Source organism: Hyperoodon ampullatus (assembly GCF_949752795.1).
Source record: "Hyperoodon ampullatus genome assembly, chromosome: 3".
Lineage (NCBI taxonomy): Eukaryota > Metazoa > Chordata > Mammalia > Artiodactyla > Ziphiidae > Hyperoodon > Hyperoodon ampullatus.
The window spans coordinates 99,285,625-99,357,713 of NC_136916.1; positions in this window are offsets into that span (position 1 = coordinate 99,285,625).

Genomic DNA, 72,089 nt, shown 5'->3' on the forward strand with positions numbered 1-72,089 from the left:
CTAGTAAGTGAGAAAGCTCGGATTTGAATCCAGTCAGCTATGTTCTTTGCCACAAATCATTCTGTCTTTGTTAGTCACGTCACTTAGTCCCTCTGCAGGCTCTACTATAAATTCCTCACCTACTTTACTGAAGTGTAAATTGTATTTGGATATATGGGTGGGAAAGCCCAAGAGGAGGAAGGGAGGACTGGACTCAATGATTTATAAGTTGTCTTTCTGATCTACGATTCAAATTTGAATTTTTGGTAAAGTATGTTGATCAAGATTGTGTCTCTTTTGCACTGAGAAATTTTTTGGGTTGTTATTGGTATTCAAAACATTCTGGGCATAAATTTACTAAATAGAATTTTCTTGTAAAACCATTCTTAGACCAGATATGCCTCACATTAAATCTTAATAACATTTAGTCTTGTATACTTTCAATGTCAAATCCAACTCACTGCTCTCAGATTATTAGCCAGGATATCTTATTTTCAACAACTGTTGGTTATCTTCTAGGCTCTAGGTACCCAAGTAATCCATTTTCTTTCATTTCTCTCAGTCTTCTGGAATATACACTTGTGATATCATTAAGCTCAAGCCCCTTTAAAAAGTAGTTGTTTATATTTAGATTAAAAATATCACAAGGGGGGCTTCCCTGGTGGTGCAGTGGTTGAGAGTCCGCCTGCCGATGCAGGGGACACAGGTTCGTGCCCCGGTCCGGGAAGATCCTACATGCCGCGGAGCGGCTCGGCCCGTGAGCCACGGCCGCTGAGCCTGCGCGTCCGGAGCCTGTGCTTCGCAATGGCAGAGGCTACAACAGTGAGAGGCCCGCGTACCGCAAAAAATATATATATATATCACAAGGTCATTCCTCATTCATTGCAAAGGATGGCCATTCACCTATGCCCCAGCATCTGGATTCTTTTGGTAATAGAAATAGCCAGAACAGAGTATTATTATGAAAATTTAGATACTGTGTGAGGAAGAATTTCTATAATGTTTATTGCTTAAGAATAGTACTAAAATATAGTTTTTAATAAAATGATTCAGTCCTACGTAATATCAATTACATAAAATGGCATTTGTCATTTGGCTACCAGGATTTTACTTTAAACCATAATCAATATATTCCAAAATGCATCTTTTCTGGCCTACCAAAATAGAATATCAAATATAGTATTTGTCAACATCACCATATCAGTAGGAAAAACACTTGGGAATAAAATTATATATATATATAATTTATATATAATATATATTACATTAATATAAATAATTAAAGTATTATTTTATATATATGAATAGGCTAGTATAAATTGCCATATAAACAATAACCATATAATTCTAGGGGAATGAAGTATGATCTACCATCATGGTGGAACAAAAGGTTTCCTTCTAATTTGGCATGTAACATGCTCCTGAGACATGACACTGCAGCAGCATTTCCAAATGGCTTATATTTGTCATAGATTAGTGAGGAAATCCAGATAACATTTTATATTGATGGCTCTGCATCTATCCCAGAGAATTTATACTCAAGAACACAATCATATAGGATTCAACTGCAAAAGCACAGGTGAAAAGGAGAACATCTGTCTCTTTACAGGGCCTCAGAGGAAGTGACTTGATATGATGGAAGTCATTATAATCACAATGAACTTTAGAAACAATGACATACTAACCTATGAACTACCATAGCTAATTAAAATAGTCTCCAAGGAAAACCATTAAAGTATGCTAGATAAACATTCCTTATTAACATCTGATGTTTTGTATCTCCTCAGGATACTCCAGTGAAATCTGTTACCCCTTAATCAAATCTCTCTTTAGGAAAATATGAATGTTTTAATATGTTGCGAACACTGGTCTCTGGACACCATAATTAAATTTTGGTAGAATGAAAGTATTCACCTGTTAGTTATCTGCAGGTTTTAAACAGCATCTTACATGTTACATCCCAGCATGTTATAGCTGGTAAACACCTAAGAATTCATTTAGTATATCTTGAAGAAACTACAGCCCAAAGACCTACTAATGCATTTCATAGCACTCTCCATATTATTTTGATTATGACCAGGAAGTATCTGTTTAATTCCAAGTTTGTCATTCTGTGTTCTAACCATCAGACCCTTCTGTGGTCCTGTATCAACCTCTAGATTCCCTCCAAAGGGAATGTGGACCATTTGGAGGCTTCAGAGGATAGTGTCAATCATAATTCACATTGAGGGTAACTGATAAATTATTGAAGGTTTATGAAGCCTTCAGCAGAAAAACTAAGGTGAACATTGACCTTTTTTTTCTATGTAGTAATTCATAATCTGTATTTTGGTATTGCAGAGTTTTCCTTTCCTGCTCTTTGATTGTGCTAAATGGAAGCCAAGGACCAACCATGCACTAAAGATAGAAAAACACGTGTAGAACTTAGAGCAACAAACGCTGAACTTAGAACAACTTTAGATGATTCTCATGTTACACGTAAGAACCAAATTTCTAAGTCCTTATTGTGAAGCTAATCTGAAATCCTTATTTAGAGGATTTCATAAAACAAAATTTCTTCTTAACAGTCCCAGACATCATATAGGCCCTCACAGTGTGGGCTACCACAGTCATTTTTTGAATTCTCACTCCCTACCACTTTCCTGTGCATATTCTACAATGTAGCTGTTATGGTTAATTTTATGTGTCAACTTGACTGGGGTAATGGCTGTCCAGATAGCCGGTAAAATATTATTTCTGGGTGTGTCTGTGAGGTTGTTTCTGGAAGAGATTAGCATTTGAATCAGTAGACTGAAGATCACCCCCACCAATGCAAGTGGGCATCATCCAATCCACTGGGGGCTTGAATAGAACAAAAAGGTGGAGAATGAGCAAATCTTGTCTCTCTGCTTGAAGCTGGGACATCTCTTTTCTCTTACCTTCAGACATCCAAATTCCTAGTTCTTGTGCTTTAGGACACAGATTTACACTATTGGCTCCCCTGGTTTTCAGTCCTTCAGGTTTCCTGGGTCTCCAGCTTGCAGATGGCAGATTGTAGGGCTTCTCAGCCTCCATAATTGTGTAAGCCAGTCCTTCCTAATAAATCTCTTTCTGTATATCTAAATCTATAGATAGATAGACCAATAGAATGATAAATCGATAGATAGATAGATCCTATTGGTTCTGTTTCTGTGGAGAACCCTAAGTAATACAGTAGCTATGTAAATTTCCCAGCCATGCATAATTTTTTGTGCCTCTGAGTGTTTGCACAAACTTTTGCCTAGTTGCTCATTTTTCCCATGAAAACTTCTGCTAATCTTTTAAGATATAGATCAGATATGACCAGCTTTCTGAGACCCTCTCTGATTCCAGATGCCTTCTTTTTCTTTTGTGCATAATTCCCTTACCTAAATTATAACTCTATTAGAATGTATGGAACATATATTATGACATTATTATATAATATATTTAAACTGTTAAAATATAATAACTATTATGATAAACATAAAGCATATCTTTGTTATGTGCTTACTTCTTTACCTTAATGTGATATATTTGAGAATAAAGGCCATTATTTATTCTTCATTTCAAAACCCTGACTTTTAGCAGAGTATTTAGCAGATGGTAGGTGCTGAATAGCTATAAACTGTTTCATATGTTATTATTATTCTATGCTCAATAACAATTTGGTAATGGAATAATAAATGATTGCTAAAAATAATGTTTCATATTTGCATAAAACTTTACATAAAGTTAATAATAAAATATTTTATTTTGTACAATATTTCAAATACTTCATCTTTCTCAATATTCAAATAACACTGTGTTACCACAAGGCAAAAAGTATGTTCATTTTATAGATTGAAGCTTAAGAGAGGGAAATGTAGGTGTTAACTAGATAACACTAAGATGTTTCTAGCTTGGAAAATCTATAAAGCAATAGCAGTGTTGATAAATATGGCAACTTATATACTTATTTATCTCTTCTCTCTCTTGAAATCTCATTGCTATAAAATGTTTTTTTTAAGTGAGTTTAAAATTAAGAAAAAGATAAATTATGACAGTGGAGAGGGTAAAATACTGAAGACTAGATAGTAGCCTTGCTGGCTTGGAAACCTAAATCTACATTTAGGATAGGGAAAAGGAAGGGAACCAAAAAAAAAGTCACTTCCCACACTAAACCTTTGGAAGTGCTGGGGGATTTGAGGTTCCAAGTACCTCGGAAAGTGATGCATGGTGAGGCTGAAAACATGAAAATCTGAACAGAAGATTGTATAGAGAATATCAAGGTCCTCCAGGTTCCCTTCCTGATCCTCTATGGACTCCAGCAGAACTGGAGATTATAGAATGAGAATTGAACTGGACTTGGTGATAGGCAGGCTTGTCCAAGGATTGAGTGGGGTACTATTCTTAAAACAGGGAATTATGGGAAACTCCACACCCTGAAATTCATCCCCTGAAAGGGGAGACTCTGGAAGTAATTGAACAAATAAACTAGAAGGAGAGAAAATGTGATCAGAGGAAACAGCATACTTGAACTAATAATTTTAGAGTAAAAGGAGATATGGGTAATGCTAAGATCCAGGTGTGCCAATGGAAGTACATTGCTAAGGTAGAGTAGAGATGAAGGTCCGTGGAGATGTAGAGATCATCAGTCTGACAGATAGCATATTAGTTGAACCTTCCATTTGGACAAGAAATCACTCAGGATAATCATGGGATTTTAACACTTAGGGCTCTTCAGTTGCAAGCAACAAGCTGGTAAACTGACTCAAATGACACTGGTAACTTAAGCAGAAAGGAGGAATTTAATATAAGGATATGTAGAATAGCTTATAGTATTCTGTAAAAAACTGAAAGATTAAAAAAACTGAAGATACTTTCTTCTGAAAGAATAGAAACCAGAATGCATCCAGAGTTCTAGGTAGCTGGAATTGATCATCTTTTCTGGACACCATTTTGGAAGGAACTCAGCCCCACTTTTCATCCTTTCTCAAAATGCAAAATTCCCAGAAAAGAGAAGAATCAAATTAGCCTAGTTTCAATGATGCACCTCTTGGCTAGTAAAGGGCAGAGAGCCTTGATTGACATTAAGAGTGACATTAAGGGACTTCCCTGGTGGCACAGTGGTTAAGAATTCACCTGCCAATGCAGAGGACATGGGTTTGATCCCTGGTCCAGGAAGATTCCACATGCTGTGGAGCAACTAAGCCCATGCACCACAACTACTGAGCCTGCACTCTAGAGCCCGTGAACCACAACTACTGAGCCCACGCAGCACAACTACTGAAGCCCGTGCCGCAACTACTGAGCCCACGTGCTGCAACTGCTGAAGCCCTTGTGCTCTAGGGGCCTGCGTGCTGCAACTACTGAGCCCATGTGCCACAACTACTGAAGTCCACGTACCTAGAGCCCGTGCTCTGCAACAAGAGAAGCCACCGCAATGAGAAGCCCGTGCACCACGGGCTACAACGAAGAGTAGCACGTGCTCGGTGCAACTAGAGAAAGCCCGCGTGCAGCTATGAAGACCCAAAGCGCCAAAAAAAAAAAAAGAGTGACATTAAGAAGTAGTTGCCCAAAGTAAATGAGGATGCAACTACCAGAAAAGATGGAATCATTGCTGGACAGATAGAAGTAACATATGTCAGAATGTAACATACTACAGAATCCTACTGGTAGAGTGTATGATTTTTACTCTAACTTTATACAGTAAATACTTAACTGTGTACATAGTTACCATGTAATAATGAATAAACACCTTAACTTTCTTTTAGTCTTTAATTTCAGTTGATGAAAATAATCTTAAACCCAGAATTATCATATAACAGTATGAAAATGCAAGCCTATTCTAAAAAAACTTTTTTGAATATAAAAATAAGAATGCATAATTTATGAATTGAATAGATTAAAAAGTTTAAAAGTTCTCTTAAGACACCCTGATACTTCACTTGATTTGTACTACATAAGAAAAGGAGATATATATTTACCAAAAGTTAAAAGTAAAAAAAAACAAACCCTCAATAACAAAACAGGTTTCAGAGTCCATATTCCTTCATGAACTTTCAATTTATATGCATTTTATGCTGTCAAAAACAATAGACTCCGCTATGCTTAAGTTTATGGCTCTGGGGAAACCTGATAAGATTGAACATGTACCAAAACTTGTGACAGAATCAGGATGACGCCCACCCATTTGTCTCGCTGGCCCACAGTGACTAATTTAAATGTTTGTTCATATAAACTAAACTGGTAGCAGGAACGAATCATTCTGATTGGTTTATTTGCTTACACAAAAAAACTAAACCACCAGGAGGATGAAACAGCTAAGAGTGAACAGATCGAAATGTCAGCAATCTCTCTTCCATTTTTGAATTTTCACTCAAGAGTGAAGGTAATTTCTTGAATAGATCTGTGGTTCCTTACTTTCCTACCTATATCACCTAACATTTACTGAATAAATGTCCTTGAAGCATTATAATATTCTAGGTGCTAGTTTAATAAATACTTAGATAACAAAGAAAGAAAAGCAATAATGGGTATTTTCAAGCATGCTTATGATAACAGGGATCCAACCTTTTATTCCCAGCCTACTCTCCCTAAGCTAATTTAGTTTCTTTATTCAAATCTGACTGGGTGTCTTGAATATGTCCTTGTCTTAACTTTTTTTGTCATTTTTTTCTTTCTTAGTATATTTGTCAGCGTTATCGATATATAATTTATAAGCAATAAAGTATATCAATTTTAAGTGATCAGTTTTAATTCAATGCGTTTTGATGAATGTAAATATTCATATGGCCACTACCAGTCATGATCTGAACATTACCACCACTCCAAAAGTTTTTTCTGTATTCGTTAGCAAACTCTCCCCCAAGCTCCTGGCAAACACTGATCTGCTTTTTGTGGCATACAGTTCTGTTTTTTAAATTTTAATTTAACATAATACTTTTGAAAGTCATCTGTGTTATTATGTATATCAGTAGTTTATTCCTTTTTATAGTGGATGGCATTCCATTTTATGAACGTACCACAAATTGTGCATGCACCATGTGATGGACATTTGGGTTGTTTCCAGTTTGAGACTATTATAAATAAAGTTGCCATGAACATTCAACTACAGGTATTTATGTACATCTAAATGTCATTTCTCTAAGGGTAACACCTAGGAATGGAATTGCTGGTTCACATGGTAAGTATATATTTAACTTTATGAGGAACTGCAAAACTGTTTTTCACAGTGTCTGTGCCATTTTGCATTCCCACCAGCAATGAGAATTCCAATTGTTCCACATTTTTACACTTACAGTTTTACAGTTTTAACTCTTCCAGTTTAAAACTATGATTTACTTCAGGTTAAATTTAAATATAGCTTGAGGTAATGGTTGGGATTTTTTCTTTTTTTTCTTTTGTACATGGATATCCAGTTGTTCCAACACCACTTGTTGATTAGATCATAATTTCTCAATGAAATTGTCTTGGTACCCACCCTGAAAAATCTGTTTATGGACTTCTGTTCCACTGATCAATATTTCTATCTTTACTGTGGCTTGATATTAGATCTTGAAATCTATAGGTAGTGTAGGTCTTGTGATTTGTTCTACTATTTCAAAATTATTTTGGCCAATCTAGGTCCTTTCCATATACATGAAAATTTTAGAATAAGCTTTCAGCAGCTACCAAAAATCTGCTGGGATTTGATTGGAATCAAGCCAAATTTGTCAATCAAGTTAGGAAGAACTGACATTTTAATAACGTTACACTTTAGTTAAAAATAAATAAATAATATTACACTTTCTAATAATCCATAATCATAGTGCCTCTCTTCATTTGTTTGGGTCTTCTTTAATATGTTTTGTAATTTTCAGTGTACATGCCTTGAATATATTTTGTTAAATTTACCCCTAAGTATTTCTTTTTTTTTTTTTTTTGGCGCTGCATGGGCCTCTCACTGTTGTGGCCTCTCCCGTTGCACAGCACAGGCTCCGGATGCGCAGGCTCAGCGGCCATGGCTCACGGGCCCAGCCACTCCACGGCATGTGGGATCCTCCCGCACCGGGGCACGAACCCGTGTCCCCTGCATCGGCAGGCGGACTCTCAACCACTGCACCACCAGGGAAGCCCTATTTCTTATTTTTGAATGGCATTGTTGTTTTACTTTTGATTTTCAATTGTTTGTTGCTAACATATAGACATAAAATTGATTTTTGTGCATTAACCTTGTATCATGCTACCTTGTCAAATTTGGGTTTTCATAGATTCTTTGGAATTTCTATAAAGTTGATCATACCAACTGTAAATAAAGACTTTTATTGTATTTTTTCCTTTCCAGTCTGTAAGCATTTATTTTCATTTCCTTATAGCACTAGCTAGGAATTTCAGTAAATTGAATAAAAGTGTCAAGAGTAGACATACTTGCTTTGTTCCCTATTAGTGGAAAATAATTTAGTACTTCACCATTAAGTATAAAGATAGCTATATATTTTTCCACAGTTACCTTTATCTAAATTGAGAATGTTCCCTCCTCTTCTAAATAGGCTTGAGACTCTTTATTATAAATGTATTTTGAATCTTGTTAAGTGCTTCTTCTGCATCTATGGAGATGCACATATAGATTCCTTTTTCATCTATTAATATGGAGAATTACATTGATTCATTTTTAGACATTAAGCCAACTTTGCATTCCTGGGATAAACCCCACTGAAGTCATTATTAATCACTATTTTAAATATATTTCTGGGCTTGATTTGCTAACATTTTATTAAAGCTTCTTTCATCTATGTTTATGCAGAATTCTGATCTCTGGTTTTCTTTTCTTATGATGTCTTTGTTTGCTAACATGGTAATGCTTGCCTCAGAAAATGAGTTGAAAAGTTTTTTTTTTCTTTTGTTTTTTGGAGGAATTTTTGTACCATTTCTTTTAAAAACGCTAGTTAGAATCTGTCAGTAAAGCCACTTGGGCCTAGAGTTTTCTTTGGGGGAAGATTTTAACTTCAAGTCCAATTTCTTTAAGAGATCTAGGATTCTTCAGGTAATTAGTTTCTTGAGTGAGTTTTTTTTGTTGTTTTTTTTTTTGCGGTACGCGGGCCTCTCACTGTTGTGGCCTCTCCCGTTGCGGAGCACAGGCTCCTGATGCGCAGGCTCAGCAGCCATGGCTCACGGGCCTAGCTGCTCCGCAGCATGTGGGATCTTCCCAGACCAGGGCATGAACCCATGTCCCCTGCATCGGCAGGCAGACTTTCAACCACTGCGCCACCAGGGAAGCCCCAACCTTTTTTTTTTTTAATAAATTTATTTATGTATTTATTTTTTGGCTGCGTTGGGTCTTCGTTGCTGTGCACGGGCTTTCTCTAGTTGCAGCTAGCGGGGGCTACTCTTTGTCGCGGTGTGTGGGCTTCTCATTGCAGAGGCTTCTCTTTGTTGCGGAGCACACGCTCTAGGCGCACAGGCTTCAGTAATTGTGGCGCACGGGCTCAGTGGTTGTGGCTCGTGGGCTCTAGAGCACAGACTCAGTAGTTCAGTAGTTGTGGCACACGGGCTTAGCTGCTTCACAGCATGTGGGATCTTCCTGGACCAGGGCTCGAACCCGTGTCCCCTGCACTGGCAGGTAGATTCTTAACCACTGTGCCACCAGGGAAGTCCCTTGAGTGAGCTTTAAAAGCTCTTATCTTTTAAGAATTTTCCCATTGTACATAAGTTGTTCAGTTTATTGACATGAAGTTGTTCATGATATACTTGTATTATACTTAGACCTGAAGGATCCTTAATGATGTCCCTTTTCTCATTCCTCACATTGGCAATTTGTGTCTTTTCTCTTTTTTTCTGATCAATCGACTAGAGGTTTATCAATTTTATTAATGTTTTCAAAGAAACAGGTTTTGTTTTCATTGTTTTTTTAAATTCTGTATTATTTTTGTTTTCTATTTCATTGATTTTAGCATCTATATTTATTTATTTATTTATTTTTAGTTTCTTTTTTTTTTTTTTTTTTTCGCTGTACGCGGGCCTCCCACTGTTGTGGCCTCTCCAGTTGCGGAGCACAGGCTCCGGACGCGCAGGCTCAAGCGGCCATGGCTCACAGGCCCAGCCGCTCCGTGCCATGTGGGATCTTCCCAGACCGGGGCACGAACCCACGTCCCCTGCATCGGCAGGCGGACTCCCAACCACTGCGCCACCAGGGAAGCCCTTTTTTTAGTTTCTTAAAGTGAATGTTTAGGTCATTAATTTAAGACCTTCCTTCTTTCTTAATATGAGTATTTAATGCTGTAAATTTCTGTAAACATTTATTTAGCTCCATCTCACAAATTTTATTATGCTGTGATTTATTTTCATTAAGTTCAAAATATATTCTAATTTTCATAGTGATTCTGACTGGAAGTGGTGAGAAATTATAAGATTTGGGTATATATATGTACATATATATTATAAATTGAGATGAATTGATGAGGAATAAGAAAATGAAAGTCAAGCGTGACCTTCTTCACAATTTGTTAGAGGACTAGCAAAATGGGATTGTATTTCACATGATCTTGGCAGCATATATTGAGATTACTTTCAGTTTGTCGTTGCACATTTTAGAGAATATGCATGGTCTGAGACCCTCAGAAAACATGTAAAAATTTCACCTTGATATACTGAATAATGTATGTAAACCACCATTGCCAAGAATGAGAATATTTTGATAGCTTGATGGCTGTGACAAATGGTAATATATAGACTCACTCTTTGTGAACTAGCTTAAATCCCTTCTCAGCAATATTTCATCTGGTCAAATCTGAGTGCTGAACAAGGGTTTCACTGTATATATAACTTGTCCCCAACTTACCTTTGCAACATCTTCCCCATCATGTCCTCAGTCCAGAAGTCCCGCTGTGTTCCTTACCATTCCCTGGTTACCTGGGTACTTTCCACATTTTTTCAATACCTCCCCTGCCTCCAAAACTCTTTCCCTTTTACTCCACTGAGAAAATACTTTTTATTCTTTAAGAATTTGCTTACAAGTCACTTGATCTGAGAAGCATTTCTAAATCCACCTCCTTCTGCTCACCTTCTCATCCCAGGAAGATTTTGTCACTCCCACCCCCACCTCTCCATACAGGGAGGGGCATTTACTTGGTACTACAGATCACTTCTCCAGCACCACTGCCTCCCTAAGTGTGAGGCCTAGTATCCATAACACTACTTAGCATATGGTATAAAATTCAGTACTCAAAATAGCAGTCAGCATTGAGTCTTTTACAGTGTTTCAGGCACTATGCAATTCATTACCTAATCAATCCCCACAACAAGCCCATAGGTAGATCATGATTTTTCTTACATGAGAGAGCCTTAGAGAGAATGAGCAATTTTGCCAGTTACAGCTGGTATAGGCGGGGCTGAGATTCAGATCCAGGCTACCTGACTTTCCAACCAGCTCTCTGAATCAGTAAGCACAGTGCCTCTCCCAATCGTTGCCAGATTGAACTGTCTACTGCTCTAGGGTGTGTCAAGGGAATACTAACGGTGTCTCCCAGTGTCTTCTGACATTAAGAAAAATGGAAAACCCTTTCACAATAATAGTTGAAGCTTTCTACTTCATAACCTCACAAAAATACCCAAGTATATAACAAATTTTTTTTCTAGAGATTTACACGAAACATGTCAACATTGACTATGGGTCTGTGCATTTAAATTTTTATGCAATGACAGCATATAGCACAGTTCTTTCTAGAGGAATTCTCACCAATTTAGACTATGAGGAGATGCATATAAATACTTGAAATGTCTTGAAAAATGTGTACATAACACCATGAGGAAGGTTACAAAGTTTTTCTGGTTAGTAACTTGAGTGAGATAATCCCAGCAGAGATAAAGGTACATTTAGGCATAAAAATAGGTTGGGTTGGTCCTCCTCCCTGCCCCTGGAAAATGGGTCTTCCAATGGAAGAGCACAGGTGGCACCCATGTCAGGATGCACTGCCATGGTGTCTGTTATTGACAGAGAGCTGCAGTCAAACCCAACTTGAAACTCAAATGAAGTTTGAGTTTGTGTCCTAAACTGAGCCTGAATATTTTCAAGAATAATAAATTCAGTAAATAAGGAAGGTCTGTAAATTGTCAAAATACAAATGTGTGATCAAGCTTGAACTGTACTTCCAAGCTCAAGATGAATAAAGAACCTGGAGGAACAATGGACACTACAGAAACATCTTGGAGTCGGTGGGTGGCAGCAGGTCTTTGTTTCATTGAAGCCATAAAAAATATTTGCCAAAAAAAAATAAAATGGAAGAAAGAGCCAAGTCAAAAGCTTTGTCATATAGCCATAGTAGAAGAAAAAATGACTAGTTGAAGAAAATATCCTCAAATAGAATTTGTTTGTTCCACTTCAACCTAGAAGCACTCCCTTAGGGCAGTCTTCTCTCATCTCCTGACTACATTAAATCTATTGCTGTACATTCTATTTGTACTTTCCCTGGGCAGCACTTATCATAATTTTATTTATATTGATGTGTTATTTGTATAATTGTTAATTACTGCTCCCCCACTAGACTGTAGATTTCTTAGGAGCAGACATCATGTCTCTCTTACCATTGTATCTCCTTTTTCACACATGCATGAGGTGACAGGTGTTTTAAAATTACTTGATGAATGAATGAATGACTATTCCCATGCAAACTCTATGTGGTGCAGGGAAAAAAAAATAGTATGATTAACTTTTAACACTAACATAGAAACAGGCACTAGAATTAAGAGAGAAAATAAAATTTCTAAATCTAGAACCTGGGTTCACCTAGAACTATCAACACTGAGCCTACTTCCAGTTTCTAATAAGACTTTTGATTTGAATCTGTGACAGCAACTGGGGAGAAAAAGCTCTAGTAAGAGCCTTCCAGTCTTGCTCAGAAATGTTACCATGTTGAAGCCCTAAAAAAAAAACCCTCAGAATATTTACAATATAATTTGAATTATTTAAACTCAGAGTTCTCTCAATTTTAAAAAAAAATCCTGAATCCAGAATTGTTGTATTTTTATAAAAAATGAATTAGAAAACTAAAGATATACCTAGGTAGGTATGCAAAATGAGTTACATTGTATATGTTGTTTTATAGGCTAAACATGTTAAACATGAATGTTGCAGCTAATAACACTCTGGGCATGCTATGAATTTATGGTGTCATATACATTGCAATTATTGATTTACATAAGTATTGTAATTTCTCTACCAGTGCAACAGATTTTAGCTTGAAAGGACCATAAACGGAGAAACCCACTACAGTTTAAAGTTGGCAGCTGGTGAGGAGATGAATTCCAAGTCAGAAGAGGGAGTAGGCAGAAGGTTCCTGCTGTTTCCTAAGCAGAATGCCCCTGGGTGATACATCTGCTATTGAAACATCAAAACACATTTCATTGTGGAACCCTCCACACATACTTAATCCAGAAAGTATTTAACTTTATTTGGAAAATGAAAAGATATACACATTCCTATTTTTAAGAAAAAACTGCCACTCTTTTAATAAATATTGACTTTAGTGATAGGCAGACTATGCACTTTCTAATTCCTAAAACGTGTGAATATGTTACCTTACATGGCCAAAGGGACTTTTCATATGTGAATGAGTTTAGGGTCTTGAAATGCGGCAATTATCCTGAATTACCTAGGCGAATCTAATGTAATCAAAAGGATCCTGATAAAAGGGAGACAGGATGGTCAAAGTCAGAGAAGTCCATGTGACAGTGGAAGCAGAGGTTAGGGAATTGCCATTGCTGGAAAGGACCCACCAGCCAGGGAATGCAGGCAGCCTCTAGAAGCTGGAAAAGGCAAAGAAAGGATTTTCCCATAGAGACTCCAGAAGGAAAAACAGTCCTGCTAACACCTTGATTTTAGACCTATAAGACCCATTTTCAGACTTCTGACCTGTATTCTGTAAGATAATTTGTCTTGTTTTAAACCACTGAGTATGTGATAATTTGTTTCAGCAATTATAGGAAACTCATAGGATTTACATTTATGCTATTGACCTCTATTATCACTAGCAATAATTCCTTTCTGTAGTTTTCTTTTCTTTTTTCTTTTTAACATCTTTATTGGAGTATAATTGCTTTACAATGATGTGTTAAGTTTCTGCTTTATAACAAAGTGAATCAGCTATACATATACATATATCCCCATATTTCCTCCCTCTTGCGTCTCCCTCCTACCCTCCCTATCCCGCCCCTCCAGGTGGTCACAAAGCACCACACTGATCTCCCTGTGCTATGCGGCTGCTTCCCACTAGCTATCTATTTTACATTTGGTAGTGTATATATGTCCATGCCACTCTCTCACTTCGTCCCAGCTTACCCTTCCCCCTCCCCGTGTCCTCAAGTCCATATTCTACGTCTGCATATTTATTCCTCTCCTGCCCCTAGGTTTTTCAGAACCATTTTTTTTCTTTTAGATTCCATATGTATGTATTAGCATTCGGATTTGTTTTTCTGTTTCTGTCTTACTTCACTCTGTATGACAGACTCTAGGTCCATCTACCTCACTACAAATAACTCAATTTCGTTTCTTTTTATGGCTGAGTAATATTCCATTGTATATATGTGCCACGGGTGGAAGGTGATCTCCATGTGTTACTCCTCCGTCATCTTGAAGTTCTCCTCAGTTTATTTGCTTTACTGTGCATTTTATTCTTTTTTTTTTTTTTTTTTTTTATTAGTTTCTGCTTTATAACAAAGTGAATCAGTCATACATATACATCTGTTCCCACATCCCCTCCCTCATGCATCTCCCTCCCTCCCACCCTCCCCATCCCACCCCTCCAGGCGGTCACAAAGCACCGAGCTGATCTCCCTGTGCTCTGCGGCTGCTTCCCACTATCTATCTACCTTACGTTTGGTAGTGTATATATGTCCATGCCTCTCTTTCCCTTTGTCACAGCTTACCCTTCCCCTTCCCCATATCCTCAAGTCCATTCTCAAGTAGGTCTGTGTCTTTATTCCCGTTTTACCCCTAGGTTCTTCATGACATTTTTTTTTTTTAAATTCCATATATATGTGTTAGCATACGGTATTTGTCTTTCTCTTTCTGACTTACTTCACTCTGTATGACAGACTCTAGGTCTATCCACCTCATTACAAATAGCTCAGTTTCGTTTCTTTTTATGGCTGAGTAATATTCCATTGTATATATGTGCCACATCTTCTTTATCCATTCATCCGATGATGGACACTTAGGTTGTTTCCAGCTCCGGGCTATTGTGAATAGAGCTGCAATGAACATTTTGGTACATGTCTCTTTTTGAATTATGGTTTTCTCAGGGTATATGCCTAGTAGTGGGATTGCTGGGTCATATGGTAGTTCTATTTTTAGTTTTTTAAGGAACCTCCATACTGTTCTCCATAGTGGCTGTACCAATTCACATTCCCACCAGCAGTGCAAGAGTGTTCCCTTTTCTCCACACCCTCTCCAGCATTTATTGTTTCTAGATTTCTTGATGATGGCCATTCTGACTGGTGTGAGATGATATCTCATTGTAGTTTTGATTTGCATTTCTCTAATGATTAATGATGTTGAGCATTCTTTCATGTGTTTGTTGGCAGTCTGTATATCTTCTTTGGAGAAATGCCTATTTAAGTCTTCTGCCCATTTTTGGATTGGGTTGTTTGTTTTTTTGCTATTGAGCTGCATGAGCTGTTTATAAATTTTGGAGATTAATCCTTTGTCAGTTGCTACATTTGCAAATATTTTCTCCCATTCTGAGGGTTGTCTTTTGGTCTTGTTTATGGTTTCCTTTGCTGTGCAAAAGCTTTGAAGTTTCATTAGGTCCCATTTGTTTATCTTTGTTTTTATTTCCATTTCTCAAGGAGGTGGGTCCAAAAGGATCTTGCTGTGATTTATGTCATAGAGTGTTCTACCTATGTTTTCCTCTAAGAGTTTGATAGTTTCTGGCCTTACATTTAGGTCTTTAATCCATTTTGAGCTTATTTTTGTGTATGGTGTTAGGGAATGATCTAATCTCATACTTTTACATGTCCCTGTCCAGTTTTCCCAGCACCACTTATTGAAGAGGCTGTCCTTTCTCCACTGTACATTCCTGCCTCCTTTATCAAAGATAAGTTGGCCATATATGCGTGGGTTTATCTCTGGGCTTTCTATCCTGATCCACTGATCTATCTTTCTGTTTTTATGCCAGTACCACACTGTCTTAATTACTGTAGCTTTGTAGTATAGTCTGAAATCAGGCAGCCTGATTCCTCCAGCTCCGTTTTTCGTTCTCAAGATTGCTTTGGCTATTCGGGGTCTTTTGTTTTTCCAAACAAATTTTGAAATTTTTTGTTCTACTTCTGTGAAAAATGCCAGTGGTAGTTTGATAGGGATTGCATTGAATCTGTAGATTGCTTTGGGTAGTAGAGTCATTTTCACTATATTGATTCTTCCAATCCAGGAGCATGGTATATCTCTCCATCTATTTATATCATCTTTAATTTCTTTCATCAGTGTCTTATAATTTTCTGCATACAGGTCTTTTGTCTCCTTAGGTAGGTTTATTCCTAGATATTTTATTCTTTTTGTTGCAATGGTAAATGGGAGTGTTTTCTTGATTTCATTTTCAGATTTTTCATCATTAGTGTACAGGAATGCCAGAGATTTCTGTGCATTAATTTTGTATCCTGCTACTTTACCAAATTCATTGATTAGCTCTAGTAGTTTTTCGGTAGCATCTTTAGGATTCTCTATGTATAGCATCATGTCATCTGCAAACAGTGACAGCTTTACTTCTTCTTTTCCAATTTGGATTCCTTTTATTTCCTTTTCTTCTCTGATTGCTGTGGCTAAAACTTCCAAAACTATGTTGAATAAGAGTGGTGAGAGTGGGCAGCCTTGTCTTGTTCCTGATCTTAGTGGAAATGGTTTCAGTTTTTCACCATTGAGGACAATGTTGGCTGTGGGTTTGTCATATATGGCCTTTATTATGTTGAGGAAAGTTCCCTCTATGCCTACTTTCTGCAGGGTTTTTATCATAAATGGGTGTTGAATTTTGTCGAAAGCTTTCTCTGCATCTATTGAGATGATCATATGGTTTTTCTCCTTCAACTTGTTAATATGGTGTATCACATTGATTGATTTGCGTATATTGAAGAATCCTTGCATTCCTGGAATAAACCCCACTTGATCATGGTGTATGATCCTTTTAATGTGCTGTTGGATTCTGTTTGCTAGTATTTTGTTGAGGATTTTTGCATCTATGTTCATCAGTGATATTGGCCTGTAGTTTTCTTTCTTTGTGACATCCTTGCCTGGTTTTGGTATCAAGGTGATGGTGGCCTCGTAGAATGAGTTTGGGAGTGTTCCTTCCTCTGATATTGTTTGGAAGAGTTTGAGAAGGATGGGTGTTAGCTCTTCTCTAAATGTTTGATAGAATTCGCCTGTGAAGCCATCTGGTCCTGGGCTTTTGTTTGATGGAAGATTTTTAATCACAGTTTCAATTTCAGTGCTTGTGATTGGTCTATTCATATTTTCTATTTCTTCCTGAGTCAGTCTTGGTAGGTTGTGCATTTCTAAGAATTTGTCCATTTCTTCCAGGTTGTCCATTTTATTGGCATAGAGTTGCTTATAGTAATCTCTCATGATCTTTTGTATTCCTGCAGTGTCAGTTGTTACTTCTCCTTTTTCATTTCTAATTCTACTGATTTGAGTCTTCTCCCTTCTTTTCTTGATGAGTCTGGCTAATGGTTTGTCAATTTTGTTTATCTTCTCAAAGAACCAGCTTTTAGTTTGGTTGATCTTTGCTATCGTTTCCTTCATTTCTTTTTCATTTATTTCTGATCTGATCTTTATGATTTCTTTCCTTCTGCTAACTTTGGGGGTTTTTTGTTCTTCTTTCTCTAATTGCTTTAGGTGCAGGGTCAGGTTGTTTACTCGAAATGTTTCCTGTTTCTTAAGGTGGGATTGTATTGCTATAAACTTCCCCCTTAGAACTGCTTTTGCTGCGTCCCATAGGTTTTGGGTCGTCGTGTCTCCATTGTCATTTGTTTCTAAGTATTTCTTAATTTCCTCTTTGATTTCTTCAGTGATCACTTCGTTATTGAGTAGTGTATTGTTTAGCCTCCATGTGTTTGTATTTTTTACAGATCTTTTCCTGTAATTGATGTCTAGTCTCATAGCATTGTGGTCGGAAAAGATACTTGATACAATTTCAATTTTCTTAAATTTACCAAGGCTTGATTTGTGACCCAAGATATGATCTATCCTGGAGAATGTTCCATGAGCACTTGAGAAAAATGTGTATTCTGTTGTTTTTGGGTGGAATGTCCTATAAATATCAATTAAGTCCATCTTGTTTAATGTATCATTTAAAGCTTGTGTTTCCTTATTTATTTTCATTTTGGATGATCTGTCCATTGGTGAAAGTGGGGTGTTAAAGTCCCCTACTATGATTGTGTTACTGTCGATTTCCCCTTTTATGGCTGTTAGTATTTGCCTTATGTATTGAGGTGCTCCTATGTTGGGTGCATAAATATTTACAATTGTTATATCTTCTTCTTGGATCGATCCCTTTATCGTTATGTAGTGTCCTTCTTTGTCTCTTCTAATAGTCTTTATTTTAAAGTCTATTTTGTCTGATATAAGAATTGCTACTCCAGCTTTCTTTTGATTTCCATTTGCATGGAATATCTTTTTCCATCCCCTTACTTTCAATCTGTATGTGTCTCTAGGTCTGAAGTGGGTCTCTTGTAGACAGCATATATATGGGTCTTGTTTTTGTATCCATTCAGCCACTCTGTGTCTTTTGGTGGGAGCATTTAGTCCATTTACATTTAAGGTAATTATTGATATGTATGTTCCTATTCCCATTTCCTTAATGGCTTTGGGTTCGTTATTGTAGGTATAGTCCTTCTGTTGTGTTTCTTGCCTAGAGAAGTTCCTTTAGCATTTGTTGTAAAGCTGGTTTGGTGGTGCTGAACTCTCTCAGCTTTTGCTTGTCTGTAAAGGTTTTAATTTCTCCATCAAATCTGAATGAGATCCTTGCTGGGTAGAGTAATCTTGGTTGCAGGTTTCTCTCCTTCATCACTTTAATTATGTCCTGCCACTCCCTTCTGGCTTGTAGAGTTTCTGCTGAGAGATCAGCTGTTAACCTGATGGGGATTCCCTTGTGTGTTATTTGTTGTTTTTCCCTTGCTGCTTTTAATATGATTTCTTTGTGTTTAATTTTTGACAGTTTGATTAATATGTGTCTTGGCGTATTTCTTCTTGGATTTATTCTGTATGGGACTCTCTGTGCCTCCTGGACTTGATTAACTATTTCCTTTCCCATATTAGGGAAGTTTTCAACTATAATCTCTTCAAATATTTTCTCAGTCCCTTTCTTTTTCTCTTCTTCTTCTGGAACCCCTATAATTCGAATGTTGGTGCGTTTAATGTTGTCCCAGAGGTCTCTGAGACTGTCCTCTGTTCTTTTCATTCTTTTTTCTTTATTTTTCTCTGCATCAGTTATTTCCACTATTTTATCTTCCACCTCACTTATCCGTTCTTCTGCCTCAGTTATTCTGCTATTGATCCCATCTAGAGTATTTTTCATTTCATTTATTGTGTTTTTAATCGATGCTTGATTCATCTTTAGTTCTTCTAGGTCCTTGTTAACTGTTTCTTGCATATTGTCTATTCTATTTCCAAGATTTTGGATCTGGGAAATAGAATCTTGGATCAGCTTTACTATCATTATTCTGAATTCTTTTTCAGGTAGACTGCCTATTACCTCTTCATTTGTTAGGTCTGGTAGGTTTTTATCTTGCTCCTTCACCTGCTGTGTGTTTTTCTGCTTTCTCATTTTGCTTATGTTACTGTGTTTGGGGTCTCCTTTTTGCAGGCTGCAGATTCGTAGTTCCCGTTGTTTTTGGTGTCTGTCCCCCGTGGCTAAGGTTGTTTCAGTAGGTTGTGTAGGCTTCCTGGTGGGGGGGACTAATGCCTGTGTTCTGGTGGTTGAAGCTCGATCTTGTCTTTCTGGTGGACAGGTCCACGTCTGGTGGTGTGTTTTGGGGTGCCTGTGGCCTTATTATGTTTTTAGGTAGCCTCTCTGCTAATGGGTGGGGTTGTGTTCCTGCCTTGCTAGTTGCTTGGCATAGGGTGACCAGCACTGTAGCTTGCTGGTCGTTGACTGAAGCTGGGTGCTGGTGTTGAGATGGAGATCCCTGGGAGATTTTCGCTGCTTGATATTATGTGGAGCTGGGAGGTCTCTTGTGGACCCGTGTCCTGAAGTTGGCTCTCCCACTTCAGAGGCACAGCACTAACTCCTGGCTGCAGCACCAAGAGCCTTTCATCCACCCGGCTCAGAATAACAGTGAGAAAAAGTAGAAAGAAATAATTAGTAGAAGAAAGAAAGAGAGATTGAAAGAAAGGAAGAAGGGAAGTAAGGAAGGAAGGAAGGAAGAAAGAAAGAAAGGAGGGAAGGAGGAAGGATGGAAAGAAAGGAAAGAAAGGAGGGAGGGAGGGAGGAATGAAAGCAAAAGGAAGAGTGAATGGAAGAAGAGAGGGAGGGAGGGAGGAAGGAAAGAAAGACAGGAGGGTGGGAGGGAGGGAGGAAGGAAAGAAAAAGAAAGTGGAAAGAAGAAGGGTGGGAGGGAGGGAGGGATGGAGGAAAGAAAAAGAAAGAAGGAAAGGAGGAGCGGAGGGAGGGAGGGAGGAAGGGAAGGGAGGAAAAAAAGAAAGAGCAGGTAAAGTAAAATAGAATAAAGTATGAAATATAGTAGCGTTATTAAAATTAAAAAGTAATTATTGAAAAAAAACACGGACCGAAAGAACCCTGGGACATATGGTGGAAGCAAAGCTATACAGAGAGAATCTTACACAGAAGATTACACATACACATTCACAAAAAGAGAGCAGGGGGAAAAATCAAAAATCTTGCTCTCCAAGTCCACCTCCTCGATTTGGGATAATTCGTTGTAAAAAGAGGAAAAGGGCGAAAAGTCTGAAATCTTGCTAAGTCCACCTCCTTAATTTGAGATAATTCGTTGTAAAAAGAGAAAAAAAAAGGGGGGGGGGGAGTCTTAAATCTTGTCCTCAAGGTCCACTTCCTCAATTTGGGATGATTCGCTGTCCATTCATGCACTCCACAGACGCAGGGCACATCAAATGGACCGTGGAGCTTTAATCCGCTGCCTCGGAGGCTGCACAGAGAGATTTCCCTGTCTCTGCTCTCACAGCTCCCGGGTCTCAGCCTTGGACCTGGCCCCGCCTCTGCGCGTAGGTCGCCGGAGGGCGTCCGTTCTTCGCTCAGACAGGACGGGTTTAAAGGAGCCGCTGATTCGGGGGCTCTGGCTCACTCAGGCAGAGGGGAGGGAGGGGAATGCCCTCTCCTCGCGCACCAGGCAACAAAAGGGAAAAAAGTCTCTTGCCTCTCCGGTAGCTCCAGACCCTTTCCCCGGACTCCCTCCGGGCTAGCACTAACCCCTTCAGGGTCTCTTCCTGCCGCCAGCCCCAGACCTCTCCCTGCGCTCCGACTGAAAGCCGATACCCGAGCCTCAGCTCCCAGCCCCGCCCGCCCTGACGGCCGAGCAGACAAGTCTCTCGGGCTGGTGTGTGCCTGAGGGCACCGATCCTCTGTGCCAAAATCTCTCTGCTTTGCCCTCCACACCCCTGTTGCTGTGCTCTCCTCCGCTCCTCCGAAGCTTTCCCCCTCCGCCACCTGCAGTCTCCGCCCTCGAAGGGGCTTGTAGTGTGTAGAAACCTTCCCTCCTTCAGGGCTCCCTCCCACTGGTGCAGGTCCCGTCCATATCCTATTGTCTCTGTTTATTCTTTTTTTCTTTTGACCTACCCAGGTATGTGGGGAGTTTCTTGCCTTTTGGGGGGTCTGAGGTCTTCTGTCAGCGTTCAGTAGGTGTTCTGTTGGAGTTGTTCCACGTGTAGATGAATTTCTGATGTATCTGTGGGGAGGAAGGTGATCTCCGCGTCTTACTCTTCCGCCATCTTCCTCCGGCTCCGAGAAGTTTTTAATATGTACTTTTTTCATTTATATAATTATATTATTTAGCGCTAATACTGGGCAAGTAAGTAACCATAAGAAAGGTAGTTCATCAGCCCAATTTTTAAAAAAATGAGTAGATTGAGATCCAGAGAAATGAAATGACTTATCCAAAGCAATCATAATTTACTGTCAAAGCTAAGATTGCTATGATCATTGATTGGCATAATCAGACCTGCAAATTTAAACAGATGTGTGGTCTTTAGCAAGTCATTCTGTTGAGAACCAAGCAGAGTCAAAGAAAACTCTGAGTCCTTATTTCTCCTCTTCCGTAAATTGGCATTAATAGACCATTCTCTATCCACCTCAAGATATATTTGGGAAGTTGAGAACTTCCAGAGCCTCTAGATATGTGGCCAAACGTGAAGCCCGTCCCTCAGGCAGAAGTTCCAGGACAAGCAATCAGGCCTCCTTTACAGAAAGACCGGGGGTGTGATTCGGTCCATTGTCCATGCAGTGCCTGTGCCCTGAGGTTGTGCATTTTATTCTTAACATTACTTCAGGTGATTCATTTCATCCATGTGCCCAATTGATCTGGGAAGGCAAGATGTAGTGGTCAACAGCCAAACTGCAAGTAGAGTATTTATTGAGCATTTGCTATATTTATGTATTATACTACATAGTCATTGCTATGCTATACTGTATTCATTATATTATTCCTGATAGGTGCTATCAAGGGAGAAAAAAATATGTCAAATTCTCTACTTCTCCAAAGCTTACGGTCTTAGGAGAACTGATAAACTCACATATGAAGCAATTGAGTTAAGGAATAAACTTAGGCTCCCGTGCTTTTGTGAAATATGACTAACATGGTACCAAATATAAGGAGCTATAGAATACTCACCTTAAAAAGGTAAGTGAGTATTCTCCTGGTTCATAAAACCATAGGAATTCTTTAAGCATTTTCATCTCATTTTTTTAAAATAGCAAGCACAAAACAAAGCCATTGTGTCAGAAGACAATTATTTTGATTCTAAGTACCCAAACCAAAAATGAAGTAAGATATTTGGAATATGTATTAGTCAGGGTTCACCAGAGAAACAAAACAATTAGGATGTGTACATATATAGAAAGAAATTATAAGGAATTGATTCATGTGATGATGGAGGCTGGCATGTCCAAAATCTGCTGTGCAGGCTGGCAGTCTAGAGACCCAGGAAAGCTGATGGTGCAGATCCAGTGTAAAGAGGCCAACAGCCCAGAAACTCTGACCCTCTTGCCTCCTTATTAGGACCTTTGTGATTACATTAGACTCGCTAAACAATTCGGGATAGTCTTCCCATTTCAAGTTCCTTACCTTAATCACATATGAAAAGTCTCTTTTGCCATGTAAAGTAACCCATTCACCTCCCAATGGTGCAGATGAAGTTTGAAGGCACTCTGCTGGAGAATTTCCTCCTGCTCAGAGAGGCCTCTTTTCGTTCCATTCAGACCTTCAGCTGATTGGATGAGGCCTACCCACTTTATGGAGGGCAATTTGCTTTACCAGCAGTTCACCAATTTAAATGTTAACCTCATTAACATTTAAACACCCTCCAGGTTAACACACAAAACTAACCATCACAAACCCACCCTTTAGCAACCATACAGATCTCCTTAAATCATCCTTAATTTCCTAATAAAGAGAATAATAAGGTCATATTTCTGCCTAATATATGACTATTCTGTGTACAACTGAAAACATACTAACCTTTCCCCAAAAGAAAATACAAAGTATTTATTGTTTACTGTTCTCAATATACTGTAATTTAAATACTATGATGTAAAGTTAACAGTACTTAAATACAATGATATAACACCTTGATATGATATACATCTTATGTAATGATATTATACACACATGAAAACAAACATATTCATGACAAAATAAGGACGCATTACGACAATTGCAGTCTTCATTTCTGTCACTGGTCCCATGGTCATAACTATCTTTTTCTACTACCCATTCCATATTACCTTTCTTTGAGCAAGAACCTCAACTGGTTGTGATCCTTTGCCTGCTGGGAAGAGGTAAATCTTTATTCCTGAAGGGTCTCATTAGTACTCCTGCCTGAATTGGGTTGTTACAGTTTTCCATTGACTGTCCATCACAGGGCATAGCAACACTAAGAGATGCCCTAAGGGATATCCTATATTGTAGACATCTTCTTCCTTACCTCCATTGTGGAGTTTCAGTCCAATTTCCCATTAGTATTCAAGATCAATCACCCCAGCCAATACCATGTCTCCCTTCTTTGCCTATTGATTCAGAAGCATGAGTCAGCCAGAATAGCCAGATGGCAGTCTTAACTTCCAGTTCAGTGGAATCACTGTTGTGTTTTCTAGTGGAAGCATTTCTTCCTTTGGAACTAAGACCTCTAGACCAGCAGATTATAAGGTTGCAGGTACAGGTAGAAAAAATTCTGCTAGTGGGTCAGTAGGGATGATAGTGAATTGTACCACACTCATTTCCATCCCCTTGAGTCCTGGACCTGTGAATCCTGGCTGTGAAAGAAACAGAACCATATGTTTGACACGGATTCAGAGCATATACAACCTTCTGAAGAACTTTGCCTCTGTCCTGCAAGGTATTGCCACCCAGTTGGCACTGTAACTAAGTCTTCAAATGGCTATTCCACCACTCTGTCAAACCAGATACTTCAGAACGGTGGGAAAACATGGTAAAATCAGTGAATTTCATGAGCATGGGCTCATTGCCCCACTTCTTTTGATGTGAAGTGAATTCCCTGATCAGAAGTAATGTTGTGTGGAATACCATGATTGTGGAAAAAGAATTGTACCACAGATGGTAGTTTTGGCTAAAGTATTGCATGCTGGGAAGCCAAATCTGTATCCAGAGTGTTTATTCCAGAAAGAATAAAATGCTGCCTCTTCCATGATGGAAGCAATCCACCCCAGAGAATGGTGCCATATTGGGGACTCAGTGTTGGTCTCTGCTACTGGCAGATTGGTCACTCAGCAGTGGCTATAGCCAGGTTGGCCTTGGTGAGTGAAAGTCTATGTTACTGAGTCTGTGTACACCCTCATCTGTGCCACTATGGCCACTTTGTTTATGTGCCTACTAAATGATGATGGGGGTGACTGGGAAAAGGCTGACTGGTATCCACAGAATGGGTCATTCTATCTACTTGATTATTCAACTGCTCAGCCTTTGGTGAACATTCACCTGGGACAGAAATATCTTCAGATTTTTTGCCCAGTTAAAGAAGTCTATTCACATACCTCTTCCCCAGGCTTCCTTGTCACCAATTTTCCAATCATGTTCCTTCCAAGTCTCTGATTAGCCAGCTAAGCCATTGGCCACAGCCCATGTATTAGTATATAACTGCAAATCTGGCCACTTCTTCTTCCAAGCAAAAAGACCAACCAGGGGTGTTGCTTGGAGTTCTGCCCACTGGGAGGATTTCCCTTCACCATTGTTTTAAAGGGTGTCCCAGAAAGTGGCTATAGTCCTGCAGCTGTCTACTTTCAGATGCTGCCTGCATATCGTGCAGAAACGTCTATAGACCAAGCCCAAGTCTTCTCTTCCTCTGTCAGCTGATTGTAGGGAATTCCCCATAAGGCCATAGCTGCAAACTGGGAGGAAGAAGGTAGAATGGCAGGAGTGGGGACCATAGGCCTTTGGGCCACATCATGTAGCTTATGTGTACCTTAAGAACCTGCTCGGGCCCAATGTTGTATCTACCACCTCCATTTGTCACTGGAGTACTGCTGTGCATGCCCAACCTTATGGCTTGGTGAGTCAGATAATACCCAGTTAATGATAGACAGCTCAAGGTGCATGGTAACTTGGTGGCCCGTGGTTAAACATTTTGTTTCTCAGGAGGAAAGTAGTGATTTGCAGAGGATGGGAGGGCTTTGCTTCAAAATCCTAAGGGCTTGCACTATGATTCACCTATAGGGGCCTGCCAAAGGCTCCAAACAGCATCCTTATCTGCCACTAACACATCAGGCACCATTGGATCTGCTGGATCATAAGGTTCAAGTAACACAACAGCTTGCACAGTAGCCTGGACCCATTGCAAAGCTTTCTCCTGTCCCACTCAAAACTAGCAGCTTTTCATATCACTCAGTAAATGGGTCAAAGTAACACACCCAAATGAGGAATATGTTGCCACCAAAATCAAAGAGGCCCATTAGGCATTGTGTTTCTTCTTCAGCTGGAGGAGAAGCCAGATGCAATAATTCGTCCTTCACCTTAGAAGAGATAGCCCAGCATACTCCACACCACTGAACCCTAGAAATTTCACTCCAGAAATTCAGGTAGAACATCCCTGAATTTTTTTCAGCTTTTTTGAGGTATAATTGACAAATAATATTTTAAGATATTTAAATGTACATCGTGGTAGTATCACTTACATGTGGAATCTAGCAGCCCCCTGAATCCTTGTCAGATTTATTTCTCTCTCTGACACACAAATGTCTTTCTTACCAACAAGACTAGAGTAGTTGCTACTTCTCGCCCCCTAGGTCTAACCAGCATAATTTCCTCAATGTAATGGACTAGTGTGATATCTTGTGGAAGGGAAAGGTGATCAAAAAGCCTATGAACTAAATTATTACATGGGGCTGAGCATTTATATATGCTTGAAGTAGGACAGTGAAGGTGTATTGCTGGCCTTGCCAGCTGAAAGTAAGCTGCTTCTAGTGATCTTTCTACCAAGTATCAAGGAAAAAAAACCACATCTGCCCGATCCATAGGTGCATACCAGGCATCGTGGGATACGGTAATTTGCTCAAGCAATGAAATTGCATTTCATGCAACAGCTGCAATTACTCTCATTGCATTTAGGTTTTCCAGTTTAGTGGCCGCAGTCCCCACCGTGGGACATTCCAGAGAAGAATGATCACAGAGCTCTTTAAGGATACTGGTCCTCCCCTCACAAATTTATTTCTCACAGTTGTGGTAAAAGGTATATCTTCTGGATTCTCCCAGAGTGGGTAGTTAGTCTTAAATGACAAATCTGCTCTAACATTCCAAACTCCCTTAGTCTTTGAATCCTTTCCTCTATGAGGAGCCAAGGCAGGTCAGCATTTTCAGCTTACTCACTATGAACCACCTCATGATCTGTGTTTCAGCCAATCAACCAACCAAGCAGAGCTCTTTTGAACTCCCAGAGCTGCGACACTAAATGGAGAATCTCTGCTGAGGGGCCCATATCAACATATTCAAGGGGGAGCAACATGTGTTACATTTAGGAATGAATAATGTTTTGGTGTAACATAGCAATACCTGTTGTAAGAAGGAGGCAGAAGATGGGGGTTACAAGGTAGACTGGATTCAGATGTAAAGATTATGAATTCTTGGTTCAAAACTTGTGAAGCTAATAGGGTAGCTATGCTAAAAATATTATCCACCAAGTTTCAAAAAGTCCTCAAGGTGACTTTGACCAAGTTTTCAGCCTTTAATCAGGACTTGTGAAATTGAATTAATACACCCATTTCATTTAAATGGTTTTCTATTAAGTCTTCCCTCACACTGGCTTGGTTCTTCCCCTTCCAATCTTTGTATTATCTCTCCTTATTTCTTTTTCTTACCTTCGTTTTGTTTTGTTTTTGAAATAGCTATTTCTTAAAGAATTAAACATTTCTTTCTGATGCCTCACAGTTTCAGATAATGCTTATGAAATGCATTTTCATGAGGTGCTTTTTTGGGGGTGGTGGTTAAAAATCATTTGACTCAAAGCTCTTTCCCATTGTGTGCACTTCAATCCTCACAATATAAATCCATTTTGTAATTACTCCAATATTCTCATCTTAGAAACTTTGCCTGACACACCATTCCATATGTTTATGATTCTCTGAATGAAAAAGTGTTCCCTGACAACCATTCAGATTTTTCCCTTTAATTTCCATTTATGCCTTATTGTCTTATAATGTTCCACTGAAAATATATGTTGCAATATTGTGTGACATTATCAGTATTACTTAAGATTTTATATACCCATATATCAGCCAAACATCAGATAAATCTCACTATTCTTTCCATACATCTTCCTTCCTGGAAGAGTACAGGTAATAGATTCAATTTCTCCTTCATGACAAGTTGACTTTAAGCATTTCTTACAAACTGAAGACAAGAATCAATTTGCATTTTGGTTTGAATTATTTTTAAAATGTGAACTGGAAAGGGGATTTGGCTTAACGTTTGTGCAATTAAAGTGATGGTGCTAACTGCAATGCTTTTTAGAAGAAACTTATATCAGGGCTGATTTTAAGAATAGTGTAAAGCCAAGACACAAGACTAATTTGAAGGTCTTGCTAATAAATAACGTTGTTAGAGAAAAGGGGGTATTCTGATGATTTGTAATCCTGCAATAATGGCTTCTAAATAGTTAAGATTAGTTTGAGAGATGAGCGCCTTTCCACCCTCTATACCGTATGCCAGCAGGAGACAAAAATCAATCTTGAGAGAGCTCTGATTACTTCTGCTCCAAGTTTCTTGTCAGCAGATTCAAAATGTGCAGGGCAATGAATCTTCCACAAGGTAGAGGTGCTGCCCATCATCTGGAAATCTTTTTTCCCAACTTCTGGTAGAATATCTGCTTGTGATAAATTAGGAGGAGAGAGAAAAAAGGAAGACTATTCGGTGCAACAATTTTAATCCTGTGTTATCAGTACAGAGAGAAAGTGACACCAGTTCCTGTGGCTTTGAAATGAAAAATGTACCCTTGGAAGGAAGAAGCTTGAAAGTTAAGGAACAAACAAAATAATGGTCTTTGTCATCCTAAAATACTATGCTGTTTAGCATATGATCAAGGGACAGCCACACTAAGGGTTGGTACCTGAATTAATAAATACTAGCTCTGAAGCAAAAAGTCTAGACTTGGATCCACATTAGAAAATCTAAGGAGAAAGAAAGTGAAGTGTGATTATAATAAAAATACAAGGGTATGAACAACAAGAGGAAAAAGGACAATGTGATTGGCAAAACAGTGGTTTCCAAAAATGTCCACATTCTAATCCCCCCAAACTGGGAATGAGTTACCTTACCTAGCAAAAGGTACTTTGCAGATGTGATTAAGTTACACACTTTAAGCAGGAGAGAGTATCCTGGATTATCCAGGTGGGCCCAATGTAATCAAAAGGGTCCTTAAAGTGGAAAAGGGAAACAGAAGAGGTCAGAGTGATGCAGTGTCAGAAAAATTGGATTCGCCTTTGAAAGCTTTGAGGATGGAGGCAAGGGACCATGAACCAAGAAATGTGGGTGGCCGCTAGAGGCTGGAAAAGGCTAGGAAATGGATCCTACCAAAAGTCTACAGAAAAGAACAGCTCTGCTGACACCTTGATTATAGATCAGTGAGACTCACATGAAACTTCTGACCTACAAAACTGTAAGATATAAATGTTTGCTGTTTAAAGCCCTTAAATTGGTGATAATTTGTTAGAGTGGTAATTTGTTAGTGTAGAAAACTAATAGAGACAAGATGTGAAAATATAAAACAAGAAAAAGTTTTAAAATTGTGTATTACAGGGACTTCCCTGATGGTCCAGTGGTTAAGGCTCTGTGCTTCCACCACAGAGAGAATGGTTTGATCCCTAGTCAGAGAACCAAGATCCTGCATGTCATACAGTGCAGCCAAAGTAAAGAAAAATTAGTTAAATGAGAACTTGTTCAAATTGGAAAAACATTCTTAATACGTTGAGTTGAAGCCAGGTACAAAAATATGATGTATGGTGTGATAATACTGGTGTATAATATTGGATATGCTGGTGTATGGTATTGGTGTGATATATCTATAATGCCTATTTTCATACATATCAGCAAATATATTCATGAGTAGTGAGTGTGGATGTATGGAGTGTATTTTTACCCTACTCTTAGATTAAGAAAAACATAAAAATGTATTTTTAGATGTAAGTATTTTTCTGCTATAAAAATGTGTGTGTGTTTGAAACTTTGTATCACTTCTAACCAACTGGTAGTAGAAATAGAAAATGTACAATTGTCTATATATTTAAGCCCTCGTCTACACAACATTGTAAAATCCAACTCATTCTGGAAATGGAAAGAGTTCTGTCTCTACTAAAACCAAAACAACCCAAAGGTATAGTGAATTGTGTGCTTTTTCTTCTGTGCCCTGGTCAGTTGAACCCAATATCAGTCATCAAGCAGTACCCTAAAAGGCCTGCAGATGGATGAAGCTGTAAAATGGTACAATCATTCCAGATAACAATTTGGTAAAATATATCAAAAAGCCTTAAAAATTATGCCCTTTGAACCAGTAATGTCGTTTCTAGGAATCTAAAGAAATAATAGGCAAAGATTATTACAAATAAGAATATTCATTGAAGGTTTATTTATATAGAAGAAAACTAAGAAACCAACCTTAATGCCCAATAAGAGAGGAACTGGGCAGTAATTTAAAATAATGTTTTCAAAGAACATTTAATTACATGGGAAAATGTGTTCAGTATGTTCCTAAATGAATAAAAGCAGGCAGCAAAAATTGAATACACAATATGATTCCAATTTTGAAAATAAAAAAATATATATGCCAAATGTTAAGAGCAGTTATCTCTGGGTAGTAGAACTGGGTTTTAGATTTTTTTAACCATGTGCATATATTTGTGTATATGTTGGGAGTTCAGTTTGCTCTACCATGGGCATATATTACTATTCAAATTAATAAGAGAGTGCTTGCCATTTGGAGTATCAGTACTGTGTGAAAGCAGCTCAGAGTCAGTTCGACCATCTACTAGAATTAAATTAGAATCGGGGTGTTCCCTCTCCTGCCTTGCCAGCTCCTGAAATTTGGTTCTCTTTAATGACTATGACTTGAGAATCTCTTGCAGAGTCTGTGGAAATAGTCTTTCTAGGAACACTGGTCAACAACTACAGCCTTGTCCTAGGAAGTGCATCCTTTCCTTCCAGACTGAATCTGCCACTTGACCGTGGCACAGGCATCCAGCGTTGCACTAATAGCATAAGTATTAGAGCTCGCAGTGAGCACACACTTCACAGAGAGTGCGGTTCCCCCTAGGCCTTGTACTTACTCCCAGGAGACTTAAAGATACTTATTCTTTGCTGGCAGTTATAAAAAGTAAATATTTGAACTGAGGTCTTGCTGATACTAAAACCAATCCATTCTTAGAGTTTATCCATCCCTCCCGTTATTGTTCACATTAGGAGTGAACTCCACCAAGCAAGAGAACATTTCTACAAGCATTCCACCAAGTGAATAGATATCTTTTTATTATTCGTGGTCATAATCAGCTGCTGACTGAAGAAGGCGCAACTTAAAATGTATTTGCCCTAGGTTCTGGCTCTCTCCTGTGGCCCATGCGTGCTACCATCCATGTTACCAGCAGTGGGTATTAGGATGCAAATTGGTGTGTTAAGTGTCAGCTGTTTTGAAAGGAAGGTGAAATTAAGAGCCTTGAGAAAGTATTTTCTCCTTACTGGCACACCTAAAGGGCAGGACCTACCTTGCTCCCATATGCTTCTCCCGGCATCTAGCACACACCCTTGCACGTAGTCAGTCCTCAGTAAGTATTTTTAATTAAATCAGTGGTAAATGGTACTTTTTCAAGAACTCTCTTCAGAGTTCATAATGGCCACTTTGGGTGTGCATATAAGTATGTGTAGAGCTATCATATCCCTTTTATTGTAATGGTCATGCAAGATGGGAAAAAAGTAATAATGTCTTCCTTTTTTGAGGGTTTACTGGGCCTCAGATAAAAGGGAAGAAATAATTCCATTTCATTCTAAGGAAACTACAGAGTCTTTCAGTTCAAGAGATCAAAGCTGCATTAACTCTTCCGGTTACTGCCACTTGCCATTTACTGTCATTTAGTGCTCTGGAAAAGGTAATCTACTAAATAGTACCCAAGTGGCCTGGCAATTTATTAAATGAGCAATTTATTCTTTTCTCACTACTAAGATCAAACCATTCACCATTCAAATTCTTCACATTCCTCAGAAATAACAAGAGGGGAAAATATCCTTATCTTAAAACATAGGGAAACTAAGGTCTAGTCTTGAATCTGCTGAGAAGGGGAAATAAAAATAAAGGATTTTCCACTGCGCTTACCCTAATTTTCTAGTACATATTGTCCCTTTCCTAAATTTAGAATTAAGTTATTTAAGCTTTTCAGAGTTCCAGGAAGAGACTGTAGCCTTCTTTCTTACCAAATCTATATAAAAGGAGAGCTGCTTTTTGGACTCCAATAAGAGCAATAGTCTGTGGCACTCTGAGAAATAGAACATGGGTAGAGATGTGTAAGAAAATGGACTAATTCAGTCATTAAAGTGATAAACAAGAAACAGTATGTTATTAAGTCTCATGAGGCAAGGGGGAGTTGAAGAGATTTAAAGATACTTATTCTTTGCTGGCAGTTATCAAAAGTAAATATTTGAGAGCTTCCCTGGTGGCACAGTGGTTAAGAATCCGCCTGCCAATGCAGGGGACACGGGTTCGAGCCCTGGTCCGGGAAGATCTCACATGCCGCGGAGCAACTAAGCCCACGAGCCACAACTACTGAGCCTGTGCTCTAGAGCCTGCGAGCCACACTACCTAAGCCCGCGCACCTAGAGCCTGTGCTCTGCAACAAGAGAAGCCACTGCAATGAGAAGCCCGCACACCACAACGAAGAGTAGCTCCTAGAGAAACTAGAGAAAGCCCGCGTGCAGCAACGAAGACCCAATGCAGCCAAAAATAAATAAATAAGTAAATTTATTTTTTAAAAAAAGTAGGGCTTCCCTGGTGGCGCAGTGGTTGAGAGTCCCCCTGCTGATGCAGGGGACACGGGTTCGTGCCCCGGTCTGGGAAGATCCCACATGCCGCGGAGCGGCTGGGCCCGTGAGCCATGGCCGCTGAGCCTGTGCGTCCAGAGCCTGTGATCTGCAGCGGGAGAGGCCACAACAGTGAGAGGCCCGCGTACCAAAAAAAAAAAAAAAAGTAAATATTTGAACTGAGATCTTGCTGATATTAAAACCAATACATTCTTAGAGTTGATCCATCCCTCCTGTTGTTGTTCACACTAGGAGTGATTCCCACCCCATCCCACCGCCTCCTTTGGTCAGAATGAGGTCACATGGACTCATAAAGCAGCACGCCTCTCACTGGCAACGTGAAGAAGTAGTGTCCTCAAAACTATGACAGTAACAAGCTCCTGGACACTTTTACCATCCTATCAAGGTCTCCCAGAGGCTCTCCTGCTTCATGAAAACACCAGTGACAAGAACCACAATGTAAGTGCAAGCTTCATAACATACATAATCTCATTGATTATCATGAAAAATCCTACAAGGATTTTTCTCATCACTACAGTATACATGAAAAAAAAAAAAAAAAAAGAGGCACAAAGAATTAAATAATGTGCCGGAATCCACTGAGTGAGGAAATGACGGAATCTGGGTCTAAACCCTGGTCTGTAAAATTCCAAAACACATCTCCTTCTACATGGGATGGTGACTCTATGTTTTGCTACACTGTGTGGATTCTTCTAGTGAAAAGTTGAAGTAATGCCCCAGGACTGAAATTCCACTTTACCATACTCTTCAAAAAAGTAAGAAAGTGTACTGTAAAAATTTCATGGGCTGTTGTTGCCCAGACACAGGCCATAGTCTTCCAAAACTAAACAAATCTATATATTCATTACAGTATTTCGAGATGGTGACTTAGATTCACAACATGGGCAGCAAAACTGATAATTGCTGAATGCCAAAATTAGAAAATACGTTATTATTTAACCTCTATAAATTCAGGGAACTATACCTTTAATCCATAGAAGAATTCTTAGCATACAATCTGCATTCAATGGATACCATGTTGGGTGTACAGTTTTTTAAGAAAATACGTAAAATACGAAAAGCATTATGAAGATGTCTACAATCTATGGTCATACTATTTAAATAACTTGGTTGCTGGTATTTATCAAAAAATTTAACTTGACCCCAAAATTGTCACTAATGTGCCAAAATTATTAACTAGACTTGAACACATCAGAGTGACTTGTAACCTGTCTGATTCACTTCCCATCAGCAGTAGAATAAAGCATATTAATTGTAGACCCAGGATAATTATACTTATTAGCTGGGCCATGAAATACCCAGGTACCTGTGTAAAATATACTTTCAGAGAAATGTAGATGAAAATATTAACAGTAGTTAACATCCCTGGGTGTTTCCGTTACCTGTCATAATTATTGATTTTCATCTCCTCTTTATTTATACATTTTAACAACAAACCTATGTGACTTTTATAATAAAAATTTATATATATAGCCTTCCAGGAAAAATATCTTTACATATATATGGAAACACTTCTAATTAATAACAATAATTATTGAGCAATTTCTATGTGCCAGACACTGTTTTATGTGTTTCATATGCAGTAACTTATTTAATGCTCCCAATAACTCAGTGAGGAGGATATTATTATCCACATTTTACAGCTGAGAAAACCAAGGCATAGAATGGTAGAATAACTTGCCCAAGATCAAACACACTTAGTAAGTCAATAAGCCAGCAACGAAAATTGCAGTCTCCCTCCAGAGTTTGCATTCTTCACCATCACACCATTTTACCCCACAATGAACAGATTTACAGTACATAGCGATTAATGTAATACTCAGACTACAATTAAAGCTATGAAAAAAATTACCAAAAAGTCAGTGAATGAAAAAAAAACGCCAATGGGAAATGGGAAAAGACATCAAAATATTAATGGTAACTAAACTTCTGTGATATAATCAGGAACAGTTTCTTCTTATTTCTAGTTTTCTATATTTTCCAATGTTTATTTAATAAAAATACATCTTTTTATTCTTAAAAAGAAGTAATGGAATCAGTAATTAAGAACTATAATATGGGAGGGCCCTGATTATGCTCTCAAGAAAACATATGAATATTAGAGACAAATCTTAAGAAGAGCTTCAAATTTAAATTCTAGAAGTCCAGCATGTCTGTTAGAAAGCAAGCAGAAAGAGTGTGCAATCCCAACCCTAGACTATAAACCTCGTGAAGTCGGGATCAGCTCTCTTACTAACTTTTATTGGTCTGTGTCTTAATGCCTACTACAAAGCTATAAATCATATGGTCATCCTACTGTAAAAATTGAATTAATTTGTAGTTTCTCATGTGTTTTTCCTGGGGGGTTAGACTTAAGAAGCAGGTGAGAAAGGGGGAGAGGTAACATAGCAAGCTCATATGGGCGCCCAGAGAAGAAACAAGCTGTTATATGTCTCTGAGTCAACAATTCTAAACACCTGTCATTGGCTACATGCCACCTTCACTGATCACTCCTTCTCAATCGACTTCACTTACCCACCTTGTTCTGCCAAATCTCTCATGATAAAGTTTCAAACTTCTATCCTTGGTTCTCTCATCTCTAAATACAGGCTCTCAGATGATCCCATCCAGTTTCAACTACCAACTATGTGCTAATAGAACTCAAATGATAGCTCATGTCAAAACCTGTCCTTGAGCTTCCCTGGTGGCGCAGTGGTTGAGAGTCTGCCTGCCGATGCAGGGGACGTGGGTTCGTGCCCTGGTTCGAGAAGATCCCACATGCCGCGGAGCGGCTGGGCCCGTGAGCCATGGCCGCTGAGCCTGCACGTCTGGAGCCTGTGCTCCGCAATGGGAGAGGTCACAACAGTGAGAGGCCTGCGTATCGCAAAAAAAAAAAAAAAAAAACCTGTCCTTGAGCTCTGAAGTTCTAGATCCAACTGCCTACTTGACCTCTCACTTGGCTCTCCAATAGGCACCTCAGACAACAGAGGCCAAACAGAACTACTGTTTTTTCACAAACATATACTTCCTACTCTCCTAGACCTTTTCCATCTCAGTAAATGGCATTATCATCTACCCTGTTGTTCAGGCTCAAGACGTAAAAGTCAATCTTGAATTCTTTCTTACCATCATCAAGCTTACACCCAATCCATCAATAAGTCCTTTCGTCCTACTTTCTACATTATGTCTCAAATTTCACTGATTCTTAACATGTCTGTGATTACAACTGGTCCAAGCTACCTTGCCTGGACTGCTGCAATGACCTGTTATCTTATGCCTCTGCCACCACTCTTAACTCTTTATGGCCCAGCCTCCATAAAGCAGGGAGTGAGCTATTGAAAGCATAATTCATATTACTCAGCTCCCACCCTCCCCATATATATATACCTATATATATAGAGAGAGATATACACACACACCCTATCAGTTCTTGCTCTTCTCTACTTAAGTCCTTCCTTTGTCTTCCCATTATACTTAAATAAAATCAAAACTTCTCATTCTGGCCTATAAGGCTATTCATAATCTATATGATCTGGTCCCTGTTTGCCTCTCTGATGTCATTTCCTCCCAATCTTCCCCTTGATTAGTGCTAGAGTGCCACATTGATATTTTTTATAGACCCTGAAATCCGGCTTGTGCCTAGCTCAGTGTCCTTACATTTGCTCTTTCCTTTTCCTAGAAAGCTTCCCATCAAATCCTTACAAGGTTGCCTCCTTATTTTCATTAACTTAGATGTCACCTCTCAGAGAAGGAGTTAAAGTTGTTCATATACATGTGTGTGCGCCCCCCCCCACACACACACACTAACTTAGAGATAGGGCTTAACTTATCTTCCTCATACTACTTGTCAGGATTTGAAATTACCTTCTTCATTTATCTATGTTTACTGTCTTTCTCCCAGACTAGACTATAAGTTTCTTGAAGTCAGGAATGTTTTCCTTAGGCATTGCTGTGTCTCCAGGCCCTAGAATAATGCCCAGCATCTAGATGTCACAAAACAATTTTTGACTGGTCACAGGAAAAAAAATGTGTGTCTACTTCAAAAGAAAATAAATGATCTATTTCAATAAGGTTGTAAGATTAAAAACTATGGTGATAGCAGATGGTTAACCAAGAGAAGTCTGGGACAGAGATGGTTAGAGGAAAAAGAGACAAGTGATTATGATCATTGCAGATAATTAGTCTTGTTTGAATGTGGTTGTAAAGAGGAAATATACTTTAGAGATATACCAAACCAAATAAAACAACTCACGATGCTATAGAACTTACACTCTTATAGGAGACTGGTGACTAAAGAAACATGTGGGCTGGAACATGGAGCATTTGAAAAGTTCTATATGTTAAAAAAGATCATTAGGAAAAGACTTATTCCAGGGATAATTAGGAGAAGAGTATAACCACACAAGTATCAGTCATCTTTGGAATATAGTCATCTGAAAGAAATTATAATTTTGAGACATATTAATAGGGATGTTACTTAGCTTGAAGTCATTCTCCAGTTTACTGTTCTTATATCTTAAGATATCTCCAACTCTCTTCCTTCCTAAAATATAAGCAGTGTGGAAGTCCCATGGGAGTCCCTGAAAAGGAGAAAGTTAACTTGCCTTTAGTATCTGAACTGCAAAGCAGTGATCAATTAGCTTATTAATAATCAGATAATTGAGCAGGGAGTTCCTGAATAAAATGAAAAGTAGAAATAACCAGCAGGATAATTTTAAGAACCATCTCACGGCTTTATAAACTAATCCTCCTCTAATGGCTCTTTTTAATGTAATTTATAGTTTCATCATTACCCTTTTTGTATTAGTAATTATTTCTAAAATACCAAAGAACCATCTTTTTTCAAGGTCCTTCCCTCAGTCTGATTTACAACCCAGTTCAAGTTGGGCTCTGTCTTTCTGAGGTTTGACATTTCAAAATATTTATTGCTCTTTTACATTAATGCCTTTCTCATGAATCTGAAGGTGACCGTTATTCCTTTCATCATGTTGTAATTAAATGGATCAACTATTGCTTTATTATTTCCACTATTTGTCTGCACAGCACATTAAAACTTTCAGATTAGAAAGTGGTATCGAGCAATGTGTGAACTATAACAAACAAATATTTCCAAAAATATAGGGTCCTCTTGACGCATTGCTAAAGGAACTGTTCCAAGTGAAAGCACAAAATCTTTAATATTTTATTGATCAGATCTAAACCTTCTGCCCAAAGTGGCAATTAAATTTCAATTAAACTGACTGAAAGCATCATATTAAATTTCAGCACTTTACGAGCTATCAGATAATGCTGCAGGACAAATCTTTAGCATGATCACACTCTTTTCAAATTATATTATCCTGTTCATTCACAATAAAAGTGACAGTTTTAGGTATACTTTCAATATTTCTTGAATATAAGCCCTCTAATGAACACATTTTATTGCCTTTAAATCAATTATTATTGGATATTTTAATAAAGTGAATTGAGCACTTTGTTTTACACACTGCTTAGAAGTTATTATATTTTGCAGTCTGCACAGCAAAGAACTGAACCAGAGAGAAAGAAAGAGAAATGGCCAAATGTCTGACAATATAGGAGAAATGGAATGAGCCATTTATAAAGAGGCGGGCTTCCTGTCTCACTCTATAACATTTAATGATACATGCTAATTAGCATTTGATTAATGGTTTTTTCTTTTTGAAATTTAGGTCCAAGTTCTAGAAATAGCTCTTATCACAAGAGGAAGATGTTAGAAATCACAAAATTATACATGAATATAATCTTATGTATATTTTATTTTGGAAATTAGGACTTTAGGTTTTGTTTATTTGTTTCTGTCTCCTTTGCCCTTTGAATTTGTGATTTATAACACTTTTCTGAGTATTTCAACACAAAGTTCATATTAAATGTTGACCAAGATTGTGCCCATCTGAATGACATAAGTGGAATCCTGAGGCATTTTGTTCTTCACTTTGGCCACTCTTGTGAATAAGTCAGACTCCAGACTCTAGCGTACAGCTGAAATGGTCAGTATTGATTGCCAAGATGGCCAAAATGACCGCTTTGGCTCTGCTGTCCAGATCGCTTATCACATACTGGAGACATCACACCATATTCACTTCATACAAAGCTCAATGTACTGGTCCCATTTCATGCACATGTGTACACCATTAACACACTAACTAGACAAATAGCATAGAATCACATTTGGAAAGAGACTAGGCAAGAGAATGCCTTCTACTTTGAAGGAACCTAGCCACATATAAGGATTTTGTCCTGCTTTGTGAATAGGGAGATGCCTTTGTTGCTGAAGTCAAAAGGATGCTGTAATAACCTCAGTATAATTCATTGGAGTAGATTAAATTAAAAGTTAGATGAAAATCATGATTTCTTATTGAAATGATTCAATTAGATTATGATCCCTGAATTTGAGTAATTGAGTCTGAAGGTGACAAGGGATTTAACAAGTCATTAAAACTATGCTTCTGTGCGGAGCTGGATAAGGCACCAACTGTAAGCCTATTCATGGACCTGGAATCAAATCTATAAGCGATGCAAGAACATCATTTCAGTCAATGGGGAAGTAAACTCTGGCTTCCACATGCAACCCATACAGGAAGTAAACTACAAGTTGCCCAACTCCTGCTGAAGTAAACAGCACCTCCAAGTCACAATTGTGAGACTGTTCCTTCCTAGCACCGTTATTTCTGTTGAACATGGACCCCTTCAGCTTCAGTGAGGCAGACACAGTCAACTGTTCACTATTTACCTGGAATGAGTGGTATAGGATCTGCTTCCCAATAACAACGAAATATTTAAAAATAAAAATAAAACGGTAATACAAGCAATTTGTAAAGTAGGAAGTGCTTTGCCCAGCTATTTCAGAATAGCAGCTGTGCTTCAGCAGTTGAAGTGAACTAAGACACCAGTCTGTATACAATTTTCATGAAGACAAAAATCAGTTTCTCCTTCACTCACATTTTGAAAGGACCCAAAGAAATGTGCTAAGAAGGACTCTTCTCTATAGCATTCCTCACAGGCCACAAGCATAAGAATGGAAACTTTTAAAAGCATATTCTAATTTTAAATAATCCTCACTACCAGAGAATCCCCGTACACATAATTACAGCTTCAATTTATTTGGGTTCTGTTTTTAGTTGAGCAGAGACAGTTGACAACAGGCAATCCTGAAAAATGTTCATATCCTATCTTAATTGACATGGTGTTTTATACATTGACTAAGTAGTGGTATGTGTGTATGGTGGCAGAGGGGGGTGACCTCTGTTTGGAAATTAAAAAAAGAAAAATAGGCATAGCAGAAAATATATTTCCCAATAAGGGTTGAACCCTTCGAAGTTGAAAACCTGGGAGCCTACCCACCCGGACTTCCTCAGGTGAAGCTGACCAAGTGAAGGGAAGCCAGGGTTACCTCCCTAACCACTCTGCCGCCCTCCAGGATTCATTTTCTCTCCCAGATGCCTTCAGAGTGTTCAGGGTGAGCCACCGACGTGAGAGAACACACTAGACATTCTATCTGTGTTTATTTATTTTTAATTAATTAATTTATTTATTTTTGGCTGTGTTGGGTCTTCATTGCTGCACCCAGGCTCTCTCTAGTTGCAGTGAGTGGGGTCTACTCTTCGTTGCGATGCATGGGCTTCTCATTGCAGTGGCTTCTCTTGTTGTGGAGCACGGGCTCTAGGCGCATGGGCTTCAGTAGTTGTGCCTCGCGGGCTCAGCTGCTCTGCAGCATGTGGGATCTTCCCAGACCAGGGCTCGAACCCGTGTCCCCTGCACCAGCAAGAGGACTACCAACCACTGTGCCACCAGGGAAGTCCCTGTATTTATTTTTAGATGAAAGTAAGAAGGAAATGAATCTTTATTAAAACTCAATATACAGTTTGACACTGACAGCCTCACTCAGACACATGTCACTTACAGCACAAGAGGGAGATTGAACAAAGCAGCAATATCACTAGAGCAGGGAAGGGCCCTCCTGCCTTCGTCTGCTTGCAGCCCATCCCAGGGCATAATCGCCTACTTCTACCCAGTTAGACAGACCTCCAGATCATGTTATCTAGTTTTAACTAAACTGACCCTCCCAATATGGCCTTATGCCTCTAGAAGATTCCTGCAGAAAAACTGAGACAATAGAAGCACACGCAATCCTTCTCTTATTCCTAATCATGTGCTTCATCATTCACATTACAAGTTAAAAAATAATGATGGCCTAAATTGGTCTAACAAAAGTTCAGGCAAAAAAAATTTTTAATTCTCAGGAAAACTATTGGAAAGGTAGACTTACATCCACAACTGCTAATAATGACCTTCACCCTACTCATGCAACAACTGTTTCTTTTCTTTTTTTTTTTTTTTGGCTGCATCCTGTCTTCGTTTCTGCACGCGGGCTTTCTCTAGTTGTGGCGAGCGAGGGCTACTCTTTGTTGCGGTTCACGGGCTTCTCATTGTGGTGGCTTCTCTTGTTGCAGAGCATAGGCTCTAGGCGCACAGGCTTCGGTAGCTGTGGCTCATGGGCTTTAGAGCGCACGGGCTTAGTTGCTCTGCGGCCTGTGGGATCTTCCCAGACCAGGGCTCAAACCTGTGTCCCCTGCATTGGCAGGGGGATTCTTAACCACTGCACCACCAGGGAAGCCCGCAACAACTGTTTCTTGAGCGAGCACCTATGGTGGGCCAAGCAGTATTCTAGGCCCAGGAGATGGCTGTGAGCAAAAGACAAATCTGTGCATTCATGGGGAGGTGCAGTAAGATGTACAGTAAACCAAGTAAGTAAATTATATAGAGTATTCAAAGGTAATAGGAAAAAATGAAGCAGGGAAGAGAGAGAGGGAATGGTAGGGAAGGATTTATAATTTTAAAGAAGATGATCAGGGAAAGCATCACTGAGACAATGATATGAGATAAAAAATGATGCAACAGTGATTGGCAAGACACATCAAAACTGAACACCCACTACCTGAAAACAAACATCTACAACTTGAAAGCAGAGAAATTGGTGTGATTAAAAAAACAAAATACTCCTTTAAAAAATTTTAAATGCATTTCAAAATTAGGTCATTCTTTTAAATCTTTAGTTTTGTGTACTTGTTTAAATAAACATAGTATATTAGTACAGTGGAACCTGTATAGTAATGTAAAAATAAATAAATATTCGTATGTTAGAGATGAGTTCTCCAAAAATCTTTACTGATGGGATGTATGATGAAAGAATTTGGGGGGTATTTGGCACAACTACAACCAAAGTAATTTTTAAAAATTTGATCACCCTCTTACTTACGAGAAGCCCTTTCCTAGCTTCCGATTGCCCTAAAGCGTATATCCAGACTCTTGGCTCTTGAGACCCGACATGACCTGCTTTCTCTTTCCTCCCCGTCTCAGCCTACACATTTCAGTGAGACTGAACTTCCAGTTCCTAAAGTAGACCATGCGCTCTCTCTTACCTCCTGACCTACACACACTCTCTTCCCTCAGTTGGAAACACTCTTTCAAGGACCACCCCACTCTCCAGGGGCTTCCTCACTTTTCACCTGGCCAACTGTTCCTTGTCCTTCCACGTTGTGAGTCACTGCAGAAGTCTCTTCCTCCAGGGAACCTTCTCTGAGTCATCAAGCCCAGCTTAGTTGCCCTGGTAAATTATCATCCCACCACCTATTGATTCCAGCTCCCTGTAGGCAATAGAGGGCATGGACTTGTCCCAGCTCACTGCTGTAGTCTCAGAGCCCAATCCAGTGATGCACATAATAGGTATTTCACACTTATTTGTTAAAGGAGTGAATGAATAAACAAATGGATATAGCTACTGCATATTTAAGTGTTGGTACAAATTTCATAGCTTCTGTTCACACTCATAGTTCTATTAATTGTGCTCTAATGACAGGTTCTCTATATATCTTTTTCTTTTCCTTTTTGGCTGCCCCGAGCAGCATGAGGGATCCTAGTTCCCCAACCAGGATCGAATGTGCACCCCCTGCAGTGGAAGCACGGCGTCTTAACCACTGGACTGCCAGGGAAGTCCCTCTCTATATATCTTTATAAGAGAACATTTTATCCTGGATTTTAATTATTTTCACCTTGGATAGTGTGATCACTGGTAGTTGACAAGCTCACAGTGCTTTGGATTGTGCCTGATGTATAGTGAATTCTCCAAAAATATTTATCAAATGAATTACCTTGAGAATGTAAGATACAGTCCTTAATGAAGGAAAGTATATGTTCTTTGAGCATTAATTTTCACAAGACACAATGTCTTAGAAATAAGCTCTGTAATTTTAGTTTGGACTCTCTGTAATTTTAGTTTGGACTTATGTGAAGGCTGCCCCTCATTCAAATTCACAAACTTGAAATAATTATTTTTTTAATACTTTAAAATTTATTTTATCATCACACACAAGTATGTCAGATGGGATGATTGTAAAGTAATAACCACATACCATATCTGTGTAATATGTTTTATATGCATTGTGTGTTTGTGTCCAGATGTGTCTTCCCCTTGTAACCAAAGGCTGTCCTTGCCTCATTGATGCCTCGAGGAGGACCATACTCTGAGATTCCACAAGATTCCACCTTATTTATGATCTTCTCATTAAGAACATGAATAAGACTATAAATGTGACTGTAAGGAACTTGACCTTCCTCTTTAAGAAAGTCTGATCACATTACCCCTGATGGAATTATGTAGGTCTTAACTCTTGCCAGTTGTACCCATCCCCTACTTGTTCAAACCTTGGGGTAGCAAAATGAAAAATGACAAAAGGAAAATGTTTAGAACATGCACACCTGACCTGACTCTTGTAGTAGACAGGCTACATTCTTTTCACGGGATACTCAATTTTTTTCTTCATTTTTTTTTTCCTAAAAGCAATTTTTGATGGATAGTTAGAGGAAACCCCTAACATTGACCAAGAGAAAAAATCAAATCAATGAATATAAATATTGAAAGACATGCTGTTTGTTTATAAGGACACACTCTTAGCATTTAAGCAGACAGTCCACAATCTGAGCTGTGTGTTGTGTTGATAAAGTGCATGGTATTTGAGAGAGCATTTTTTTCCATGATTCAGTATGTTTGGTTTACTCTTAGCTATAAACACCTTTTCCATACAAATCTGCTTTTCCTGCAAAAACATACATATGTAAGCAATCTTGATAAACTGATCAAGCCAAGCTGCTAATAAATTTATTTGATATCTATTCTTTGCATATCCTGCACCTCCTAAATATATAAATTCCCAAATGTAGTAAAAGACTAATTTTTATTGCATTTAATAGAGTGATTTGGCAATTTTTTTATGCTGTGTTTTATTTAACTACAATGAAAGCCTTCAGAAAAGTCTTCATGTAAGAGATGGGGAAGGAAAGGGGACAGAGGAGATGGGAGGCAGAGGGGCGTGCTGTGCTCAGAAAGTGCTTTGCATTTCATGGAGTCCTTACAATTCATATCCAAGTACAGTAGCTCTGTTGTGTGAGCAAATCTCTTTGCCTAGACCACAGTAATTGAACTTCTACAGATTTTTCAAGTACATTGAAACTGCTGCTAAATCAGGAAGGGTGAACTGAAGCCTGCTCCTCTATACCACACTTACTCATCTCCAGTGCTATGCTGAATTTATTTTTGACACTAAGAAAAGAACCATGAATTTTTGTCAACTGCAGCATGGGAATTTACATTTGTTCTATAAAATGCACTGAAAGGACCAGCCTGCTCTTTGAGAATGGGAAATGTAATCTCTCCAACTCTCAATAAACTTGAGAATATATATCTGGTTAAACCCATCTAAAATGAGATGCAGTCCTGGCAATATGGTGGGCTCAGAAAGGCTGGCAATAAAAGTAGATATACAATATCTGACATCAGATTGTTTCAAGCTTAATTTCAGTAAAGTAATAATGTCAGGAAAAGAAACGCTCTGTGATGCACAGATTGATACCATTAGATAGAAACTGTGCAATGCCTTATGAACACAACCATTTTTGACTTGATATTATGAGTAAAGAATAGAGCAGGGCTTCCTTGGTGGCGCAGTGGTTGAGAGTCCGCCTGCCGATGCAGGGGACACGGGTTCGTGCCCCGGTCTGGGAGGATCCCACATGCCGCGGAGCGGCTTGGCCCATGAGCCATGGCCATTGAGCCTGCGTGTCCGGAGCCTGTGCTCCGCAACGGGAGAGGCCACAACAGTGAGAGGCCCACATACCGCAAAAAAAAAAAAAAAAAAAAAAAAAAAAAAAAAAAAAAAAAAAAAAAAAAAAGAATAGAGCAATATTCAATGTGCCAGCTCCAGATTTGCAGTTATAAAAGTTGACCAGGAATGTGATCAGGAAAAGGGATAAAATATGGCAAATAGACTCTTCTGTAAATAAAACCAAACAAGATTATATTACTGTAAAATATGTTCTGTGTAAATGCCCTTCACAATATGCCCTGGGTAGCAAGTAATTGCCCACATTTGATGAGAAGGAGCCTTCAAACACAGAATATTAAACAAAGAATGCATATGTGTCATTGTCAAAGACAACAAAAGCACCTCGGTGGCACTTCCGGTCTCAACAACAGAGATGCATGAAATAATTGGTGAAAGGCAATGGATATCTTGAGAAACCCAAGCAATGAAAGTCCAGTCCCATTTATTTTTCCCTTAAATTGCTTTTTCTAGTCAATAAATAATCACACAATCACATCCTACTTCCAGGAGAACATACATGGTTGACATCCTTAGCAGGTTTCATTTGTGGGCTCACACCTCTATTCAGGATTCCACGTGTCAGGTCTGCCTTTGGTTTTCATCTTAACAAATGTCAAGTGCATTTTGTCTTCAAAAACATTGGTGTTTCTGGTTTCTCTTGTCCTGTATGAAAGATCACTTCCCGCTCTCCTTTCTCTTTTGCAGAAGATATTATAGCAAGTTCAGGTACTGATCAAGTTTGTAAAAAATGAAGTGGTACACATCTGTAAAGGTAAAGTCACACATAGAAGTATTCCACTCCCCCCTCGCATAAACGTACACACATGCATTTTCTACCCAAACATGGCTAGATACCTTAACAAAGAGCTTACTTGGACATACACCCTTAAAAACAAGGAGACAAGTAAATAATCCATAAAGAATTATCCTTTATAATCTTGGAAAATATTATGGCAAGCTTAAATCAATAGATAATGCCACAATTAAAAAATTATTTCTAAATCCACTTTGTTAACATATTAAGTATGCTCCCGATTGTGCTGTGAAATGAATAAAAGAGAAAAATAAAATCTTTTCTTTCACCTCCACAATAATGAAAAGATTACTGACAAATCAATATTGTTGCTAAAATAGTTGCATCCTAAAGCCATTTGGGGGGAAAAATTATGCTTTCCTCTATTTGTATACCATGAGCCTGTCCTCTGTCATTCCTTTTCTCTTTAATCTTGTTTGAGTGTACAGCTCACTCGTCCTTATTTTATTGACTCAATCACAGGCACACTGTCACTTTTTATAAAATGGTCACTGCAGAATCACATCAAGCAAATTTTTGATTCTGCAGTCAGTAATTTAGTGCCTTTATGGAACTGCAATTTCAGGGCTCACTGCTTGTTTTTCTAAAATGTACTTTAGGAATTAGTTACTCCAGCCACAAATCAGTTGAATTTATGCACAGTTGTAATACAGTTTATGGCCTCATGGTACATTGCTTCAAAAACAGCAGATGTGAAATTATGATAAATATAATGAGTGTTTTTTTGCCTGATCCAGTGGAGTAGAGAAGGATCTGGAGCGTGTTTACCTATCCCATACAGTACATTTAATGTCTTAGTCAGGAGCCCTGACAATGGCTGATTAATGCCCTCATCTCCTTTATTAAAGATAAGAGTAGCACTGCAGTCAGGAGATAGAAAGCACACCATAAATCTTCGTAAAATGAACAGTCAAATAATCACTCATCAGAAATAAAATCTACATACATTAACACTAACACTCAGCCTTCCACGCACGCTCCCATAAAAAGCAAGAAGAGATGGCGGTCCTGAAGTTTTAATTTGAACTAGTTCTTTAAGTTGAATATTACCAACCCTGTAACCTGGATGCAAAAGCTGGCATTTAAAAGCACATGTGAAAGGAGCAGATGCCTCATCATTACATTAAGAGCATGAAGCAGGCAACAATTAAGCGATTCACTGGAAAGACATAATGCTGATCTATGCTAGCAATTAATCACAGAATACATTAGACAATGATGGGTGACCTACAAATTTTTGACAAAATAATTTTTCATCATGTTGGCGATTTCTTAGCCTAATATGCCTGCAAGGCACAGAGTCAAAACCTGTCATTTATTCCATCGCTCCTTGACAGGCGGCAACCTGTCTTCCAGACAAAATGAACATTATCTGTGCTCACTAGACATTTAGTGCAGGGCTTAGCTTATGACTAATGATAATCGGCAGACAGAAATGTTAGAGTCTGAAATAATGTTCTCTTTGTTAAAGAAATTTCTTGAGGTAGAATTTTTTTTCCGAAAGATGTATAAAGATAAAAACTGTTTTTTATCTGGGCTTTAATGCAACTCCAAGAACCAATATTTCCCTTCTACCAAAATAAACAGAAGGATGGAGCAATTTTTTAAATTAACATCTCATTTGAATACCAACTCTTGCCTGAAAATTTCTTATGTGGTTAGAAACTGAGATACAGAGGAAAGCTCAGGAGATAGAGCCTTAAACAACAAAATATGGGCAAGCTGTTTTGTGTTCCAGGTTTTATTTTGAATCTGGTGGAAATAAGGTTGAAACGTCATGAGTGCGTGTGCTGCAGAATATAAATAAATGAAGACTGTTGAGAAATGTACTCCCACCACTCCTATTCTTCTTGGTTTCCATTTGTCACTAGGTTCTTCAAAGCCTGAGACAACCTAAAGCAATTTGAGGAAAGCAGTTTTGAGGGAGAGAAATGCATAAAATCGCAAATTTATTAAATGGATTTAAAATTCCACAGCAAGTACTCTATCTTGTACTTATAATTAATATAATTGTTTTATGTGCTTTGGATGAAGAGAAATGGATTTTTTTGGGTTATTTTTCTTTGTGTATTACATGTGCATAATGCCATCTTAGAGGCAGATTTTTCTTTGGGCTCAGGCACCAAATTCCTATTAGCCTTAATGGGACTTATACATGCACACTGATAGGAGAATATACCCCTCAGGCTTGAAATTTAAAAGAACAAATGGCAAGGACATCAAAATAGTAAAGTCTAATTTAGATGATCCATAAGCCTGCACAGTTACTTTCCTGAGAAGGCAAACAAATGTTATGCCTTATGATGTTTCAGATTGTTTTGATAACCCTGTAAATACATCCTCTAGACTCACTACTTAAGGAGAAAGTCTGTTTTTATCAAGCAATGCAATTTTTGACCACACATGTTTGGTTTGAATTATACATATTTTTATTTTGCATAATGCATTAGTGCAAGTTAGTTAGATGTAGTTCATCATTTCAGTCACAACATCCTGCTTTGTACCTATCATACAACTTGTATGTCATTCTTTCCCAGAGGTAAAATGGAAGATGAAAAGCCAAAACTCTTTTGACCTCAAATGTTGTAGGTTTTAGTAGATTTGCTAACCAAATTCCTTCCAGAAAGAGTCTGGTTGGTGCATAGTCCAAAGAAGTCTGTGTTATTCTGATGAGACGGTTGCTGACATTCCATAAATCACATGACTTTGTTTTATCAGTATCCAAGGCCAGATAAATAGTCGTCTACCTGGCAAGAGTGGGGCTCATTTTGTTATTGTTCAAAACAATTCCGTTTTGAAGGATGCCGAGAAAATTACCCTTTCCTTTCTAAACATAACCAGGGTTTCCAATTCAAGGGTCTGGGTATACTGAGTATGATAGCTAATATTTAATTGTCTGTCTAATCTCAGGATAACAAACAACTTTAGCCTTCAGTGATCACAAATCCCTCATTTTCTGGGCTTTCATTTTATCTCTTGCAAAACAAATATGAAAAAATTATCACCCTTTTTCCCCATCACTGGGCCTCATTCTCTGTCATGTACGTATTGATTCATCAACACCAAGAGGCTTCTAAATGAGGGGGACGAGAGCTCAAGTGTTGTTACAAGCCTCCTCCAGGAGGTTACAACTCTTGCCAGTAACTAACCGTGTTAGAACTGCTGCTTCCCTGCCAGGGCAAAGTCAGGTCTGTGTCTGTTTTTCCCACTTCGGTATGGAAACCTCCAGAAAATCCTTTGCGTTATTCAAAACTGTAAAATTTTGCTTCAGTAAAAATATGAATGAGAGATGTGGACCTGAGCAGTCAAGTGGCCATTTGATACAAGTCACCTATTAAATGTCATAAAAGTGTAAATTAAATTTGAGAAAAATAAATTAGTACATTAAAATTTAGAAGGCAGCCAGCCTAGCTTGGAGGTAAGGCATGAAAACTCTGTGCATGCCAATTCTGATTCTGGGAATAGCTTACTTTGTGAGCTTCACCTCTCTTCTCCTTATTCTCCTTCAGCTCTTATTACATCTCTCCTGTTCCCTCCATCTATCCCTTCTGCCTCTATGTCAGCCAATGGACTCATCGTACTGTTTCTCCATGTGTAAAATGGAGACAGAACAAGGAACAAACACTGGTTCAAACATCTGGTATCAGGATCACAATCACAGCAGAGCTGTCCAGGAAGATAAGGTTGAAAACATGTGGAAGAGAATAACTATTGGGTGAATGTTATGAGTATGGAAATGACGACACTGCATACGGAGTCTGTGACTTTGTTCCTGTTTTCAAACCCTCACTTTGTTGAATAATGAAGATTCAGGAATGGTTTTACAATCATACCTTCGATTTGCTGTTTTCTCCTGAAGTTCACAGGACAGGAGTGAAAACACTGAGTAGGAGGCCAAAGTCCTAACATCACTATATTTGAATTGAGAGCACTTAGAAACCACCCATCCTATGCATGAATTCCTCTCTACAACATCTACTTGGAGTGGCTGAATGTATTTGCCCCTATTCTCCTCTAGTGATGTGATATTTACCTTGAGTGAGACCTTCTTTCCATAGGAATATGAAAGGTTTAATAATGATAGTGACCATTTATTTAACATTCATTACATACCAGACATTAGGATAGGACCATTAGATGCATATCCTCATTTAAATCCACTTGTAGTGTTTTAAACCCATTTTAAGGATGAAGTGATACAGACATAGTTTAGGAAATTTCCACAAGGGCACAGAGCTGCTTAGTTCTGTCTGATTCTGTAACCATTATGGAATACTACCTCCCTGAAATATATACACATTCTGTTTTAGTCTTGCAAAATAAACTGATTCCATGCCGATATCATTATCACTTCCTTGCTACCTTTCTTCTCTTCCAAGAGACATTCCGAGTCCAGTTTAACATTTCCAGTTGTCTGAGCTATTTCTCACGTGACTTTGCTTTGATTGTCTTTTGTGTCCTTTTAACTTTCCCTTAGGGATTCTTTTTAAATGTGGCACCTAGAGCAAAATGTAATAATTTTTATGAGGTCTGGTTACTTTTTCTGAAAAGTATACTTTTATTTATATGGACTAAAATGAAATTAGCTTTGGTCTTAGGTCATATTTTGGAAGCGCTAAAGTGTATCGCCCACTTGACATGTGAATATCGCAGTCTAATAAAAGGGCAAACTGCATTTCACATGACTAGGATGCATCTCTCCTGGATTTCCATCTGTTCTCATCACCAGTTAGGTATGGAACCCTCACTAGGCCTCAGTTTTCTCATTTATAAAAAGAGCCTGTTGATTGATTCCTCTCCAAGACCTATCCCAGCTAAAATATTACTTGTGTCTTCAATGTAATGCCAATAAATTCTCTTTCATCTATTTGTTATTCCTCTCCAGGCTTACCAAATTGAAGATAGGGGTAAAAAGAGGGTTGTGGGGTTGGAAAAGAGCAGACATAAAATAAAGGAAAAATTAAAAGCTCACTTTAACAAGAAACTTATTTACATTTAGGTCATATTTCACGCATAATGTAAGGAGCACTGTAAACTTTTTAGAGTTTAAGCTCCTAAGAGTCAGGTACTTTTTGTCCGAGAACTTTGGGCATGTTCCCAGATCCAACAGAAGGAGCAATAATCCTTAAAACGGTCTTTGCAAAAAAAACCAGAATTTGTCATAAATCAAATGAACTAAGATTAAAGTCTTTAAACCTAAGCCACATGTAATAATTCTTCTAGGTATCACCAGAATCAGATATGAATGAAGCTTCATTTGTGACAAATGGAGTAACTACAATTTATTCACTTTACTCCTATCCTGAGTATAAGGATTAACATGGAGATTTTCTGAATCATTTCAATGTTTTCAGCACTGACAGTTTTTCATCATTTTTGACGAGAAGATGGCTTAGCATAGGATAGGAAGATTGCAGGTAAAATTCTCTCTTCTTATAGCTTCAGTGTTTCTTACAGTCTTCCAGGAAACATCAGGCCTGTATGTCCTTCCTCTTTGCCTGAAAAATGCCCAACTTATTGCTGAGAGCTCCAGCAGTAGGTGCTTTTGAGAAAATTGTTCTGCCTAGTCCAAAAGTGTTAATTGGATCTCTGATTCAAAAATTTGCATTTTTCAGTCTCATTAATTACTTAATGTATAACAACTACCTACAGAGGGCTCCTAGCATCATTAGTTTTGCCTCTATTTTTCCCATCTTTAAAGAAGATGTGGTCATCTTTTTTCTTTTCCTACTCTGAAGGAAATATACACTAAATTATGAGAACGTGTAAATAAAACTTTAATTGATAAAAGGTATCAAAGGTGAGATAATATAAAACCTTATTAATTCAATATTCCAATGCTATGGGGGCAGCCTTAATATGCAGCTAACATACAGGGGAAGTCCTCAAATGTCGCAACATGGACTTCTGTTTTTTGCAGATGGGAATAGAAAATCACAAATAATTTAAGCACTTTCTATCTGGGTGCTCTTGGACAAACCAACAAAGATGTTCATGTTGCCAAGGCCAATGGTTATTTTTCTGATCACGTGTTACCTGTTATCTCAATGGCATTTGTTGTAGTAACAGTTTCAGTCCTCTTAAAACATTGTTTCCTGGCTTCCATGATATCATTTTCCCAGTGTGACACTAACTCTCCTTTTCAGACTCCTTTGCTGTCTCTTCCTCTGCTTCTGTACCTAGGTCCTCCTCTCTTCTGTATATATACATGCTTTCTCCTCTTTGAATTCACTCAGTCACATGGCTTTAAGTACCATCCCTAAGTCAGACTTTTTAATTTGACTGCTTAACTGACAGTTCCACATGGATATCTAATAATCATACCAAACACATGTCACAAAAACTAAGGGTTCCCCCAAGCCTCCTCTTCCCTCAGCCTTACCAAATTCAATAAGCAGTACTGCCATCTCCCCAGAAACTCAAGCTAAAATCCTAGGAGTCATCCTTGATTTCTCCAGTTTGTTTACCCTTAGTATCCAATTTTTCATCTAACCTTGATGATTCTACTCCAAAACCTATTTCACATGCAAACAATTCTATCTCCACTATTCCCAGCATAGTCAAAGCGCCACCTCTGCCTTGGACAAAGGTGGTGACCTCCTAACCAATCAGCCTCTTCCATTCTTTTCTTCTTTGATCCATTCTCCACACAGCAGTCATCATATTCTTTCACTGTATAATCATATCATGTCACTCTAGTGCTTAAAATCTTCCAATGGCTTCCTATCAAAAAAAAAAAATCAAAATGTCCTACCCTGGCTTATAAAGCTAACATGATCAGCCCCTTCCTGTCTCTCTCACCTCATCTTCGTTCATGGTCCTATTTTCACCATGCTCAAGTCACAGTGAGCTTTCTTTCCTGTTTATCAATCATTCATGGCTTATTCATGCCTTACAAACTTTCACTAATTGATGCCTCTGCCTAGAATGCTCTTCTGTCCATCTTTTCCAACTGGCTCCTTCCTGTCATTCATCCATCAGCTTCAATACCATCTCCTCAGAGAAGCCTTTCCAAATCAACCATGCAAGCTCCGTAGAGTAAGGCTCTATGTGTCTCATTCTTCGCTCCATCCCCAACACCTATAACATGACTAGCACACAGTGGGTACTCAATAAATATTTGTTGAATGAGTGAATGAGCTTTATTTTTCTTAACTGTAAAGTGAACAGATTGGATTGGATAACAGCTAAGCCCTCTCTAGTTCAATCATGTTAAGTATGGGTAGGTCACCAGTAATTTGAATTTTCATATTGAATCCACTCTATTCCAATCTGTTTCTCCATTTGAAAGGATTTTCTTTTCTAACAACAAAAGCTGTTAATAACTGATATTGCTGGGCATGATGACACCATATCTTCTTGAGATAATATTAATTATGGCTCTTTTTATTAGCCATAAGTACTAGCATCCTTTCTTTAGAGCTGGGTTGACACACGTCTGCTCTTAATGTTTGATTTATTTCCATAACAAAAAATTTACATGCCAATGTAAACAGGGATGAGAGAGGGATACATGGCATTTTATAACTGAGCATTATATGAGATTCTATACTCTATTTTTAACAGAAAAGATAAACACTTTTATTATGACTAATACATAATACAATATATTTATGTCTCACTTTATTCTCTTTACATACATACTTTTATTTCACTGCCTCTATGTGATATATACCTATTTCAAGGTGGTGTGATTTAACTCATCTAATACAAGCTCTTAGGAACTTTTTTCTGTCTGGTTTTATGATTATTATTACCTATCATTTTTTACCATCTGAATTTCTTGAAAACTAATGAAGGCAGTATGTGTATCATACTCTACTAGGTCTTAAAATGCCCATATCACTTGAAGACTTTATAATAATCCCAAATAAAAGTTGTCTATGTATTTCAGAGATTTAGATGGCTAAAGTTTCCTATTTTAAATTTTTATCTAATTGCCTCATTTGCCAGTCTCATCTCCTCCTATGTCTTCTTAAAATAAATGATTGTCTTGTATTCTCCTTTGCTGTTTAAAGTCTTACATAGAAGCTGAATATACAAATGAGGAGTTAAATGTTCGAAACTAAGTGGCTTCTTTAATTTGGTTTTATTAAAACACACTTTCATTTGACATTCCAAACTAATATTATTTTTATATTTTATTTATAGACACAAAAGTATTAGTGCCATCATGGAATTACTTCTTATAATTCATTATGTTAAATGGTGGCTATAATTATAGACACATCCCAGTGTATTTTGCAACTGCTTCCTTTTTTTATTTTTTATTTATTTTTGCATAGATGCTGGTCCATACTCCAGAGTTAAGGAAAAGTCTTGTATTTTTTGGTCACCTTTCAATGGATCTTTTCTACAACATTTTTCCGGGGTGAGAAGTAGTCACTCTCAAGCATACAGGGCCTGTGACCTCATCCTATGATGATTTAATATTACTTACATGAAGGCAAATCTTACACCAAATATCGCATGGGCCCATATATGGAAAACATGAACACATTGTCATTATCATTCGATAGCTGATAGTTACAGGGAAATATATACAAACAACACTTCCCTTTTTGGGAAAATATAATTTTTAAGCCCCATTCCATTTATCTACGTCAATGTTTGTAGAAGTAAGTATCTTACAGAACCACCCACATAGTTATTTGTTGATCCATTCCTGTAGTCTATCAATCTTTTTTCAATTCTGGGTTCACGGCTAGAGTGGTGTAGCAGCGTATATTGCATCTCTATGATAATTTAATTTAACTGCAGTGTGCTAGGGTCTAGATTGCTCCTCTTAGCAGCCAGAGGTGACCGCAAACAGTGCCAGGGCCTAGATTGTTGTCAGCAATAATTACTGGCTAAAGAGAGCTTTGAAAGGATATGACATTCTACAGAAATATACAGCAATAAGAGTCAGAGTGTATAAGGATACATATATGGGTATTTTAACAAAACTACAAATTTCTTTGTCAAAACAGTTCATAATTGATTAGCTGACGAAAGTCTCTAAACTGCATGCATCTTTGTATAAGTCTGTATGGTATCTGTTTGCTCCAGGCATGTTTCCTTAATGGGTTTATATATACCAATAATCTGAAAATGAAGTAAATGGCTGGGCTAAATACGAGAGTACAAATGGAAAGAAGGGGAAAAAAAGAAATTTTGCTCATGTATTTTCTCTTTTTTCTACTCATACAAAAGTAAATTCAAGTTTAAAAATCAAAGGAGAGAAATAAATGGCTCTTCTCCCTTTAATTACCACATTTAGAAAGAACTGTAAGTACACACACCATTTCAGCAAATGGTGCTGGATCTGAGTGATGCCATATGATGCTGAACTAAAATGCTTGTCTTAGAAAGTGCTCTTTAGTCATGTACTGGTTTTCTCAGCCCTTATTTCTGTGAAATAGGAGTCAAAAGAAAATGATAGGAACCCCAGCACCATGACTGCAATAACATTCTTCTTTTTTTTCTTCTTCTTGTTTAGGTTGGCATTGTCAGAAAATAATTATCCACGAGGGGAAAAATGTCAACTATTTGGGTAAGTTAGTAAATATATAGGTGGTTACAGAAACAAATTTATTATCATATGTGTTTGCATTAGATACAAAGTAATGTCGAATGCTCCATCCTAGTGGTGCTGCTTAGCAATGGCACACTGAGGGCTGTGGGATTTTTGAAGCAGTTTTGCTTTAATGATAAGAACTAGTGGAATGCTTACACAATCCATTTGAGAAGAGGAAGAATGAAATTAGTAACAAGACTATTTTGGACATTAAGAAAAGATTATGGGACTTCCCTGGTTGCTCAGTGGTTAAGAATCTGCTTGCCAGTGCAGGGGACATGGGTTTGTGCCCTGGTCCAGGAAGATCCCACATGCCACAGAGCAACTAAGCCCATGAACCACACTACTAAGCCTGTGCTCTAGAGCTAGAGCCCACAAGCCACAACTACTGAACCCACATGCTGCAACTACTGAAGCCCATGTGCCTAGAAGCCCATGCTCCGCAACAAGAGAAGCCACTGCAATGAGAAGCCCGCGCACTACAAAGGCGAGTAGCCCCCACTTGCCACAACTAGAGAAAGCCCACACACAGCAATGAAGACCCAATGCAGCCAAAAAATTAATTAATTAATTAATTAAAATAAAGATTATGTCTGAAAAATTTTATCTTAGTTTGAAATTTTTCTAACAGTATTGTCTCAAACAAAATAAAAGAAGAGGAAATCAGAAACCTGTGCAATGGTCTACTAGTTTGTCCTTCGGAAGCCCCAGGTCCTAATAACAGAAGCATATTCTCAGACAAAGGACATTATCATGCTCTTCCCCTTCCTGGAACAGCACACACCACCTACCCCAATGTGGTTATTGCTCATAGTTATGAGAAACCTCAGGATTGTAAGGGACTTCAACTTTCACCTTGTTAAGTGCTCAAACTCTCATTCCAGTGTAAATATGAAGAAATTCTTTTTTTTATGCCTACGATCTTTTATTCCTTTGTCTACTCTCTGAGAAGGCTTTAATAGTCAGGGAGTTCACAGAACTCCCAAAAGGAGTTATTTCAAACCATATATTCCTCACTTGAAGTATTTACTAACTGGTCTGTACCAAAGACAGCATATATCACACACTAACTTGCATGTTTCCTACTGATTTCATGAATATATATCTTGTTTCCCCAGTTACATTGTAAATTCATCAATGATAAAGTCTATGTCTCATACATAAGCCACAGTATCCCCCAAAAATATGCAAATATGAGTCTTTGGCACCTGGAAAGTGCCCATAAATACTTGGGGTTTGATAATGTAACTGTGACTATTTGTTATGCATAAGGACAGAATACACATCTCAGTAATGATAATTTTTATTTATTCATTAATTTATATCACAAACTACTGAATCTTAGGTTCTATCCACAAGCATAGACTGATTAAAGAATGTATTGTCCTGCTCTCAGTCATAAATAGTTACAGTGTCTTAGGATAGGAGCTACCATCCAAATCTGTGTGAGGTTCAGATAAAGAAGTAATTGATAGAAGTAGAGACTGAGTTGGTTCTTAAAGAATATGTTCAAAAGGTAGAAGGTGATGGGAAGAATTTTCAAGGCAGAGGGAAAAGTAGTAATTGGTGTAGCTGGAATATAGTGAGTGTTCGAATTGTAGAAGATGGAGTTAAAGAGGGAAGTGTTTGAAAATGTAAACACACTCTACCCCACAGACTGTTTCATTCTTCAGAAATTTCCTTGGGTGCTGCCTCCAGCACCAACCTCCTCATTTTACCTCATCTCCATGGCAGACTTTTCCCTTCAGATTCAGTTCTAAAAGCTCTTCATCTATCCCTGAGCACACTTGCATCTAGGACACAAACAATAGCTCCCCTTGGTTCTTTTACCCAGGATCATGGGACAGATTCTGAAGACCCCAGCTCAGGAAAGAGCCCAAGCCTCCCCCTCATCCACTTACACCAACAAGAGCCTAGATGGTGAACTTGGCTGGGGAAGTTTTATATGCCTTGCTAAGGAGTTTGTACTTTATCCTCTAGCTTAGGCACTAGGGTTCCATTGTTATACTTTGTTCAGAAAGTGAAAAGATGAACATTTAATAGGCTATAACTAGAATGGCATTAAATCTAAATCATAACCTTTGATTCCTATTATGGTCTTCTGAGAATAAATAGAATGATTAACTTAAATCATTAATACAGGTAAACATTTGATCCATTGTTGTTTAGATATTGGAACGAGCATGTGAATCAAGTCTTGGAAACCTGCCAGTATTCTACTCTGCAGATTTTAGCAGTACTCAGAGAACCATTTTCCTGATATCCATATGTCATTACACATGGGTGATTTATTAATCATCAGATGTATTTTAAAATACTGCACATACACTGATTATAATGTGCCCAATAATCATGTACTACAGTGCATGATTTATGTTACAGGTTTCTCTGTTTAACATTGGGTTTTTTTTTTTCTGGAGGCAATCTCTTCAGAAAAGTTTGGCTTCATGATTCTGCTGTTTTGTAGTGGATAAAGGAGATTTACATTATAATCCTAAGAAAAGGAGATGTTTTTCTTATCCCAGCTAACAATCATTTCAGTCGTTGGTGAAGCACTGTCTCCTATTCAACTTCAAGTTCAGTTCCACTTTTCAGCAATCATAGTCAATCTATAAAGATGGTACTCCTTCAGGAAAGTATACAAGTATAATTAGGGCAACAATGGTTAGGTAAAGGTAAAGGCTCTTCATGTCTGCTGCATATGGTGGTACATGTTGTACACCAGCCAGCTCCAGGGAGAACAATCCATAGTAATCATAGATTTCTTTATTGATTAGGACTCTTGTTCTGGCAGATAAGAAAATGTCTTGAGGAAAGATAGGCTTCCTTTAATGTACAAAAATATGCCAGATAGACTAGCATCACCTAAGTGCAAGAGATGAAATTTTACTGAATTTATAAATTTGTAGTATTTCTTCTTCATTCCCAAATCCATGAATAATATGTAACTTTAAAAAGGACACAAAACCAAAAGTGCTTGGAAAGTTTAAAGAATGTTGAAGGAGCCTGAAATCGAAAGTAAGTTAAACGGCAGTAATACTTAAGAATTAGAATGGATAGACAAAAAAATGAAACTAAACACAAGTTCAAAAGAAAAGAAATCATTCTACAAATATGATTAAAGGGTTAAGAACCACAATGACCTTGAAGACAGAAAAGCCCAACCCACTGATTATCACTAACTGTATCTTTATTAGCAAAACTGAACTGAGAATGGTCAGAAACCCAGATCATGCATTAGTGATTTAACTGAGTGTTCAGAGTGTCCAAGTCTATATATTGTCTTGAGATCCAGCCTCACCGGGAGAGATCATAAGTCTTTTAAATTTTGCAAAGCACCACTGTCCCTCCATGTATAGTAGGGAAAGCACCAGCTTGGAGCAAAGCACCTTGGAAGTTGGGGATACAGTGCAGCTCTGTGGAAAGGAGTATTAAATCAACAGTTGTCTTGATGGTCAGAGTTAAAAGACCTCTATAGAAAGACTTCACTTTTTTATTCTTTCTCTTCATGGTTTTATTTATTTTTTAGAGTAAGCAAATGGGGAAAAAAGGAAAATTATATTGGCAGAGGGCTGACCTCTATTTTATATAATTTGCAGCTAAAAAGCTTACAGGCTAAAACATGTAAATATATGCAGATCTGAGATCAAGACCTCAGAAGGGAAACAGCCAAGCAAGATTGAAGAGAATGTGGGCCATACATAGGAAAACCACTGGGGCTCTTAGCAACCTGGAAACCTGAAATGAATTATTATCTGGGTCCTATTGTGACCTACTTAGTATCCTGGCAGCATGTTGGCATAAGGAGAAATTTGGGGCTGTAGGAATTGCTTATTTACTTGACCTTGAAGATACACGAACCAGTAGGATGTCTACAGATTCAGCCCAGTGAGCAGATACTGCAATAGTTACAGGGCAATCACATTACAGAAAGATGACTCACCGAGTGTCATGGACAAAAGTGGCCTGAGCCCATGCCCTCTGCTGAGTTTCTCTTTCACTGAAATATTCTGTATCTAAATTGTAACCATTTCTGGTAAGAGCAGTAGAGGAAAAAAAAAAAAAAAAAAGCGAAATATGTACCACCAATGTTCTTACTTGTTTTTTAAAAAATTATTTTACATTGAGAAGAGAAACAGAGCATGAATTTCAGATTAAAGTTAGAATGAGAAATTGGTTGCTTTGAATAAAAGAACAATCCATTTCTTTAAACACTGCATTTCTTTAAACTGTAGGTGAATGGAAACAGGGGAGATATTTGTAGCAAGGTAGAGAAAAGCAGCATAATACTCCCTCAAACCTCAAGAATTCTCATCAACAGATTCTGGCCACATTAAAGAGCTGGAATGATCCCAAGAGACCATCGATTTTAACTGTTGGGGTTTACAGATGAGAAACACAAGGAACAAAATCATGATACTCTTCAATGTCCCAGAAAAGAACTTGACTCTCCACATGCTCAGAATTGCCCCACACGGCTCCCTGCAGCAAGTGTCCTTTCAAAGCCTCCTTAAACGTAAATCTTTTCTCATGGCACTATGGATCAGTGGAGTTCTGAGCAAGGAGAGCTGAGGTAAAGGTCTGAGGTCTCTTAGCTTCCTTTTCCTCTTCTGAGGAAGAGTCTGTTGAAGGGCCAAGTTACGCCCAGCACTTCAGTCAAAGCAGACATGAGTCATAGTTGAAATTGGATCCTACACTTAATTTTGCTTGTGTACATCTGGCTTATAATATATGTCTCACAAATGGACTCTTTCAGAAGAGTCAAAACCTGAGATGCCATGATTGATGGAAAATTCCAAATACCCAATTAACACGAATGAGGAAGTCATCAAATGTGAAAACTTTAGGTGAATTAACTGCCATCCGTATGTTATGATGTGGTGAATACTGGGCACCTGGAGTTTTATTAATAAGCATCTAATGGAACAGATGGAACTGGTAACAACAAGTTTAATCCCCACTAATGTGTAAAACAAGCCTAAGCCAAAACCAGGAGATCTGTAGGCACCAGATCCTATAACCTACAATAGGAAGCATCCTTAACTCATAGATGTTTTACCAGAAAGACACACACCAGCCAGCTCACAATGTTTTCATAAGACAGGAACCTCAGCCTTGAACCACTCCAAGCATTACTCTTTTGTCTTGACTGTCACACGTGCATCTCAGGACATGTACTGTCTAGAGAATTATCCAAGTCAGTGGTGGTTACCTGTACTTAGCAAAATAAGCAGGCAATGGAAGGCAATGGTTGTGCTAAGTTTTGTAACAGTACAGCAAATTCTTGTATGTGGCACAGGTATCACATATAACTGGATATACATTTTTTCTTCAGAAAAGCTTTCTATTATAAAGATTTCTTTTAAATACAAAATTAGACGTATTTGTGGCCAAAATAAATGGCTGCCTATAAGGAGTAATTCTAAAGATCCCAAAACATCTTCCAAACAAAGATTGCCACTATTGCCTGAAATTCTTCCATGAAAGGTTTCTTGCATTAGGTATTGCCCTCTTTTGTGATATGGTTTTTTCCCCAGAATGATAACATGTGCAATATCCTATAAGTCAATGGCAAATATTCACACAAAGATGTTAGTGTCTTTCCAACAAATAGCTACAACAGGGAAAATTTTTGTGAAGAGGGAGAAGAAGACAGAAAGGTTCTGATCCTAGTCCAATGCATAAGGGAAACCACATGGACTGGTGACTCTGAACAGCCATAGCGCGGAGTTAGTGGATTCAGACCAGGGCATAAAAGAACTCCAACTGAACGCTCACACTTCCTCAAAATTGTTACTTGCTTTTTTTTTTTTTTTTGCTGTACGTGGGCCTCTCACTGTTGTGGCCTCTCCCTTTGCGGAGCACAGGCTCCGGACACGCAAGCTCAGTGGCCATGGCTCACGGGCCCAGCCGCTCCACGGCATGTGGGATCTTCCCGGACCAGGGCACAAACCCATGTCCCCTGCATCAGCAGGCGGACTCTCAACCACTGCGCCACCAGGGAAGCCCGTTACTTGCTTTTTTGCAGTCAATCTTTGCACACGTTGTTCTTTCCTATGGAAGCCTCTTTCACCCATACCAGTTGTTCCTCATTTTTCCTGGCTAACTGAGTAATTTTAAAGATTAGAGAAATTATCTTATTCTTTTACTCTTATTGCAATGAATAGAATATTATATATGCTTAATAATTTTTTTTTTTTGCGGTACGCGGGCCTCCCACTGCCGCGGCCTCTCCCGCCATGGAGCACAGGCTCTGGACGCGCAGGCCCAGCGGCCACGGCCCATGGGCCCAGCCGCTCCACAGCACATGGGATCCTCCCGGACTGGGGCACGAACCCGTGTCCCCTGCATCGGCAGGCAGACTCCCAACCACTGCGCCACCAGGGAAGCCCCTCTATGCTTAATAATTTTTCAATGAGAAATTGGAGTTAGGAAGATGGCTAGAATCAATCCCACTTAGTTCAAAATTTTGCCTTGGGCCACCCTAATTAAATGAAACTTATTTTCCTAATGTGTTATACCATTAAGTTGAAAATATATTTGGCTAGAAAAAAATATTACCAATCAATATGATTACATCAGTGCCGCTGTGCCTATCTTGGAATATCATGATATTATTAAAACAAATTTCTTAAAGGTAAGAACTTATCAATGTGATAAGTTTTCTAGTTCATATTATGTAAACACTTTGTAGGGGAAATCTCTGACAATTTCTAATATTTTTATTAACCCAAAACTTCCCCAATTCTACTTTGCCCTTGTGAAAATTATTTTTGTCCAAATTTTTTGGTTTCCTTTCAAATCTCTTAATTCAGGATTTTAAAAATATATGTACTTGTCAAGAAGAGGTAAAATACATACAAAAAAATTAGAGACCACAAGCTTCTATGAAGGCCAAGCAAGTGTCAGTTGAGATATGTGCTGCTCTCCTGATAATGAACCTCTAGTTTAAAAGACCTAATAAATTAAGAGGGAGAAAGAGTCTATGGATCATTCTATGCTCAACTTACTAATGATTAGTGTGACTTGCTTAGACATTTGGCAATCATAACTAGGTTTAGGAGTTTTGTAGTGTATTCATTTCCTTTTAAAAGAAATGAAATAACATTTAAAGTCTATACATCGATTTCCCCTAGGAAAATATTTTAATGGACATGAACAGGAACAAGAGGACGGGCACAGAAATGACAGCATGGAATCCTAAAATTCCAGAGGTGAGTGATTTTCCTTCCTAGAGTGAATTAATGCAAAGATGAGAAATTATTTAAAATCATCTTTCAGATGTCCTGCCTGCCGTCTGCCACACACGGTGGGGTGTTACTCCAGGACCTTGCTTCAGACAGGTCTGGACTCAAAGAGTGCTAAAAATCCTTAACAGAAACTCTCTGGTAATTAAGCAGCACCCAGCAACAAATGAGCATAGGCAGCTTGCGGGATCTTTGTTCACAAGCCCAGGGTCAGGCTGAAGCTCCTGCAGTGGGAGCTCCAAGTCCAAACCACTGGACTAACAGAGAATCTCAGACACCAGGGAATATTCATGGGAGTGTGGTCTCACAGAGTTCCTCATCTCAGCATCAAGACCCAGCTGTACCCAATAGACTACAAACTCCAGTGTTGGAACCCTCAGGCTAAACAACCAGTAAGACAGGAACACAAACCCAAACATTAAAAAATTTTTTTTAATAAAAAAAAACTGAGACAGCAAAAAAATATGTCACAGATGAAGGAGAAAGGTACAAGACCAAATAAATGAAGAGGAAATAGGCAATCTACCTGAAAAAGAATTCAAAGTAATGATATTAAAGATGATCCAGAATCTCAGAAATAGAATGGAGACACAGATTGAGAAAATACAAGAAATGCTTAACAAAGATCTAGAAGAACTAAAGAACGAACAAAAATGAACAACACAATAACTGAAATGAAAAATACACTAGAAGGAATTGATAACAGAATAACTGAGACAGAAGAATGAATAAGTGAGCTGCAAGACAAAATGGTGGAAATAACTGCCAAGGGGCAGAATAAAAAAGAATGAAAAGAATTGAAGACCATCTCAGAGACTTCTGGGACAACACTAAACTCACCAACATTCGAATTATAGGGATCCCAGAAGAAGAAGAGAAAAAGAAAGGGTCTGAGAAAATATTTGAAGAGATTATAGTTGAAAACTTCCCTAACCTGGGAAAGGAAATAGTCACCCCAGTCCAGGAAGCACAGAGAGTCCCATACAGGATAAAACCTAGGAAAAACACACCAAGACACATACTAATCAAACTACCAAAAATTAAATACAAAGAAAAAATACTAAAAGCAGCAAGGGAAAAACAAAAAAATAACATACAAAGAAATCCCCATAAGGTTATCAGCTGATTTTTCAGCAGAAACTCTGCAGTCCAGAAGGGAGTGGCAGGATATACTTAAAGTGATGAAAGAGAAAAACCTACAACCAAGATTACCCAGCAAGGATCTCATTCAGATTCGTGGAGAAATCAAAAGCTTTTCAGACAAGCAAAAGCTAATAGAATTCAGCACCACCAAACCAACTTTACAACAAATGCTAAAGAAACTTCTCTAACTGCAAAACACAAGAGAAGAAAAAGACCCATAGAAACAAACCCAAAACAATTAAGAAAATGGTAATAGGAACATAAGTATTGATAATAACCTTGAATGTGAATGGATTAAATGCCCCAACCAAAAGACACAGACTGGCTGAATGCATACAAAAACAAGACCCATATATATATGCTGTCTACAGGAGACCCACTTCAGACCTAGGGACACATACAGACTAAAAGTGGAGGGATGGAAAAAGATATTCCATGCAAATGGACATCAAAAGAAAGCTGGAGTAGCAATACTCCTATCAGATAAAATAGACTTTAAAAAAAGACTGTTACAAGAGATAAGGAGGGACACTGCATAATGATCAACCCAAGAAGATATAACAATTATAAATGGTTATGCACCCAACATAGGAGCACCTCAATACATAAGGCAAATGCTAACAACCATGAAAGGAGAAATCGACAGTAACACAATAATAATAGGGGACTTTAACACCCCACTTACACCAATGGACAGATCATCCAAACAGAAAATAAATAAGGAAACATAAGCTTTAAATGACACAACAAACCAGATAGATCTAACTGATATTTATAGAACATTCCACCCAAAAGCAGCAGAATACACTTTCTTCTCAAGTGCACATGGAACGTTCTCCAGGATAGATCACATCTTGGGTCACAAATCAAGCCTTGGAAAATTTAAGAAAATTGAAATCATATCAAGCATCTATTCTGACCACAAGACTATGAGATTGGAAATCAATTACAGGAAAAAAAACTGTAAAAAACACAAATACATGGAGGCTAAACAGTGCACTACTAAATAACCAAGAGATCACTGAAGAAATCAAAGAAGAAATTTAAAAATACATAGAAACAAATGACAATGACAACACGATGCCCCAAAACCTATGGGATGCAGCAAAAGCAGTTCTAAGAGGGAAGTTTATAGCAATACAGTCTCACCTCAAGAAACAAGAAAAATCTCAAATAAACAATCTAACCCTACACTTAAAACAACTAGGGAAAAAAGAACAAAGAAAACCCAAAGTCAGTAGAAGGAAAGAAATCATAAAGATCAGAGCAGAAATAAATGAAATAGAAAAGAAGAAAACAATAGCAAAGATCAATAAAACTAAAAGCTGGTTCTTTGAGAAGATAAACAAAATTGATAAACCCTTAGCCAGACTCATCAAGAAAAAAAGGGAGAGGACGCAAATCAATAAAATTAGAAATGAAAAAGGAGAAATCAAAACACACTGCAGAAATACAAAAGATTATAAGAGACTACTAAAAAAACCTATATGCCAATAAAATGGACAACCACGAAGAAATGGACAAATTCTTGGAAAGGTACAATTTTCCAAGACTGAACCAGGAAGAATTAGAAAATATTAACAGACCTATCACAAGTAATGAACTTGAAACTGTAATTAAAAGTCTTCCAATAAACAAAAGTCCAGATGGCTCCACAGGCGAACTCTATCAAACATTTAGAGAAGAGCTAACACTGATCCTTCTCAAACTCTTCCAAAAACTTGCAGAGGGAGAAACATTCCTAAATTCATTCTATGAAGCCATGATCACCCTGATACCAAAACCAGACAAAGATGTCACAAAAAAAGAAAATTATAGGGGCTTCCCTGGTGGCGCAGTGGTTGAGAGTCCACCTGCCAATGCAGGGGACACGGGTTCGTGCCCCGGTCCGGGAAGATCCCACATGCCGCGGAGCGGCTGGGCCCGTGAGCCATGGCTGCTGAGCCTGCGCTTCTGGAGCCTGTGCTCTGCAACGGGAGAGGCCACAACAGTGAGAGGTCCGCGTACCGCAAAAAAAAAAAAAGAAAATTATAGACCAATATCACTGATGAACATAGATGCAAAAATCCTCAACAAAATACTAGCAAACAGAATCCAACAGCACATTAAGAGTATCATACACCATGATCAAGTGGGATTTATCCCAGGGATGCAAGGATTCCTCAATATACCCAAATCAATCAATGTGCTACACCACATTAACAAATTAAGGACTAAAAACCAAATGATTGTCTCAATAGATGCAGAAAAAGCTTTTGACAAAATTCAACACCCATTTATGATAAAAACTCTCCAGAAAATGGGCATAGAGGGAACTTACCTCAACATAATAAAGGCCATATATGACAAGCCCACAGTAAGCATCATACTCAATGGTGAAAAACTGAAACATTTCCACTAAGATCAGGAACAACACAAGGATGTCCACTCTCACCACTCTTATTCAACATAGTTTTGGAAGTCCTAGCCACAGCAATCAGAGAAGAAAAGGAAATAAAAGGAATACAAATTGGAAAAGAAGAAGTAAAACCGTCACTGTTTGCAGATGACATGATACTATACATAGAAAATCCTAAAGATGCCACCACAAAACTACTAGAACTAATCAATGAATTTGGTAAGGTTGCAGGATACAAAATTAATGCACAGAAATCTGACATTCCTATACACCAACAATGAAAAATCAGAAAGAGAAATTAAGGAAACACTTCCATTTACCATTGCAACAAAAAGAATAAAATACCTAGGAATAAAACCTGCCTAAGGGGGCGAAAGGCTTGTACTCAGAAAACTATAAAACAGTGATGAAAGAAATCAAAGATGACATAAACAGATGGAGAAATATACCACACTCTTGGATTGGAAGAATCAATACTGTGAAAATGACTATAGTACCCAAAGCAATCTACAGATTCAATGCAATCCCTATCAAACTACCAATGGCATTCTTCACAGAATTAGAACAAAAAATTTTACAATTCGTTTGGAAACACCAAAGACCCCGAATAGCCAAAGCAATCTTGAGAAAGAAAAACGGAGCTGGAAGAATCAGGCTCCCTGACTTCATACTATAACACAAAGCTACAGTAATCAAGATGGTATGGTACTGGCACAAAAACAGAAATATAGATCAGTTTCTGGATAGAATGCCCAGAGGAGGCAAGAATGTACAATGGAGAAAAGACAACCTCTTCATTAATTGGTGCTGGGAAAACTGAACACCTACATATAAAAGAATGAAATTAGAACACTCCCTAACACCATACACAAAAATAAGCTCAAAATGGATTAAAGACCTAAATGTAAGGCCAGAAACTATAAAATTCTTAGAGGAAAACATAGGGAAAACTCTCTTTGACATAAACCACAGCAAGATCTTTTTTAACCTACCTCCTAGAGTAACAGAAATAAAAACAAAAATAAACAAATGGGACTTAATTAAACTTAAAAGCTTTTACACAGCAAAGGAAACCATAAAGAAGACAAAAAGACAACCCTCAGAATGGGAGAAAATATTTGCAAATGAAACAACAGACAAAGGATTAATCTCCAAAATATACAAACAGCTCATGGAGCTCAATATCAAAAAACCAAACAGTCCAGTTTAAAAAATGGTCATTAGACCTAAACAGACATTTCACCAAGGAAGCCATACAGATAGCCAAGAGGCACGTGAAAAGATGTTCAACATCACTAATAGAGAAATGCAAATCAAAACTACAATGAAGTATCACCTCATGCTGGTCAGAATGACCATTATAAAAAATCTAGAAACAGGGCTTCCCTGGTGGCACAGTGGTTGAGAGTCCGCCTGCCGATGCAGGGGACGCGGGTTTGTGCCCCGGTCCGGGAAGATCCCACATGCCGCGGAGCGGCTGGGCCCGTGAGCCATGGCCGCTGAGCCTGCACGTCCAGAGCCTGTGCTCCGCAATGGGAGAGGCCACAACAGTGAGAGGCCTGCGTACTGCAAAAAAAATAAAATAAAATAAAATTCGGTAGGTAGCCAACAGTACCCTAAAAAAAAGACTGATAAAGTATTTTTAAAAACTCTAGAAACAATAAATGCTGGGAAGGGCGTGGTGAAAAAGGAACCCTCCTGCACTGTTGGTGGGAATGTAAATTGATACAACCACTATGGAAAACAGTATGGAGGTTCCTTAAGAAACTAAAAATAAGACTACCATACAACCCAGCAATGCCACTACTGGGCATATACCCTGAGAAAACCATAATTCAAAAAGAGACATGTACCACAATGTTCATTGCAGTACTATTTACAATAGCTAGGTCATGGAAGCAACCTAAGTGTCCATCGACAGTTGAATGGATAAAGAAGATGTGGCACATATATACAATGGAATATTACTCAGTCATAAAAAGAAATGAAATTGAGTTATTTGTAGTGAGGTGCATGGACCTAGAGTCTGTCATACAGAGTGAAGTAAGTCAGAAACAGTAAAACAAATACCATATGCTAATGCATATGTATGGAATCTAAAAAAAAGAAAAAAATGGTACTGATGAACATAGTTGCAGGGCAGAAATAAAGAGGTAGACATAGAAAATGGGCCTAAGGACATGGGGTGGGAGGGCGAAGCTGGGACGAAGTGAGAGTAGTATCGACATGTGTACACTACTGAATGTAAAATAGTTGGCTGGTGGGAAGCAGCAGCATAGCACAGGGAGATCGGCTTGGTGCTTTGCAATGACCTAGAGGGGTGGGAGAGGGAGGATGGGAGGGAGGCTCAAGAGGGAGGGGATATGGGGACATGTGCATGCATATGGCTGATTCGCTTTGTTGTGCAACAGAAACTAATGCAGTATTGTGAAGCAATTATACTCCAATAACAATTTATTTTAAAAAAACATCTTTCAATTAAGTAAGTTTCTGTTAAGTGAGTGAAGGTTGTGCACTTAAGAAAAATAAAGAGGTACTTTGCTCTTCATCTATCTAAAGGAATGCAGGAACAAAGGGAAAAAGGAGGGAGGATAAAAAAGGAAGAGAGGGGCCCAACCTACTACAGAAGGACATTTTCATTTGTAGTTAGGAGTCATGAGACTGAAGAAGATGGGGGAATAATCTCAGATACAAACTTACTGGAAGGTGATTTTACAATGTGAACAAAAGCCTTCAAAGTCTGCATACATTTTGATTCAATAATTCCACTTCTAGGGCTTCCCTGGTGGCGCAGTGGTTGAGAGTCCGCCTGCTGATGCAGGAGACACGGGTTCATGCCCCGGTCCGGGAGGATCCCACGTGCCGCGGAGTGGCCGGGCCCGTGGGCCATGGCCGCTGGGCCTGCGCGTCCGGAGCCTGTGCTCCGCAACGGGAGAGGCCACGGCAGTGGGAGGCCCGCGTACCGCAAAAAAAAAAAAAAAAAAAAAATTCCACTTCTAGGAACTTATCCCAACAAAATTATCAAACAAGTATATTCAGATTTATGTATATGGATGTTCTTTGGTATTTTGTTTATTATAGTAAAAAAAATGTGTTTGGTTAAATAAATAATGATATTCCATAATGATACAGATATATATTTATTGAATAGAAAAATTTTTGCTACTTTTTTGTTAATGTAAAAAGGCAGATTATAAAGTGATACATATAGTACAATCCCATTTTCTAATATGCTTTTGTATATTTTATATATTTTCCTAGGACTATTTCTCATATATATGTATGTATATGTATGTATAAAGGAGACTTTAAAAAATCTATTATAGATATTAAACTCAGAGAAACATATAATGATAATGATGATTATATTTGCCTTTAATGTTGACAACACTATTTTTACTACTTCAATTTTTATTCAAAACTAGAACATGGCAATAATGATTTTGCTCTGAAACTTTTCCTCCAAGTACTTCTCTCAGACTTTACTATTATTTACCACATCTTCTGGGACATGACTACAAATCGGTTTCCTACTTGGGAATACACAAACACCCCAAACTAATATGTAAAACAGATTGTTCCCTCATTCCATAGTTAACAATTGGGAAGAATTATTGGTATTATAAATAATATTCAATTGAAAGTTTAGAACAGATATGGCTCTGCCTGAGTAGTTTATTGGAAAATCATTTGTTTCATATCAGTTTTGGCATCGAGTGTTCAATATGAATTATGTAGTTATAGCCCAGTTTATTGTATTTCTGTTTGTTCCACTGTGTATGTATGTGTCTTAGGCTTTAAAAAGGTAATTTGTGCCCTCAAAGTGTATTACATAACAAATTGTGATTCACGCAAATCACTTTGATTTGTTTTCCAAAAATGTGGTCTGCTTCAATTAATCAGTTGCTGTTCATTTCATATGTTTCAATTGCACTCACAACAAAAGCTCCAGTGGGTTATCACTTACATGGGGTCTGGCCTCCAGAGGGCATAAAAGGCACAACAATCAGACATTAGACCAAGATACAATTATAGTGTGTGTCCCCACCAATACCAATAAATCACACATCACATTATCTTGGACTCCCTGCTCTCTAAAGTTCTCCGTTACCCGAGCCACCTACCTGCTATAATCACAGCGTTCTGCTGTGCGTGGGTGCACAGCTCTCAACCTGCTGAGACCTATTCCATGACTCCCAGTGTGCAGCAGGAGTCAGCCAAGCAGATTGCTATATCTGTGTTCTGCAGCCTGCTTCTCACGATAAATGTAGCTCAAAATGCTGTACTCCTGTGCACGGACTTTGTTTAGGAAAGAAAGGAAGCAAAAGCCACATGGCAACTGCATTTGTGCTTAGACATGGATGCTATGCAATGTTTTCCTGTATCTTTTATTACTCGAAATGTAAAAATGGCATTTCAAAATCTTGCAAGAGATGTTATAAATTAACTATAGAAAATGTTCTCTTTTATAAAGGTTTTACTTTAATTATGGGACATCTTCAAGTATAATTACCACCTATGCTCTTAGTTACGTGTCACATTTTCTCAGTCCTACACCACAGGATGAACTAATAATAATGGACTGGGATTAACATTTTATAAGAGGTATATTATTATTTATTTTCCTAGCAATAACAGGGTACTTAGTGTCATCTAAAATAGAGGGCATTATTAAACCCAAACCACTTTTCTGTGCCAGCTATTTATAAACCACATATGAATAGTTCTAAAGTATAGGGTGCTGAAATGACTAATTGTACTGAGTAGGTACTCATTAGGAGAAAAACTGCCCACAAAGAGAAGATTCATATATGGAGTTCTAATGTTACTCCATCAGCCATTGCCAAGTTACTCTGATGACAATGATATAAGATCTTACCTGAGCATATTTCTTTTGGGGCCAATTACCATGGAAATAATTAAAGGTCAGAAGAATGTAGTATTAGACATATTTCCACCATGTAAGGATATTGAATCTGAATTGGGCTATGGGAGACCTCAGGAGAGTAGACAAAATAACAGGATGCCAATCATATGGCATATAACTCTGTGATCTTTTTACATGGTTGACTATCAGTAAGACACACCTCAATTCCACCAAGGTAAAGGTCACAAATAATAGCTGGTGTTTCAAAGGGAAACTCTCAACTTTGACATTGTTGCCATTGCATGTTTGCAATTCTAATCTGCTGTCCTCATTCTTCTAATTTAATATGCTACAGAAAGAAAAAGAAAATGAAAGTGAATGAACATTTATTTATTGAGTTCGTATTATGTTATTAGTAATCAGAAATGTACCTATGGCATTGAATACCATAATCACAACAAATCTGTGAAAGATGTTGATCTCCATTTGAGCCAATAGAGAGTCAAAGAAGATAAGTAACAATACAAGTTTGTAGTCAAGCCTTAGTGTTCCAGAGTCAGATTTCCCTCTTTGCTTTACTATGGAAAAGAAACACTTATCTATAACCCACAATGAAACATTTCTTTTATTTTATCTATAAAATATCTTTCTTTGTGAAAGATAGAAATAAAACTTTTTTTTTTTTTTTTTTTGCTGTACGCGGACCTCTCACTGTTGTGGCCCCTCCCACTGCGGAGCACAGGCTCCGGACACGCAGGCTCAGCGGCCATGGCTCACGGGCCCAGCCACTCCACGGCATGTGGGATCTTCCCGGACCGGGGCACGAACCCGTGTCCCCTGCATCGGCAGGCGGACTCCCAACCACTGTGCCACCACGGAAGCCCCATATTATTTTAGATGATGTCCTTATCTCCAGTTTCTGTTAGGAAGCAGGAAGTTGCAATAGAACACTGTGGTAGGCTGAATAATGGCCCCCCAAAGATGTTCATGTCCTAATCTCTGAAACCTGTGAATATGTTACCATATATGGGGAAGAGACATTTCATATGTGATTAAGTTAAGGATGTTGAAATGAGAAGATTATCCTGAATTATCCTGGTGGGTCCAATGGTAATCATAAGGGTCCTTGTGACTAGAAGGATGGAAAAGTATTAGAGTAATAATAGGACCTGTGAAACAGAAACAGGAGTTGGAGTGATGCTCTTTGAAGAT